General features: G+C 47.9%; 10 protein-coding genes across 17 annotated transcripts in view; 6 read left to right on the top strand and 4 right to left on the bottom strand.

Moving 5' to 3' along the window:
* Positions 1-827: 827 nt before the first annotated feature.
* Positions 828-5,482, top strand: nefma (neurofilament medium chain a). Its single transcript, XM_067258204.1, is given in 4 exon segments — positions 828-1,961; positions 2,916-3,040; positions 3,217-3,472; positions 3,474-5,482. Coding segments are annotated over 4 exon segments (2,556 nt in total). The 5' UTR covers positions 828-911; the 3' UTR covers positions 4,599-5,482.
* Positions 5,483-7,603: 2,121 nt separating this feature from the next.
* Positions 7,604-10,350, bottom strand: LOC136964202 (neurofilament light polypeptide-like). Its single transcript, XM_067258205.1, has 4 exons — positions 9,183-10,350; positions 8,830-8,954; positions 8,271-8,689; positions 7,604-8,148 (listed from the first exon to the last, which is right to left on the bottom strand). The coding sequence occupies exons 1-4, from the start codon at positions 10,248-10,250 to the stop codon at positions 7,841-7,843; spliced, it is 1,920 nt and encodes a 639-aa protein (XP_067114306.1). The 5' UTR covers positions 10,251-10,350; the 3' UTR covers positions 7,604-7,840.
* A 2,133-nt stretch (positions 10,351-12,483) lies between these two features.
* On the top strand, positions 12,484-14,840 carry pgam2 (phosphoglycerate mutase 2 (muscle)). The gene is made up of 3 exons (XM_067258424.1): positions 12,484-12,976; positions 13,273-13,453; positions 14,336-14,840. The coding sequence occupies exons 1-3, from the start codon at positions 12,560-12,562 to the stop codon at positions 14,503-14,505; spliced, it is 768 nt and encodes a 255-aa protein (XP_067114525.1). The 5' UTR covers positions 12,484-12,559; the 3' UTR covers positions 14,506-14,840.
* A 3,138-nt stretch (positions 14,841-17,978) lies between these two features.
* LOC136964546 (T-box-containing protein TBX6L-like) lies at positions 17,979-21,403 on the top strand. Its single transcript, XM_067258704.1, has 8 exons — positions 17,979-18,100; positions 18,281-18,383; positions 19,102-19,266; positions 19,452-19,598; positions 19,732-19,808; positions 19,915-19,988; positions 20,097-20,304; positions 20,739-21,403. The coding sequence occupies exons 1-8, from the start codon at positions 17,979-17,981 to the stop codon at positions 21,187-21,189; spliced, it is 1,347 nt and encodes a 448-aa protein (XP_067114805.1). The 3' UTR covers positions 21,190-21,403.
* A 2,855-nt stretch (positions 21,404-24,258) lies between these two features.
* crkl (v-crk avian sarcoma virus CT10 oncogene homolog-like) lies at positions 24,259-30,933 on the bottom strand. Its single transcript, XM_067258594.1, has 3 exons — positions 29,761-30,933; positions 29,029-29,494; positions 24,259-26,681 (listed from the first exon to the last, which is right to left on the bottom strand). Exons 1-3 carry the CDS (start codon positions 30,069-30,071, stop codon positions 26,547-26,549), a joined length of 912 nt encoding a protein of 303 aa, XP_067114695.1. The 5' UTR covers positions 30,072-30,933; the 3' UTR covers positions 24,259-26,546.
* A 1,744-nt stretch (positions 30,934-32,677) lies between these two features.
* med15 (mediator complex subunit 15) lies at positions 32,678-40,103 on the top strand. Of its 3 annotated transcripts, XM_067258178.1 has the most exons (18): positions 32,678-32,801; positions 33,379-33,466; positions 33,622-33,673; positions 33,779-33,802; positions 33,930-34,094; positions 34,364-34,686; positions 34,782-35,156; positions 35,376-35,498; positions 36,625-36,732; positions 37,291-37,409; positions 37,542-37,669; positions 37,765-37,899; positions 37,999-38,062; positions 38,150-38,216; positions 38,401-38,561; positions 38,846-39,012; positions 39,405-39,503; positions 39,631-40,103. In XM_067258178.1, exons 1-18 carry the CDS (start codon positions 32,734-32,736, stop codon positions 39,765-39,767), a joined length of 2,403 nt encoding a protein of 800 aa, XP_067114279.1. In that variant the 5' UTR covers positions 32,678-32,733; the 3' UTR covers positions 39,768-40,103. The 3 variants fall into 3 exon arrangements, with proteins under 3 accessions (XP_067114279.1, XP_067114281.1, XP_067114280.1); XM_067258180.1 differs by lacking the exon at positions 35,376-35,498; XM_067258179.1 differs by lacking the exon at positions 36,625-36,732.
* An 87-nt stretch (positions 40,104-40,190) lies between these two features.
* On the bottom strand, positions 40,191-42,706 carry si:ch211-222n4.2 (uncharacterized protein LOC101885505 homolog). The gene is made up of 7 exons (XM_067258631.1): positions 42,577-42,706; positions 41,796-41,843; positions 41,389-41,500; positions 40,897-41,095; positions 40,674-40,774; positions 40,531-40,584; positions 40,191-40,420 (listed from the first exon to the last, which is right to left on the bottom strand). Exons 1-7 carry the CDS (start codon positions 42,689-42,691, stop codon positions 40,285-40,287), a joined length of 765 nt encoding a protein of 254 aa, XP_067114732.1. The 5' UTR covers positions 42,692-42,706; the 3' UTR covers positions 40,191-40,284.
* An 817-nt stretch (positions 42,707-43,523) lies between these two features.
* On the bottom strand, positions 43,524-50,934 carry smpd4 (sphingomyelin phosphodiesterase 4). Of its 5 annotated transcripts, none has more exons than XM_067258256.1 (20): positions 50,833-50,934; positions 50,289-50,340; positions 50,111-50,197; positions 49,695-49,831; positions 49,437-49,512; positions 49,158-49,266; positions 49,000-49,052; positions 48,764-48,915; positions 48,549-48,681; positions 48,348-48,419; positions 46,959-47,090; positions 46,135-46,283; positions 45,915-46,005; positions 45,708-45,805; positions 45,378-45,541; positions 45,078-45,283; positions 44,728-44,961; positions 44,421-44,552; positions 44,192-44,320; positions 43,524-44,085 (listed from the first exon to the last, which is right to left on the bottom strand). In XM_067258256.1, the coding sequence occupies exons 2-20, from the start codon at positions 50,325-50,327 to the stop codon at positions 43,762-43,764; spliced, it is 2,517 nt and encodes an 838-aa protein (XP_067114357.1). In that variant the 5' UTR covers positions 50,328-50,340; positions 50,833-50,934; the 3' UTR covers positions 43,524-43,761. The 5 variants fall into 5 exon arrangements, with proteins under 5 accessions (XP_067114357.1, XP_067114359.1, XP_067114358.1 ...); XM_067258258.1 differs by having other exon boundaries at positions 47,001-47,090; XM_067258257.1 differs by having other exon boundaries at positions 48,354-48,419.
* Positions 50,935-54,097: 3,163 nt separating this feature from the next.
* On the top strand, positions 54,098-61,899 carry LOC136964136 (KN motif and ankyrin repeat domain-containing protein 1-like). Of its 2 annotated transcripts, none has more exons than XM_067258109.1 (11): positions 54,098-54,165; positions 54,871-57,486; positions 57,632-57,742; positions 58,221-58,329; positions 58,657-58,836; positions 59,024-59,111; positions 59,960-60,179; positions 60,402-60,544; positions 60,864-61,064; positions 61,304-61,402; positions 61,499-61,899. In XM_067258109.1, the coding sequence occupies exons 1-11, from the start codon at positions 54,129-54,131 to the stop codon at positions 61,559-61,561; spliced, it is 3,867 nt and encodes a 1,288-aa protein (XP_067114210.1). In that variant the 5' UTR covers positions 54,098-54,128; the 3' UTR covers positions 61,562-61,899. The 2 variants fall into 2 exon arrangements, with proteins under 2 accessions (XP_067114210.1, XP_067114211.1); XM_067258110.1 differs by lacking the exon at positions 54,098-54,165 and adding an exon at positions 54,420-54,500.
* A 2,902-nt stretch (positions 61,900-64,801) lies between these two features.
* LOC136964486 (probable global transcription activator SNF2L2) overlaps positions 64,802-67,022 on the top strand; it is a 4,085-nt gene continuing 1,864 nt past the window's right edge. Inside the window, exons 1-3 of the mRNA XM_067258625.1 lie at positions 64,802-64,897; positions 66,502-66,725; positions 66,977-67,022. The exon at positions 66,977-67,022 is cut by the window's right edge and continues 60 nt beyond it. Of these exons, the coding sequence (XP_067114726.1) occupies positions 64,802-64,897; positions 66,502-66,725; positions 66,977-67,022 (366 nt within the window). The remainder of the gene's footprint in view (positions 64,898-66,501; positions 66,726-66,976) is intronic.

Here is a 67,022-nt window from a genome sequence, read left to right as displayed (position 1 = left end):
CGAACGGTTATTTTTGGTGTCAACTAGTAGTCTACAAGCCATTACTGAGCATTGACTTGCACGTCAATATTTGACTAATTAGGTATGGATACTTTACCTCGTTCTGGTTATATTGACTCAATAGCATAGGATGATGTTTGTTTCATTCTTTCCACTGATCTAAACAGTCGTGATCATTAGAAGTCCGTATGCGTTCATGTCTACTATGAGCTACATCATTTAGGAACTTTGTCCTGGCTCTGCAAAGCCGCTGTCCATGGTACTGAAACGGTCGCCTTGACTAATTCGAGCTAAAGTTTGCGTTTCTGTAAGGTTTGCAGACAAAAGGAAAACCATTCCATTACCACGTACTGTTAACAACAATTTTAAAAAATCAACATTTCTTGAACTTTTTTTTATGTCTGTCAAGTGTTTGGGGATATTACAATATAAAGATATGTGCCATTGTATAAAGACCCCCCCCCCCCCCCATACCATAAACAAAGAGTCGGGACTATTATTCTACCATGTGGCTGCTAATCATGATATATACTTGGGACATCATACTGATGATTGGATTCTGCTTATTTTGGCGTTCAATTACTATTCCTCCACAAGATCACCCATACACCCACGTGGTGCTGTTGAATGGGACCTCCGACCACAGGGAGTCTGGCAGGATGAGACCCCGCCCTCCCCCCCCCCCCCCTCCCCCCCTCCCCCCCTCCCCCCCTCCCCCCCTCCGTTCGATCAATGGGCCAGTTAAAACAGCTCCTGCTTGCTTTGCTAGCGATACCGTCTCGCATATATAAAGGGCAGACTGTGGTTCTTCAGTCGCTGAGAGCCATACACCCTGCACACACACACACACTCGCCACAAGCCTCCACCTCACACACCCTCCATTCGCACACGCAACACCCTGTCAGGCCGGATGAGCTACCCGGTGGACACGATAGGGAGTCCCTTTAGAAGAGTTATGGATAGCAGGACCAGCTACGGCCGCTCCAGCGGCACCCCGTCTAGCGGCTTTCGTTCTCAGTCCTGGTCCCGGACCAGCCCGGGCTCTGCAATGACCACCTCCTACAAAAGGAGCGTCAACATGCCGGTAGCTAGAACCTACAGCTCCACAGTAATGAGCTCCGCCGACAGCGTTGATTATGGTCAATCCTCCCACCTGAACGGAGACTACAAGCGCTCCAACGAGAAAGAGCAGCTCCAGGGACTCAACGACCGTTTTGCCGGCTACATCGACAAGGTGCACTACCTGGAGCAGCAGAACCAGCAGATCGAGGCAGAGATCCAAGCACTGCGCCAGAAGCAGGTGTCGCAATCCCAGCTGGGCGACATCTATGACCAGGAGCTCCAAGAGCTACGCTCCGTGCTGGAGCAGATCCACAATGACAAGGCTCAAATCCAGCTCGACACGGACCACATCGAGGAGGACATCCAGCGACTGAGGGACCGCTTCGACGAGGAAGCGCGCATCCGGGAGGAGACGGAGGCCATCATTCGAGTCCTTAAAAAGGACATGAACGACTCCGAATTAATGAAGTCCGAGTTGGAGAAGAAAGTTCAGTCTCTACAGGACGAGATTGCCTTCATTCGTAACAACCACGAGGAAGAAGTCAGCGAGCTAATTGCAGAGGTGCAAGCGTCACAGGTGACTATGGATAGGAAAGACTTCCAGAAGACTGACATCACCGAAGCACTCCGGGAGATCCGTTCGCAGCTTGAGGGGCACTCTAACCAGAACCTGCAGCAGGTGGAAGATTGGTTCATGTGCCGCTACTCCAAGCTCACAGAAGCTGCAGAGCAAAATAAGGACGCGATTAAGTCCGCCCGTGACGAAATATCCGACTACCGTCGCCAGCTCCAGTCTAAGACCATCGAATTGGAGTCTGTCCGTGGTACTCGAGAGTCACTGGAGAGGCAGCTGAACGACATCGAGGACCGCCACAACAGCGACCTTTCAAGCCTTCAGGTATGAAAGCCTTATTTATTATTTAATTAAAATTATTTTCTTTCAATTTTGCATCTAAATTCATGGAAAAGAGTGAGTCATGTGTGTATTACATTTTTAAACATAGTTATGCAGTTTATGGTTCTGGAATCATAATAGTTATCGCATTTGCCAACTTTTTATTTATCCCAGCTTTTGCAGCTTAATCTTCTTATATGGTTGTTACGCAGTAGTCTTGATTACTTGCAGAAATACGCCACGGAACATTGTTCATGTATACTGTTATCGATTTATAATGATACAGAAGTAAATTGATAGGCTACGTCAATAGCCAACTTGTTATATTTTTTTTACTAATACAATTGTGTCTAACAATGACATAAGACATTCAGATCCCAGGCACTGGAAGCCATGCTCAACATCGTAAGATGATTTGGCAAAATCTGTACGCTACACTAGCGGTTAAGGGGTGACACAATGCTGCAGACTTTTCTTTTTCCTTTTTTCTTTTTTATTGCGGTTGCGTCAGAGATGCAGGTCGATGCGTTCATTGGCTGTGTCCTCGTTTCACCTCACAGATACAGTACCTCGAGGATAACTGTTGAGCAAGTGCAGGGACTACCCTAAGAAACCACTGCATCATCCAAAATATACTGCGTCAGAATCAATTCACAGAAAACGAATTATGTAGCTGTAAAGGGCTGAGAGGTTTATTTAGATTTTACAGCTAAATCTTAAATAGGGTCAATTATTACTTACAGTTGACTTTGAAGTAACACATCCTTATGGGTCAAGAGCAGTGGCAAACTTAACAGTATTTACATCTGGCTTTCCTCTGAAATGAGTTTGGACAGCAGCTGTGTGGAAGGGTGCGATTCGTCAATATTTCAAGGTGCTTTATACATCAGTAAGATGTCACCTTGGGGTATTTTTGTGCTAACCGTTCAGGTTGTGTCTCTCACTGTGTTCTCTCAGGAGACCATCCACCAACTGGACAATGAGCTCAAGGGCACTAAGTGGGAGATGGCGCGTCATCTGAGGGAATATCAAGACCTTCTCAATGTCAAGATGGCCCTCGACATCGAGATCGCCGCATACAGGTATGACGACCCAGACTCCTCGTTGTGCTTCCAGAAGGAAAATGGGGAATCAGAAATGCATTTCACTGACATTTTATTTGAGATACATTTCGAGCAGTCTGTTTGTTTGTAGACTTTTAATTGTTGATTTGAAACGTTTTAAACTTATGAAGTGTCCTTTTCTACTCTCAATGCAGGAAACTCTTAGAGGGGGAGGAAACCCACTTTAGCACTTTCCCTTATCGCCAGGCCATGACTTCAAAGAAGTCCAAGTCTGAACCCTCCAAACTGAAGGTCCAGCACAAGTTTGTTGAAGAAATCATCGAGGAGACCAGGGTGGAGGATGACGACTCTGACATGGATGAGGCCCTGGCCGAGATCGCCCAGGAGCTGTCTGCCAAACTTGGAGATGGAAGAGATGACGAAGAGGACGCGGCAGAGGATGAGGCCGAAAGAAGGAGGAGATGCTCCCGAAGGAGAAGAGGTCGAGGATGAAGTCGTGGCCTCCTCCGAGTCCAAACTCAGTGCCAGCGCGCCCGACGACAAAGAGGAGGACGAGGAGAAAGACGGCGCCGACGAAAAGGGAGAGGGCGGCGACGAGGGAGAGAAAAAGGAAGAGGGAGAAGGAGACGAGGAAGAGGACAAGGACGAGGCCGACGAAGGCCAGGGAGAGGAAGGCGCCGCCGAGGAAGAGGGAGGCGTCGAGGAGACCGCTCTCAGCGCCAAAGCTCCAGAGTCGAAGGCTAGCCCCGAGAAGGAAAAGGCCAGCGATGCAAGAGACGAAGAGGGACACAAGGAAGACGGAGGCGACGATGCGGGCAGTGACAAGGGAGCCAAAGACGGAGACGAGAAGGACGAGGGGAAGGAGGAGGCCGACAAAGACGAAGCGAAGGTAGAAAGCCAGAAAGAAGACAAGAAGGGACAGGAGGAGAAGGAGGACAAAGAGAAGGCGCCCGCAGCCAAGAAAGAGGAGCCCAAGGCCGAAGTGGCCAAATCGGAGCCCAAGAAGAAAGAGGAGGCCAAGTCGGACTCTCCCAAACCTGAATCCCCTAAGTCTGAGTCCCCCAAGTCGGACTCTCCCAAACCTCAGTCCCCTAAGTCTGAGTCCCCCAAGGCAAGCTCCCCCAAAGCCCAATCCCCAACAAAGAGCGAGACCCCCAAAGCGGACGCTTCTAAAGCGGAAGCCCCCAAAGAGGCAGAGGAGAAATCGGACAAGAAGAGCGATTCCGAGGACGAGAAGAAGCCCGAGAAGAAAGACGCCGCCATGAACGGCGACGTGGACAAGAAGGAGGACAAGAAGGACGAGGCGAAGAAAGAGGCTGACGAAAAGGACGCCGTCACCAACGGGGTGGAGGAGGAGAGCCCCGCGAAGGACGACCCCAACCAGAAGGTGGTGATCACCAAGACCGTGGAGACCATCACCACCTCGGAAGACGGGGCCCAGCACGTCACCAAGTCCGTCACGGTCACGGAGACCGTGAAGGAGGCCGAGGAGATGATGCAGGAGAAACTCGTCACCTCCAAGAAGACGGAGAAGCAATCCACCCAGGTCACCAAGCTTGTGACCGAGACTGAGTGACCACGCCCCCGACCATCGAGCTCTCGAGGTGCGACGGCGAAGAGGAGAAATCAACCCACAGAACCAATAACATAACAAATAACTCATGCAGCTAGAGCAACGTAATAAAGATAAAAACCACTCGTGAACAAGCCGAGAGAGAAGCCATAGGAGGTGTCCAAGCTTAAAATTGCATGTCGAGTGAAAGCTTCAAGATGCTGCAGATGCAGAAAGGACAAAGGGAGGTCGCCGTTCTCTTTGACTTTGTTTCTTTCTGCAGTTCACCAGATGGTTTATGAGTGGGGGCATCTGCATGTTAACTCAAGGGAGGGAATGTGTGTGTGTGTGGGGGGGGGGATTAACATCCTCTCGTTTGTGTGGAAGGGGTCAAAGTGCGTACAGAGAATACATGTATACAGTAAGTCGGTTGTTGAGTGAGAGAAATGTTTGTTTAGTTAATTGTGTTTTTGAGTTCAAAAGCAGGGAAGCCAATGGAAGGGTCTCCCTTACTGACACTGATATGAAGAAGCAGCCTTACTTGAAGTTTGAAGTCGCCAACTGAGCCAAAAAACAACAAGCAACTTATCCACAAATGTACAGTGAAAACCGAATGACAGCGTTGATGGTGCAATGCTCATACTCATAACTAAAGCAACTTAAGCATTAATAACCCGAAGAAACTCCTCGCCTTAAACATGCTTTTTATCAGTGTCTATTATGTTTACCTTAAGAGTGCAAATGAAAATAAACCTACTGTATCAAAGCGCACACATACAGTCTTGTATGCATAGGATGAACTTGAATTTAAATACCGAACATAAATGAGGTGCTACTGTTTGCGATCCCTTCTCTTTACTCATTATGAACAGTTTCCCAGCCGCATTTACTCAATAAATGTCATACAAAAATACCAACTTTGGTGTCTTGTTTTGAAATGTTCAGTAACTATCATGTCTTGTTTTCCATGGGATATTCCATAGACATCTTTTCACAATATGCACATACTTCTGGATAACATACTTTCATGTACAGTATATTTAAAATTGAGCCATAACATACATAATCTACTATTTATATACAATGTGACATGCAAATCACTATGTAAAATCGAATAAAACCTAATTTTACACAAATTCAAAATATGTCACAGCATAAGAAGACTAATACATAAAAAGGAACAGAAGCATCAGTCAGGAATAGGCCAGTCAGTCAAACCACCGCAGTTTCACTAAATGACTAAATGTAAAGCAACAGCTTTTCATCCATGAAAGTAGATTTAGTAAGATATCGTGTCGTTGTGTCCGATTAAACAACATGTCCTCTTTGACTGAGCTGATGCACTCCATGTTTGTACGCCACCTCCGCTGCTTGTCCTCGTTTGACCTTCCAGTCTTCTGTGGCTCTAGTGTGCTGGTCTGGCAACAACGTTACTGTCTGTCCAGATACAAAGTACACAATCCTACATACGAAGAAGGCAAGGTTGAACATTGTCTCAATTATGCAGGATGCATTTGATTTATCGTACGAATAGTTGCAGGAGATACAATCCCAGGCATTTACGAAACGAAGTAATTATGTAGGTATTAATTAGTGTTAATAGTACCTAGTGACTGACACGACAACCTTAGTCTGTTTTAGTCTTGAGTGCCGTGAACCCTGTGACTGCTGATCATGTCAGATCAGCTTTCACATCAGGTGCTGAATGCTGCAACTCCTCTGCCAGAAGTCATGAAATCTGCCATGTATCATGAAACAGTCTCAGATGCCACAAAACCCCCTCGACTGAGAGCAGACGCTATCTGTCTGGGGCTATGGATGCAGAGTGCGAATTATACAATGACAATCGGGGGGGTCAACTTCTTCTCCAGGGCATGTATGGACCCCCCTGACCTGTTGTTTTTACCTCTTTGGGGGGGGGGGTCCAAGTCTTAATTAGGGGGTCAGCCCCCCCCAAACTCCCTCGTAATTCGCACCCTGTATGGATGGTCAGAGAACCGTCTGAGATTGCTTCGGTCTGTTTCTCACTGCCCCGGGGGAAATTAGCTGCATCGCTGCAGCTGGGTCTTAGGTTCCCTCAGAACAGGAAGCAGCAGGAATGCATCAGTGTGTCGTGATTATACCTTTGTGCTCGAAATTCTAATGTTTTGCACTACGGTGTCGTAGGACCTTTGGAAGTTCATTTCAGCACCATGGACAGCGCAGGACCTCAATTTCTATCCCTTTGTTCGCATGCATTATTTGTGTACACTTGCATTCCAGATAAACAAAAACAAATGGTAAATCAGATGGCAAGTTGCACTCCCTAAACTAGATGTTTTTCTCTTTGTAGCCTTCACAGTTAAGTGTATCACAAGGCTAGGTACTACACAGGAAATAAGTTGGTTCAGTTGGTCAATTTAGAATTATTTAGACATTTTGCTTCTATAACTTGTAAACTTTAATAACACGCACACAATTATTACCAATAACATATATACATTTAAATATATAAATAGTTCGTTTTCATGAATTTATACAACCTTCCCCAAGTGAACAAATCCTTACATTGGCGTAAGTAAGCATCTTTCATCGCATTTTGTCAATGCAACCTAGCTGAATTATATTTTTGAAAATCGTATTCTTTCTTATAACTCATGGCTCATAATAAGCAAAGCCACATAATTCTACAGACTGTTTTTCTTCTTGGAATAGCTAAACATGGATTTGTGATATATTTGGTCATTTTCATGTGGTAACTCTGCGAATATCTTGTTTTTTGACACGTCAAGTGTTTTTTAACAAAAATAATAATGTTTTGACAAAGCCTCTGTGGATTACCAACCAATTAGTTGTTAATCATTAAAAAGATATATATATATATAAAGTTCAGACTTCCTCGACTGTGTCAATATTGTGTTTCACCTAATATGCAAGTTGCATGTTAATCAGCAACATTCAGTTCAGGTTCAACAGACCTCCAGTTCAGTCATTTTAAAGTCCTCCACAGTGACACGTAAGAAAATGTATTAGACAGTCATTTTGTTTTCAATAGTATTTATTTGAATGTCCAAAACCACGCTCACACAGTCTGCATTTCCTCACAAACATATCAGAAATTGTGCAACCAGGCTTTTATTAACTTCAGAAAGCAAGCAAGTAACTATGGTTCGATAGGACTTTATTGTACTTCTTGTGTTGAGCACCTTGATCGGAGAGCAATTGTGTTTCTACTGTTTGTTTATCAAGCTGAGGTTTTAATTAGACTGTCTGCTGGCTCTTGTACACTACTTCTTAGCCTTGGCTTTCTCAGACTCATCTGCCTTCTTCTCCTCGGTAGGTTTTTCACCTTTGACCTCAGCTTGATCTGCCTTTCCCTCGTCTTTCTTGTCTTGTGCTTTGTCATCTGGTTTCTCTTCACTCTTTCCTCCGTCTTCCTCCTTGGCCTCGCCCTTGTCCTCCTCTCCCCCTTCTTGCTCTCCTGCCTCCTCGGCCTGTTTCTCGGACTCTCCTCCCTCATCCTTCTCTTCCTCCTTCTCCTCTTTCTCGCCATCCTCGGTGGCACCTTCTTCCTCGTCCTTGGCCTCGTCACCGCCTGCGTTGAAAGGAGACAGTCGTCATTCGGTCTTTCTTTTGGCACAATGCCACACACAGTTCTAACATTTCCTTTTATGGCATCCTACAATCTAAACTCGTTTAGAAGACATGTCTGCCTACCTTCTTCTTCTCCCTCCTTTGTCACTTCGGCCTCCTCGCCGGCCTCCTTGTCATCCTTCTCTTCCTCGCCTCCTTCCTTCCCTTCCTCTTCATCCTCCCCCTCCTTCTCTCCTTCCTCCTCGTCGGCCTCCTCTGCCTTCTCCTCCTCTTCCCCCTTCTCTTCCTCCTCCTCTTCCTCCGGTGGGCCGGCCTCTTCCTTCTGGGCCAGGCTGGCGGAGATGATGTCCTCGGCGGTGGTGAAGGAGGAGCTGAGTAGGCGTGAGGTCATCAGATAGGAGATGCCAGAGCTGTAGTTTGAATGCATGGACATCATTGGGCGACCGAAAGAGGGCGGGGCCGACAGGCCGTGGGAGTACATGCTGGACACACCTCCGGCCCCTCCCACATTGAAGCGAGACTCCTCCCCTTCCAGCAGCTTCCTGCGAAGGTGTGAGACCACAAACTTAGCTTGAACCTACACGATTGAGAACCAAATCAATGTGTTTCAATAATGTGACTCGATGAGAAAACAAATGTTGGATCAAAAAGATATGTGTTTCAGATGTGTTGGCCAGCCTACCTGTAGGCAGCTATCTCAATGTCCAGTGCCATCTTGACATTGAGCAAATCCTGGTATTCCTTCAGGTAACGAGCCATCTCCTGCTTGGTGCCTCCCAGCTCATTCTCCAGCTGCCCAATTGCATCCTAAATACAGAAGGTCAAAGGGCATCGGAGGACAATGATAAAACAAAACAATGATGTGCTAGCCATCAAATAGAAAACGTATGCATTTATATGTACTTTGAAGTCAGCACCCCTAAGATACTTAATAACTTAAAATTATAGCACTTAATATCTCTTTAAAGCCAAAATGTGTTTAACAGTCATATACCGCTGAACAGTAAAATGTGAACATGCAGTACCACCACTGACCTGCATGGCGCAGATCTCACCCCTCTGCTTGTCCTCCACCTCGTTCAGTTGTTTCTCCAGGGACTCGTTGAGGCTTCTGCAAGCATCGATGTCCAGAAGACGGGCTTGGAGCTGGCGACGATACTCCCCGGCTTCATCCTTGGAGTTTCGGACCGCATCGCTGTGCTGGGCCACGCTTTCCGTCAGAGAGCCCACCTTCCCGCGGAACCAGTCCTCCGCCGATTGCATGTTCCTGGCTGCGAGCCGCTCGTATTGCGCCCGGATGTCCCTCAGAGCTCCCGATAGGTCAGGCGTGGTGGCCTCCGACTCCACCGCCACCTGGGCCCCGAGCTGAACCTGGGCCTGAAGTTCGGCCGCCTCCCCCTCGTGAAGCCTCTTCAGGAAGGCCATTTCATCCAGAAGGCTCTCCACCCTCTTCTCCTGCTCGGCCCTGGCCAGGGCTGCCTGGTCGGCCTCGCGGCGGGCCTCCATCAGCCTGCCTTCGGCCTCTTCGCGGCCCAGGATCTCCTCCTCGTAGCGGGCCTGCAGGGAGCAGAGGGTCTGCTCCAAACGCTCGCGCTGGCCCAGCGCCGCCTGCTGCTCGGCCCGCGCCTCGTCCACCGCCGCCCTCAGTGCCCGCGCCTCCTGCTCGTACAGCGCCCGCAGGCGGGACGGCTCGGCGTGCCTCTGCCGCAGCACCATCAGCTCGGCCTCCAGCGCCCGGTTCTGCTGCTCCAGGTCGCGCACGCGCTCGATGAAGCCGGCGAAGCGGTCGTTCAGGCCCTGGAGCTGGGCCCTCTCCTGGGTGCGGACGGTGCGGAACTCGGAGCTCACCTGGTTGGCCTGGCTGAGCTCCCTCTCCACGGAGGAGTAGGCCTGGGAGGAGGAGGCGCCGGAGGAGGAGGAGTGAAGCATCCGGCCAGGGGAGGAGTACTGCAGCCGGGAGGTCATGGAGGAGAGGGGGGAGGCGTGGGAGGAGTGGACCGAGCGGGACCTCCCCCTGTTCACGGCCCCTCGGGGGGCTCCCTCCACGTACCAGCGGCGGTACGAGGAGGTGGAGTAGTAGGGGTCATAGGCGATGCTACTCATGGCTGTGCCGGGGGTCCTCTCCCTCTGTGCCTGACGGGGGTGTGCGAGGGGCTCAGGTGCAAGCCCAGACTGAAGTTTCTGCTGCAGTGGTACCAGCTTATATAGCAGGAGGGATCGGCTCTCTGACGCAGGCACCTTCCCCCCCCCCCCCCCTCCCCCCCCCCCCCCCCCCCCCGAACTCTGTGGCTATGCGGGTTCGATAGGCTTACACTGCAACACGGCGAGGGAGGGAGGGCGAGGTAGACCAGTGGGAGTGAGAGAGAGAGAGAGAGAGAGAGAGAGAGAGAGAGAGAGAGAGAGAGAGAGAGAGAGAGAGAGAGAGAGAGAGAGAGAGAGAGAGAGAGAGAGAGAGAGAGAGAGAGAGAGAGAGAGAGGGAAAAGTAGGGCGAGGGAAAGAGGTAAAGCTATGGATGCAGATTTACAGAGGATATAACTATATTGAACCACAGGAGTTTCAGTGAGGTGTGAAACTCTTTGCCTTGTTTCTTTTTTTGGTCAACAAGAGCGACCTTGACTCATGATGAGGATGAGAGGCATTTTTCTTTTTGACTAATTTGCAACGAGTGGATCGGTTCATAACATACTGTAGCACGGACTCATTTAGTCCAAGCGGCTGCAGTCGTCCTCTGAGTGGGGTGTCCTGGTTATGCTGTAACACTCACACGAACAGTTCTCTGTACAATGACACAGCACATCCCCTGCTGGCCATTAAGAAAACTGCATCTATGACCTTAAAAGCCCTGTAGTGATTTCAAACAAAAGCAGGTTAGGTTATAAGATTCGATGGGGCACTACATATTCACTTGCTAAGTATGGTAGCTACTGACAATTTTAATTAAAAGTATCAATAAAGGATACTGTGATATTTTCAGCAATATGTGGGACTGTACAATAGTCAGTTAATGCATCTATTTAGTGCATCTATTCATTTATCTATTCTTTTTTATGCATTGCTTTATTCAAGATAGGTGGTTTGTGTGATTTAGACAGTTTCACCTTTTTCTAAAGGCTGCATATAATCTGTTAGTGCAGGTTTAGAGAGATGCTGGCGGATGTGTTTTTTTTTACATGTCACGTCAATTCCTGAACAAGGCATACAGTCCTCTCACCTTTCAGCCTCAGCATGGGCGGAGAGGGAGGGGGTGGGAGGGGTGGGGGGTGGGGGGGCAGGAGCTTGTCTTAGAGGAGCTGCTGAGTCACACCTACAGCTGTGTTCACTCAGCACCCCCCCCCCCCCCCCACACACACACACACACACACACACACACGCACACACCCCCGACACCCCTCTCTTTTCTGTCTCACACCCTCCCTTTCAACCACTTACAAATTCCGCCCCTCTGTATTCCCTCCCCGGCGCTTCTCTCCAGCTCAGCTCCTCTGCTGCAGCCCTCGGAGGGTTCTCTGTCTCTCTGCAGTGCAATAACCTGACCTCTTCCGAAGGATTAGGCTTCTGTACGTGATTGCCTGCCTGGCTACCAGCCCAGATACCCATTCATATTGTATTTAGATATGTTGTATTACTTGTATTACCTCATTTGTCCATGAGGATCAAATTGTGATTGGCGTTTGAAGCTTGGGCTCGGATTTGGCTTTTTGAGTCCGATTTAGCGTCAGCAAATGCACCTGAACTGGTCTCCGATGTCGGAGGATTTATCTAGACAGCGGCAGGTATTTTCTGTGGTTATTGTAGAATGTTTTATTTGCCACACGCTGTACCAATGCTGCACTGGCTAAAATGCCAATAGCAACAACATACTTTAGGGCAAATACTGTCTGAAGCAAGTGCATGTGTTCAGGGGGGTGTTGAGGATGTGTTGATAGAATGGTTTTGTTTTAGTTGTCATCCCTGAGTGGGTTGTACTAAATCCAATGTCATCCATTTACAAGTAATGGATGAAGGTTAATAATGTAACTGTATTTCAGGGTGAGGTTAACTCCCTCAGACGCTCTCCAGTACAACATCAGCCAACTCTGATCTTTACACTTTTATTCCACAGCTCTCAGTTTAAAAGTCATGTTGCTATTTTGGCCCAATCCCTGACCTCTGGCCTTCCTAGCTGGAACCCACCCCTCTGGTCCACAGGAGGTTCAAGCCTATTGGCTCACGCACAATGTCAGTCAGAAGGTGAAAGCTCCTTATTGGTTGAGCACGGTGAAGGCCTGTCTGTTATGTGGGGGGGGCCACATTCCAGCATGCTATAAAAAGAGTGGGGCATGTCTGCTTGGGGTTCACTGTTGGTAGCAGAGCCTCGTGCGTTTGGATTATCGGTGATCTCTAAGCGTCGGGGGGAAAAAAGCCTCCAAACATGACCGCCGCCCATCGCCTGGTGATCGTGCGCCACGGCGAGAGCGCCTGGAACCAGGAAAACCGCTTCTGCGGCTGGTTCGACGCCGACCTCAGCGAGAAGGGCGTGGAGGAGGCGCGGCGCGGCGCCCAGGCCGTCAAGGACGCCGGCATGAAGTTCGACGTGTGCTACACGTCCGTCCTGAAGAGGGCCGTCAAGACCCTGTGGACCATCATGGAGACCACGGACCAGATGTGGCTGCCCGTGCACCGCACGTGGCGGCTGAACGAGCGCCACTACGGCGGCCTGACGGGGCTGAACAAGGCGGAGACGGCGGAGAAGCACGGCGAGGAGCAGGTGAAGATCTGGAGGCGCTCCTTCGACACCCCGCCGCCCCCCATGGACAAGGACCACGCCTACCACAAGATCATCAGCGAGGTGAGGGGGGGAGGGGCTTCTGCGAGGGGGGCACGGGATCCATCACACATACATAAAGCAGTCTTCGCATGACTGTGTGGATGTGATTATATGTAATGATGTGTGGGTGCAACTTGAAGTCGAGAAAGACGGACGAAAATGTTATGATACAGTCAAATACCCAAGGCGTTTGTCTTGAATCTGAACTGGATATGGATGACGCTTGACAAATCGATGCGTGAGATTGGTCAAACTGGTCAGAAACAGGCAGAGTAAATGCCTACATGCCTTCTGTTTCCCCCCCGCCTTCTCACCAGTCGAGGCGCTACAAGAACCTGAAGGCAGGTGATCTGCCAACGTGCGAGAGCCTCAAGGACACCATCGCCCGCGCCCTGCCGTACTGGAACGACGTCATCGCGCCCGAGATCAAGGCCGGCAAGAACGTCATCATCGCCGCCCACGGCAACAGCCTCCGCGGCATCGTCAAGCATTTAGAAGGTGAATGTTTTGGGGGTTGTTTGTGGGGGTATAGAGTAGATTAAGAGAGCGGAAATAGAATAGGGGAGAATGTCATGGTTCAATTACCAGAGGGGCTGGGGGTCAGGGTTCATTTGGAAATGGCATAGCATGCAAGCAAAAGGTCAGAGGTCATGTCCCACGTATAAAACAGACTTTTAATAATCAGTCTACAGAACACTAATGCATTGAATGACATAAACGCAAATACATTTAAGTCACACACTCACATTCCCAGATTAGAGAGGGTCTATAAATAGCCCTGGCTCTAACACACAGACAGTGGTGAAGGCCATAGACTCGGGTCTCGTTACGGCCACGACCTTTCGGCACTAAAGGTCGTACATTCTCCAGAAGTGTCAGGGCGGGGATACGGGGCTGGTGCAGACAGGGTTGCAGGGCCAAGTCAGGGCTGTCGAAGGCTGAGAGGAAGCCCATTTCAAGTGGGCCAAATGAAATAGAAGTGTGGATGTAACCCTTCAGAGGACTGCACGCTTGCCAATGGAATGGGCATAAATTTATACATTACATTTAGCGTACGCTCTTATCCAGAGCGACTTACAATTAGTACAGGGACATTTCTAGGAGGCAAGTAGGGTGAAGTGCCTTGCCCAAGGACACAACATCATTGGGCACGGCTGGGAATCGAACTAGCAACCTTCTGACTAACAGCCCGATTCCCTAACCGCTCAACCATCTGACTCGCCACACGCGATTACATTCACAAGCGTCCTAACTAGCGTCGTAACTGTTCACTCACTGGTTACGGTGAGCTGTCTCAATGAGAGCAGCCGCGTCGCCCTGCTACAGGGCTGAATTTAGATTTCTGTCTGACCTGTCCGTTCATCCGCCCTCTCCTCTCAGGCATGTCTGACGCCGCCATCATGGAGCTGAACCTGCCCACTGGCATCCCCATCGTGTACGAGCTGGACAAGGACCTGAAGCCCGTGGGCCCCATGCGGTTCCTGGGTGACGAGGAGACCGTGCGCAAGGCCATGGAGGCCGTGGCTGCCCAGGGCAAGGCCAAGAAGTAAGGCTGTACCCCCGGAAGGTTCCAAAACCCGAAGGTAGAAAGTGACTGTTCCCCTTGATCACCGACTACTGACATCCATCCCCACACCCTGCCCTCACCCTGCTGTCCAGTCCTTCACTGGACCGGCGCACGCTTTGACAGAAGGCTCAGTGGACGACATTGGACACTCAGAAATGGGTCTGATTGTTGTTCCAGTCACCTCACGCAACCTACCCTGCCTCGTCCACACACACACACACACACGGCGAGAAGCGCAGGGCCGCGGAGCATTGGCCGAGCCCTGCGTTGAGGGCACCCCCCACTCCGACACAACCAATAAAGTACCGTTTTTGTACAGCCTTGCGTCCGTGTCTCTTTCAGCACTTTTGGTGCCGATCATTTCTCCTTTCCTCCTTTTGCTCTATATGTCCCCTCTATCACCCTTGACCCTTCCCGGGTTTTTTTTTAACCTGGCCTGCTCACCCTTCCGGCTGCTGCCCCTGCACGGCAAGGAGGTTGCGGTGTCATCTTACCCAGAGGACAGAGCTGTGGAGGGGGGAAGGAGGGGAGAGGGGGGAGAGAAAGGTCAGTGGGTTCTGTTTGGCAGGGCTCCCGGGGAGCGCGAGGCGCTCATCTCTCCCTCTCTCTCCATCCTTCTCCGTCCCTCTCACAGGCGGGGCGTATCAACACCGTGCCGGGGTTGGCACGGTGCCATGGGACAGGGCTCAGACGGACGAAAGGACGAGTGCGAGGCAAGGTGTGTGTGTGTGTGTGTGGCATGCTTAGAAGCAAGGGGAGATCCATGGTTGAGAGTCTCATAATTTGGTTAACAGCAGCACTCTTTAAGCAAAAGGCCATCGCTTTTATTGTTGGTAAAATAAGAAGGTAAGACCCCCATCTGACCACTGAACGTGAACACACACACAGACTCACAGCGGCCTACGTGGGTCTAGAGTTGTAGTTTTAGGTTTAGTTTGGTGAAACAAAGCGATGTGTTTGGCATAATCTACTTTTGATGATTCATTATAAGTCTTAACAACTACGACATTTACAGTCAATGAGGGGCATTGTCTGAAATCAAATTCAAATGGTAAGAGCATTCTCTAGTGGTGAAGGTAGACATAACCACACAATGTCAATAGTACCTGTTGGAGGGGCAGTCAAGACAAAGGCAACTTACCATGGTTTCCAATCCATTATAAATGTGTTTCTCCTCATTGATCACATTATGTTTTACAAACATATCCTTTCAGTTGCCAATGTTAAATCTGAACCTTCTCCAAAATATATAAATTGTTTGTACTTTTCACCTTGTATGCTGTTTTACATGAGGCAGTTCAGCATGTTCTTTCCAACTGAACAGTTCTCATCGTAGCCATGGCTACTGCTTATTCTAATTAGCAAGTTTATGTGTTTAGAAGGAGCCCCATGTTGTTGCACACCGTGTGAAACACACGGTCACACACTGCACATCAACAGTCAGCGGAGAGTTTTAGGTTGCCATGCAACCAGAACCCCCAAGAGAGGTCTTCCTCTAGATTTTTCGACTGCACAAGGAAATTAGCTACTAATATCTGGTTCATATCAACAGGGTGACAAAAAATCACATTCACATTTGTTTTGCAATATAAAAGTTGCAAAGAATTAAACTGTAGCTACACCATATCATTTATCAGTGAGATGTTATTTTCTAACTGACAGTTAGACAGTTATTTTCTCATCACAAAATTGAAGAAATATGAGCTGGTCTTTAGAGTAACATTGGTTGCAATGACCTCACCTCATAGCACCCAAGTACATTCCTGCTTATAGGTTGAGGTTGAAATAGGTAGTTAGGTGGGGTTTTGACATGTTAGTCCTTGCAGCGGAGTCCGGAGAGAGAATTCCAAGTAACCCCTGTTTAACAAGTGCGGGTTGACTCAACAGGAACACACCCAAACTTTCACTTTACACACAAAGTGAGTCGTACATTTTTGGCAAATTATATGTCTTTGTGAGATTCTATTTAGCATGGAGTGTATTCTGTTCCTACAGAAACAACAGCCAATAACCAAAGACATCAGATTCTACAATAGCCTGCCTTTCTATTGTCTTTTTGAGAAGGTTTCGTATACAATGGGAACAAAGAACACCTTGACAATGCTGCAAACAGTTTTGTATTCATTTCCACAGTCCATGAAGACACATAGTCTGGAAAGCATATGAAAAGTACAACTGGTAAAGTTCAAAGAGCAGACACAACCCCAGCGTGGTTTACAGACAGGTTTGTCTGACAGGGACTGACATCAGAGAGGATGTGATGGGCTTGTGTGAAAGTCTCTCCATCTCTGCTCCATGGCTGCTTAGCATGCGAATGGCCCCTCTACCCAGGGAGGGGTGACCCCGGTTCAGATCAGGGATCAGAACCGCCCGCAGGCGACAAGTCCCAGATCACAGCCCTGGAAACGTCCTCCCAAGTCCAGCCCTCCCCTCAGCCCATCCAGCCTGCTAAGTACCCCTGGTCCCCACCACGAGAGCCCTCTCCTCCCAGGGTACTCAGGCCTGCTGGGGGCAACAGCCTCATAGGATTAACCACAACTGCCTCCCATTGTCAAGGCTAGACCCGACTCCACCCCCAACCCCACACCCTACCCAATACACAAACAGGCACCAGGAAAGGACCAGAGGATGCCTCCAGGCCTGACTGCACTTCACCTTGGAAGGTTGGTTGGTGGAGCGTTGTCATTTTAGTCAAATATCTGTACTGTTGTAAGAAGTGTGTCTGATAGGCTTGTGTTGGAGTGTAACTTTGACATCTTAGCAGTAAAACACTCTCAGAACCTGTTGGTTTGCAAGCATGTTGCAAGCTCGTCTGCAGTCATTCAGGAGAACAAAAGGACACTTTCCACAGTGTGCCACAACAACAACCCCCCCCTCCAACCCCCATGGCCCAAATCTTCAAAGGGTTAGACACCAGACTCATGGCCCCCCCATGCTGTCCTATCCTGGCCACACCCAGTTCTACCCCCCAAATACCCTTCCCTTTTTTGGGATGACCAATCAAATTCAGGTCTCAGCCTCTATGACCCCTCAAATGTTTATAGGGAATAAATATCAGGACCTGAAATACCTTCAGTATACCTTCAGAACTTCAGCATCCATGAACGACAATCAGCCACTCAACAGGACACACTGACTATTTTCAAGTCAGTTTGACTCAAGCCCTGGACTTGTAAGCATCAGAAATCAGCTTTGTATGTGTGTGGTGGCCCCTCATCAGACACAGGCGAGGAATGCAGCATATTACTGGTAAGCTTGATTCAGGTCCAGAAATGGACAGCAGCTCTGTTACTGTGTGTCTGGCTTGTTAAACGTTGCTTAACTAAATGAAGGAAGAAGTCTGTCCTTGCTTGTTTACTGTGTGCAAATGGTTATTGGTCCACGTTTTCCATCTTTTTATTAAGTTCTTTCTTTGTATTTCTCTCTCTCTACTCAGATTTCAGGCTCAGCTACAACATGACCCAAGCTGGTCCTGACGGCTACCAGCCAGGCAACATCAGGATGAACCTGGAGAACGCTGACCTCTGGAAGTCCTTCCACGATGTGGGAACTGAGATGATCATTACCAAACATGGCCGGTAAGATCCAAAAATCATAATCACTCAGCAGAATAGATACACTGCTTGTTGTCATAAACATAAGCATAAAAGCTTCATAACCTCAAACACACTATAGTTAGCTGATGTCATATGCTATAAGTTAGCTTTGTATTCCTATGACCAGAACTTTATTGTGGTGTGTGTGTGTGTGTTCATCAGGAGGATGTTTCCCCACTGCAACATCAGTCTGTCTGGACTACAACCCAATGTGAAATACGTCATAATGGTAGAGATGATCCTGGCTGACAACTTCAGATACAAGGTTGGCCCAACACACCCTTCTTCAGCACCTACTGTAATGCTACACAGCCGTTGAACCACAAGTTACTTTGCTAAAGGACATGGTTTGGATAAGTCCAATTGCAAAAATGTACCATAATGGTTAGATTTGAATATGGAAGGCTTTGGCAAAAAAGTCGTCTGCACCTAGCTTTCAGACATTGCTCCACCTACCATTATCAAAGGCCACTGCATATCAAAGGCCATTATTACTTCCTGTTTTTCTACACACGGCTGGAGGCCCAATCAATTATCATCCCTCCTCCACCTCCCCCCACACCAATCGAAGTGAATGGGGAGCAATCGACCCTCCATCTATAAACACATTGGCCCTCCCCTCAGCCAATTGCTGCAGTATTGGGCCATTTGCCCTTCAGTCATTAGCAAGAGGGAGAAAGGAAATAGAGGGGTGTAAACTATGTTTTTACTGACTTACTCTCTACATTGTACTCTTTGTTCACTGACAGCATGTCATACGTTTCAATTTGATTTCAAATTTGTTTCAAATTAACATGTCAAATTCGATAAAATAATTGTCTTATCACCAATGTGCTTGTTTGTGGGAACTACGATTGGAGTGTATCAAGGCCAACCGGTCCAGTGTCATCCTGCTCCATAACTCCCACACCTTGGATAAAAGTGTCTACAACATGAATGCATTCTTAGTAACTCTCCTCCCTCCGCTTGCCGTCTCTCCATAGTGGAACAGGGAGCAGTGGGAGGTGGGCTGCAAGGCGGAGCCCCTGCCCCCTTGCAGGACATACGTGCACCCCGACTCTCCCGCCCTGGGAAGCCACTGGATGAAGCAGTCCGTCTCCTTCCTCAAGCTCAAACTCACAAACCACACCCTGGACCAACACGGCCATGTAAGCGAGCGCGAGGTGGAGCTTTGCGCAACACGCCGTGGAGAAACGTGACCGCTGTGGCGACCCATGCAGAGTTTGTGGGGGGGACCCAGTGGCCTCTCCGTTTCATACGTGTTGAGAGTAGACGTCTCTCATTGCTTCTCTCGGGTTGAGTGAACCCGTTCTGTGATCTTTACACCCCTCAGATCATCCTGCACTCCATGCATCGCTACTACCCAAGGTTTCACGTCATCCAACCAGACAGCCCTTACACGGTGCGCTGGGGAAACTTCCAGACCTTCTCTTTCCCAGAGACGACCTTCACTGCAGTCACAGCCTACCAGAACCTGAAGGTCAGTTGATTCACCCTTCATCTGGCCAATCCCAAAAAGACAGTTTTCTTTATAATGTTACACTGTAGACAGGCCAACAACCTCATTTGTTGCTTGCCTGTATCTTTAAACCCTACTGCTTCTCTGTGCCCAGATCACTAAACTGAAGATTGACCACAACCCCTTTGCTAAAGGCTTCAGAGAGGATGGCGCCAATATGCAGAGCAAGAGGTAAGCACCAACCTTTTTAACCGTCTAATCTACTATGTGAATATGAGTGGGATGAGCTTGGAGACCGGGGGAATCAACAAATCCATGTTTTACACGTCTGCCGTAGGTGTCGAACAACCAAGAGCCCCAAGAAAGACAAAAAGAGAGCCAAATATGAGGTCGAATACAAAAGCCCTCCAGGTACCTATACCACTCAACTGCATGGTATGTCACGTAAACATAAAATGTCAAGATATTCCATATCAACACACTCTCTATCAAGTTCATGTATGACCACTTCTTTTCTAGGCCTCCAGAGGGCAGTGTCTGACTGTGAGCAAGCGGAGGGCAAGTTGACCCTGGGAGCTGAAGAAGATGGGTCTTCCAAAGGCCACGGCTCTGCTTGGTTTATGCCTCATTCTCAGAGTCTTCACGCCGAACCTTTGGATGTTCATGGACTGGACCACAGCGCAGAAGAGCAGATGGTTCCTTCCTCTATGTCCTACCAGCCTTACAGGTGCGCCCTCACATACACACCCTCACACACACACAATGAGGTTGAACGCACATGAATATGAGCGTGTGCTGTTGCGCGAGGGGTACACTCGCAAGTGGAGCACATCACTCGTAGACATGCAAACGGTAAACACGTGTCTCACCCTCTCACACAGGTTTGTAGTTGTACACTGAAACGGGTGTTATCTTATCTCACTGACACCTCAACTTCTGTTTTTGAGGAGGAAGTGCAACATATACCCTTACCCTACAGTCTCGTTCACAAAGGTTCAATAAATACATAGCCTCTCTATCATCCACACAGGAAGGTGCAAACCGTGTAAAACAGGAAGGCTTGATGCAAATCCTGTCATGCAATCATGACTTAAACGTTCACATTGGCTCCTGATGGAAGACAGTAATAACTGTCTCTCTCTATATGTCCTTTCTTCACAGGTCTGTGGACTATCGACTTCCTTCTCCCTCTTCTTCTGTGGCGGAGGACTGCAAAGGATGTCAGAGCTACGAGTGCCATGCCCCCGATGTAGCCACCGTTCCCAGGGATGACACCACCCGACCGGTGTCAATCAGGGAGCACCGCCCCCCGACCCAGGCCACGCCCAGCCACGATTACAGGGTCAGCCCCGAGTACAGGGTCAGCCCCAGTGTGGACGTGCCTGGACCATCCAAACCCAGCCCTGGCCTCCTAGGATACCCCCACTATGGACACTACCTGACTGACCAAACTATGGCTGGACAGGGACACGGTGCCCAGTACCGTAGGCCCTCCCTGCCCCACCATCACCCACTCAACCCAGCAGAGCACGCCGGCCACCAACACGGCTATCACCATGGCAACTCGGCAGAGTGGAGCCAGTACTCTCTCTTCTCCTACGCCTGTTGGTAATCCCCGCCTCTTGGATCGTGACAATGCTATTCTGATTACAGGCAGCAGTCACCGCTGTCTTGCTGAACATGAAGGCCCGTTCCTTTAGGGTACAGTTCGCAGGGTTCTCTCATGTGGGGGACACATGGACACGTAGGTCAGGAGTGGACCATGCCCCGTATGCATGTGCTGTTCCCAGGCTAGCTATGCCCGGAGCCATTTTTGTTGCTAATAGAACAACAGGCATCCACAGCAGGTCACATATAGAGCAGGATTATACCCTGGCTGTGACCCACACTGAGAACAGTGCGCATGTGAACTGTTGTTTGGAGGTGTCAGTGCTTGTGTTGGTGGAAGCTTGTGGTTGGGCACGCGTGAAAACGGGAGGAAATTTAAGATATTGTTTCACTATGCTGGTCCAATGAAATAATGGCCGCATGCAGATGTCTTTTGAAAATGGATTTGATCCCTTTCTCTTTCGTCAGCAGACACTGTGAAAACTACAAAATAATAAAACACCAAACCTCTGCATCCTGGTAGCTTTTTGACCCATGTTACAATGCCATGATTGTGTGACCCCCTTACACTCTAAATTTAAATAATACTTTTCATGAATTGCATTACAATTTTAACCAGACATATATTAAAGTGGTATATTTGAGAACATAAATAAATAATCTTTAATGTTATCCTGTTAACATCTTATTTCTTGCCATTTTTTATCGTTTTAAATTTAGCTGTGTGATCTCAAATAATAAAGAAACAAGATAGAAACATATTTTAACATCACAAATGGCTTGGTTTACCACTCAGCTCCCGACAGGCTGTGTTATGCTCAGTTGTTTAAATATTTCAGCAGTCTTGCATGATGGCCAGTCTAATGTACCACCAGCGAGGCACTGGCAGCACAGTGAAGAGAGGAAAACAGAATGACAGTGACGTAAGGACAGAGAAGAGGGGACAGATCTCAGTGCACACGCATCACACACATCCAAAGACAGATCAGAATGCACACAGAAACACGGAAGGTTCTACATAGTTGGTTAAAGATAGTGATGATAGGCCTGGCCTGGTTTTTCCAGGCAGAAGGCAGGAACGTATGTGCTGTAAATGTTTAATACGGTGTGGGTTTGTGTGTTGTGGAGGGGGGTGCAAACAGTGTGCCTGAGAGAAACTGCAACTGGGCCACGAGGCCCATGGGAGCACACTATCAGGGTAGGGTCAGCTGGACCAATCAAGGAACCAACCATGTCAACTCAACTACAACATTATGTTTTGATACTACTAGGATCACAGTTGTACTGAAAATAAAAATGCAAAAAAAGAAGCCAAACTCAACATGCCGTAAGTTAAAAAACCAAAAATATTACCGAGTAGGACCATGACACAAACGAGAGATACAACCATCTGAAACATTGATTCACACTACGGAACGTATTCCCCTTGCATTGAGTAGCTAGGTCACACAATTTAGGAGTTCCGCAGAGCCGAATTCGTTTTGCATAAACGAATATTGAGGGCGGAGGGGGAGTCCGCTTTCACAGCCGACCTCAACATCACTATGGGCTCCACTCGCGAACATGGCAGCCGCCGACACAGTTAGCTTGGGGCTAGGTTGGTAATGGACTAGAGAGAGGCCTGCATCGACTCCAGTGCTTACACAGCCTGAGGAGGGGTCAAAGCCTGCCTGAATCATCACAGACAGTCCCACGGCACACACTTCTATCACAGCCTAAATGAATACATCGACTGGCTTAATGACACCGATTTAAACTGGAGCAGAGCCACTATGCTCACGGATGGAGAACAGCATTCTGCACAATGTGTCAAAATCCCGTAGTATGGAAATACCTCTGCATGTCAACTGCAGTCTGAGTTGCTCTGGCATCGCCAGGGCGAATTCATAAAACATGAGCATGGAGTCTGGTATAGGGACCAGGTACCAAAATGAACCTGTACAAGTTAAGATAAAAAGTTACTGTGGGATGTACCAAACCATCAGGTTCTGTGTATTATTATGTCATTATGAAAAACATTGAATGGCACTTTCTACAAATAACCTAAAAATAGGTACTTTTCATCTAAAGCTTTGTGTATATGCAGATGTTTGCGTAGAACAGCATCTTCAGAGCCATAAACTGTTGGGTCCCAGAGAAGGAATTTAACATATTTATATACCCACCAAAGCTGTTACACCTGTTGGTTACCCAGGACCAGTCGCAATACAACTCAAATGCACTTGTTCATTTGCATCATCTCTCCATCGCACTGGTCTCCAGCCAGCCAAATGTCTTTATGTAGGCATAAGGTAGTATAGTATCGCACAACCTGGCTATACATGTGCTTTAATTTTCCTTGCAGGCTATTCGCAGCTGCCTACGACATGGATTCAATAAACCCATTGCACCTCATTTGAGGCATATATGTTGGGCTATATTTAGGCAAGACTAGTTGTATGCGCACTCAACAAAGACACTGATTCTAATGTGGGTAATCTTTCCATACTAACAGGTCAGAAAATAAAATGCAACATTTTCTCACCAACCATCTCTTCTTGTTGCAGACACAACAGCGTTATTTGATTTGTTGTTTTTTTGGGGTGGGTTTGGGAAAGGAACTTACCCTGGGACAATAGATGCACTCAAAGTAGACTAATAAATGGGTCTATTGTGTACATCCTGATTATAGGGACAAACGTCTCAGACACGGGCCCAAAAAAAACTAAAATAGTTATTTCATGTGATGAAGCAAACTTATCTGCAACCTTGCCCCTGATAAGTGTGTTTCTCTCTAGGTCAGATAAGTGCCAGTTCTCTTTTCTTAGCACTTCATTAACATTCATTAATTGCTTCCTTTCTCCTGGGCACCGTCACAATCAAAACTGGAGCCGTGAGAAATTAAACAGAGACAGTACTGTCCTCTGCTCCAGATACACAGTCCCACGGCAAAAAACACCCTCATGCCCCCCCTCCCCCCCCCCCCCCCCCACCACCGTCACATCTGTGCTATTTACAAGTATTTGGCGCTCTCTCTCTCTCCCCCTCTCTCTCTCTCCCTCTCTCTCTCAAAAAACAGGCCAGAGCAACTTAAAGAAGTAGACGTAAATTTTATTTCCTTGTTCTGTACATAAAGGGTCATACCAGCACGGGTGTTAACCATGGGACATATTAACACATGTAAATGGTATAATAATAAAAATAAAAGGCACAATTTTTCAATTTTGAATCCAGACGACGTAGAGGCTTTCTAAAACATGAGGGGGGGAAAGCACAGTAATACTGTTAATGTCTTTACCAAAACAAATAGGAAGCGTGTTGAGAAACCTCAATACTTATATTTAAAACAGAAATCAAAACTGATGTATTGCTTAATCGGTGGGATGAGAATGAAGGTTAAACCAAAGTACAAATTAAATAAAAACAAATAGGAAGCGTGTTGAGAAACCTCAATACTTATATTTAAAACAGAAATCAAAACTGATGTATTGCTTAATCGGTGGGATGAGAATGAAGGTTAAACCAAAGTACAAATTAAATAAAAACAAATAGGAAGCGTGTTGAGAAACCTCAATACTTATATTTAAAACAGAAATCAAAACTGATGTATTGCTTAATCGGTGGGATGAGAATGAAGGTTAAACCAAAGTACAAATTAAATGGATTGATGGCTTAAAACGAGAAGTCAAATTTATTTTTATTAAGAAAATGAAAAGGACACAAAGCAGCATTCGAACTGGAAGTATAACCTCCAGCACAAGACCACATGCACAGAGGCCACCAGCAGGTATTTTTCCCTTTTTAAAAAGTCACCTTCGGTCAAAGTATTTATAATGTTTTTTTTTTTCCTCATTTTATTATTTTTTTTTATACTAACAACAAACATTAAATGCTCATTTCAACAGCTGGCAAGAAAAGAAAAACTGATTACAGTTGGGGGGGGGGGGGGGGGGACACGACTGAAAGTTGTACAATGGTTTTCACTGTGAAAAGCTAGTGGGAGAAAAATGGAGGGGACAGATCAGTGGGGAGTGAGACCGTAGTGAGGGCATCGGGTTGGGGGGGGGTTCTCCTGTGAAACATCTCGTCCACACGCTGCAGCTCCGAGGCCTGGTATCCCAACCTGGAGGCACACCACAAGGCGAGCGCGTTCGAGTCCTGAGATGAACCCTGGGGCAGAGGTGGTAGGGGACGGCAGGAATGCGAACCGGATACAAGGAAAAGAGGGATCAGTGGGAGGTTTGCTTGTGTGACAGCGTTGCGTTTCCTTGTGAGAAAGGCGGTGGGCGGGGCGCAAAGTGACTGGCTAGGACCCGTGCCCTCCTCCCCTGACAGTTGGGCACAGGAGGTGCCATCATAGAAAAGCCCTATCCTGCTATTCAGAAGAAGCCCTCAAAGAAACAACATTGGCCACAGTCTGGTCAGTCAGCCACGTGTTTTTAAAGGGACGAAAACCTCGGTCAGCGCTCCTTAATTTATGGCACAAATTAATAACAAAAAAACAAGACGAGATGAAATTACATATGGCCATTTCACATGATGTCCCGGGGATAACATAAATAAAAGTGGACTGTCGACTGGAGCTCTGTCGCTCAGGCTAGAGGGCTCTCCACGGCGACGTGGGTTCTCAAGAGTCCTGTCCCATGATCCTTTGCCTGATTCTCCTGTCCCAGTCCGTTTGTCTGTCAGCACTCTGATCCTGCACGCACGCAAACACGCATCCACGCATCAATCATCCTTAAAAGAACTACGGGTCAAACTGTGTGTGTGTGGCCCAAAGTTAAGGTACAACAGTGAATGACTGGTGTAACAACGGGTGACTGGGCTGGCTATACCCTTGGCAAAAGCCCTCCATGTCACAACCACCCTGCTCAGTTTGAACTGATACTACCACGATATCCCTCTTCATAGTAGCGTCGTCCTCGCGTTTCCGCATTGCAAAAAATGCAAACAAGCCCTCGGAATCCCTAAGTATAGTAAATGTAACAAAAGGTCCAACAAACAAAAAAAACGACACAAAAATAACACAACCAGGTGAAGTGGTATGGTAGTTACCCGGCAAACATACACCTCGCTCTGGCGATGGCCAACGATATTGAAATAAAGAGGCCAAGACACGGGCATCCTGAAACCAGGAGCCACAGGAACAGAGTGGGGGTTAGCTCGCCGAGTCTACAGCTGTAAACAGTCAGAAAGCCGCACACAAATGGTTGTCGTGACAATACAGCAAAGCGCTAGGGCGCAGCCTCAAAGCAGGCAAGCGCGGATCCGTGGGGGGAGGGGATGGGTAACAGCCAGCAAGGGTTCGGAGGAAGGAAGGTCAGGTTCGGGGAGGGAGGTCTGGTTGGGGGGAGAGGGGGTGCAGGCGGGGGGGGTCCCAGGTCATTCGCTCTCGTCAGGGTTCTGGGGGTCCATTATTTTGACGTGGGTGAAGGGGAAGAGGCCCCTCCGGCCGTTCACCTCGCCCTCCCACTGCCCGCTGATGTTCATCCTCGTCACCTTGACGATGTCGCCGACCTGGGGGGAGGGGGGGGAGAGAAAAGAGACAGGAAGTCAGACCACTTATCTGTATATCCTGGTACGAAGCGCACAGCACGTTGAAGGGTTGCAGACCGGGGGGCAGCACGGGACTGTACTGGCTCGTCTGGCTGGACGGTTTTCGGTACGAACCGCGTATTCCCACGGTTGGGAGCGGAGGAGGAGACGAGGAGCCGAGCACTTCACTGATGCTTTCTGACCCAGTGCTTGGCCTCAATCTGCGTGGACCATATGCTCTTGGGGATTAAAAGTGAGCGATTGGCATTGTTACGGAGATGATGAAAACCTCCATGTGGAGGAAGGCCCCAGTTCTTGCAGAGACAGATGACGGTCAGATTACATTTCAAGGACATTTCAAAATCGGCTATGTAGAATAAGGCAGCATTTTCGGATCTGTAATCATCTATGACCACGTCCCTTATTCAGTCGCAATCATCCTGGTTTTCCCCTACGTAGAGAAGCCCTCGACGCGTCATATACTTCTGACTAATTGATAAGAGAACGATGGCATAGATAGGTGGAAGACCAACAACTTTAATTCCATGACGTCAACTAATAGAATCCCAACTTTCGACAGATACAAAATCAAAAAATCTTGTTCTATAACAATATTATATTATTGACACATGGAAAGAAGTTCATACACTACTTTATATTCACTGAAACAAAATGGTCTCTTCATCTCAAACACAAAGGGTTCAAAGCAGGGGCAAACCCTTTGTCTAATGTAGCACCAGCTATCCTAGAATAGCAGTAACAGATGTATAATAATCATATGCAAAACATGTCTGCGACTCTACAAGCCTTGGGTGGAGGCAACCTTTGGCAAACAAACTACAGCCACGTCTGGCCTTATAAAGCGGACGAACGCCATCGCGCAAAGTGGCGAAAGGGTCCATTTTAGCCACATTTCGCCTCGACGCTGAGTCATGTCTGAGGAGCGCGGGCAGAAACGGCTCGATATGAAGGTGCAAAGATGAGGGGGTGCCCAACAGCACGAGAGGACTGAGGCTTTCTGCCCCCAGACCGTATGACTAACACTGGCGTGGTTGTGATGCAGATACAACTGGCCCGAGGTTTCTCTCAGGGTTCACGCACCAGGTTATGGTAGACCCGTTCCATCTTTCTGTTATCAGGGTTTTTCAAACATTCAAACAGGAAACATTAAACGGATGTTTCTAGCCGAGCAACTAACTCAGGGGCCCATAACAACATAAAACAGTCTGTATGAAACATCCTACGAGAGAATGACTCGGGGGGGGGGGGGGGGGGGGGGGGGGGTGACTGAATACCTACAAGCGTTCACAGACGCTTTCGTGACCGGATTAAGAAACCCGAGAGGGGAGCTGGCATCCGATTCTTTCGAGTTCTTTGAACTCTGCAGTCGTTTTCACGGAAGCTCTTAACCCAAGGCATTCTGGGCAGGCGCCTTTTCACTTTGACGGAGGAGAGAAACGCTTTGCGAAGAAGGATGGGTATCAGAGGATGTCACCCCGCCATCAACCCTTGGCATAGGCTACGCGAACAAACTGATCAGTCGAGCGCCGCACATCCTTTCTGATGACTTGGTCATCTTCCAACCTCTCCAACTCTGTCTCATCAAGGCGGAGAAGGCTTGAGAAGCTTCCACTAAAAGATGACTAAACAGATAAACCAGATGAGAAAGGGAAGAGCTCGGCTATGTTTTTGACAGCAAATGACATGCCACCTGGCCACATGCACTCACCCCCTCCCGCGCACACACACACACACACACACACACACACAGGATTTCCCGATGCTTCAGAGGCAATCTCTGGAATGAGGTTAACAAATGGCATAGGATGCTAGATGAGATGAGAGAGCAGTCCCAAGCTCGGACTGGCCTCCTCTTGATTACTCAGCATTTCTAAGCCACAAAAAAAAAAAAAGAGAAAAAAAAGCTGACTGCTTCTCACTTCCTCTCGAGGAAATCAACATTTGATGGATGGATGGATTCCATAGCAGTGGCCAGGGGAGCTGAGGGGAGGCCAGGGGAGCTGAGGGGAGACCAGGGATGAGAGGGGGCCACGGAGGATGAGAGGAAGTCAGGTGAGTGAGTGGGGGAAGCAGGCGTGAGCCCATCTTTACACAACTCGCATCCACAAGAACCCCTCACGCCTTCCACACAATGGACCCAGCGGACGTTTTCCGAGAGCGCACCAAAGCAACAGTCGTAAACATTTAACAAGCAGCCGAACAGCCTACTCGACGGGAGCCTGAAGAGGCCAATAGGGAGCATTTGTCCTCTCCTTCGTGCTGCCATAAAAGGGAGAAGGGTTGAAAGTGAGGTCCTTCCATACTATACCTCGAGAGCCAGCGCTGTCTTGTCATAGGCACAGGGCACCCGTTTCTGGATGGCCTTGGCCATGACCGGCCCGTTCTGCATGGAGGGCAGGGGGGTGATGACGGCCCCGGGGGTGCCGGGGGGCAGGGGCGAGGGCGTCTGGGGCTGGGCGTAGGCGTGGGCCGGCTCGGGGATGCCGTAGCTGTTGGAGTTGCGCGAGCCGTGGGGCGGCTGGCCCGGGTGGGGGGATGGCCGCACCAGCTTCTCCACGTAGGGCACGGGGATCATGCCCACGCGGCCCTCCTTGCTCTTGGCGCTCCACCACTGCTCCTCCGGCTTGTCCAGGATGATGAGGATCTCGCCCTTCTTGAAGGGCAGGTCTTCGGCGTCGCTGCCGGTGAAATCGTACAGAGTCCGCACGTACTCCAGGTTCTCATCCGGACCACCCATCTGAATGGGGCCGGGGCCGATGGCTGTGCTTGGGTACCTGAGCAACAAGGTAGATAGACTTATTACAAACAGGATACCTTTCATAAGAGGTAATATACCAAATAAAGAACAATTTGGATTATAAAACCCTAAGCAACAACTAAAAAATGTATGAAAATACAGCATTTAGCGCCAACATTGCATTGTCATAACATAACAGAGCCACACCCACTTGTTAAAAGTATACTACCAAGCCAAAGCGCCTTCAGGCAGAAATGTTTGACCCATTCAGATTTGTGTTCAACAACGCTGACAGCTTCTTACCTGGGGGCAGGTTCTATGAGTGTAGTCGTATCCAGGTAGTGGATTTTGTAGAACTCCAAAAGAGCGTGTAGGTGCTCAAATTCTTGGTCTCCTATCTTGAACCTCTTGCTTGGCAAAGAGTTGATGATATAGTGGGACACTTTGGAATTTTCAGATACTGACAGCACGTAGTCGCCAGGACAAGTCGAGGAATCTCGAACCAAAAACATGCCATGCCTCTGTCCTTGTAGTCTATTCTGTGCTTCCTGACGCGACACAGGTCCAAAATACCAACTGGACCGGTCTGATGAATCGAACCGCGCAGATGACATATTTGATCACAAATAAATTAACAATACAAAAAAAAAAAACTATATATTATTTCCCAGCTAAATTAAATTAAACAAAAGCTTCAGTTAATGAAGTTCCTAGTTTATCAGAGTACACAGTAGTGCATTAGCAGTTCTGTTTTGAAGATCCAAGGACAGTGACGCCTTAGGGCTCTATAATTTGTCACCCCAAGGCTGCAGGCTTTACCTAGCTACATACAATATAATCTTAATCTGACGTTTCAAAGACAGGCTGGGACTAGTTGAAGACAACTTTGAAGCATAATGTGATTCTTGAGTCCACTCAATGAGAAATTTCTAAATGGGCTGTCAGAAACTACGAAAAGTTACACACATCTAACAATAGAAGGTAGACAATGACTAGAAACAATTATCAATATAGGTTCCCCTTTTCGTTCCTTCTTCCGAAAAGAACCGTGAAGCTATCACTTGGAACAAACAATATATCTCCAGTCACTGTCAATTCTGAGAACGGAAAACGTCGCCTCACTGCTTGATCAAACGAATCTCCATGTCGGTACAATGTTGCAAATAGCAGTCAGCTAAAGCCCAATGTCACTTTGTACCTTCCGGGTCGCAAAGTAAGGCACGAGTGGAAAACATTTAATTTTAAAATCCTTTCCTTGACTCCAGGCAGACTTTTGAGGCAGTAACAAAAATGGCGGACTGCAACACGTCTTCAGACAAAATGAAATGAAAAAAACAACCTGCTTCCCATGCGTTACTTCAGTCATAAAACGTATTTCTTCTTGAAACGTATCTCTATCGGCGCCAATATAAGAAAAGTTGACTATATCTAAAACTATTATTTCCCTTGTTCATGGTCGGGGACCCCTGCTATAGCCCGATGGAGTCCGAGTCCGACACCGAAAAATGGCGTCCAGAGGGCGGGTCTGCGCGCTCCCAGTCTATTTGCACGTCATTGACGCCTCTAGCGATTCTTGCTCAAACACCCCGCCTAGGTTTCGAGGTGCGTGTGACAGCAGTGTCAGCGAGTGATAAAATCATAAAGGCAGAAGAGCAGGCCTACAGGATAATTGTTTTACTATAAGTAACACGTATTATAGTAGGCTACTTATTGCCTAATAATAACTCAAATTCATGTAGTCAACAGTTATAAGAATCCAAAACAACAACATCTAAAACTAGAAATATTCCTAATCCTGGATGATGATCGTCATGCACAGATGGAAATATGGACATGTGTAGCCTATTGGTAGCCATTAGTCGGTTGGTGCACGTGTCTTCACCATCTACACCTTTTTTCAAATTCATGTTCATGCTCATTATCCCTCCATTTAAACTTCTCTATCTGGCATCGAACTGTGACACATCAAATGGGTCTTCTAAACCCCAGCTCAGTGTAACACCCGGGGCATGAAAAGGGACAGGCCACATTTGAATGCAAGGGATACGGCCATGGAAGTAACATTAACCTCAGAATAGAATGAGAGGTGGTATGGTGCAAAAAGAATGACCGTTTCTTGAACCCTTCCATGGGTTGGTGGGATATAAACGACCATAGAATAACATATTTGTGTGTCCCTTGCTTTCTTTTGTAATTAACAAATCTTCTGTGTCCATTCATCGTCAGGCTTGCAGCTGTCACTAAGATGGTCTCATCACTGCAACACAGCCTGCATGTTAATATGTGCACCCACTGATTTTAATGGCTATACGTCTGCCAATTCCCACGTTTCCGCAAAGGCTCACTGATGCAACAAATTTGATGGAAATAATCAGAATTTCTTTTTGTTAAGAGAATGTGGATAATGTGCTGCCTAATAAAAAATAAGGCTAGAGTAGGCGGGTGCTACTGCACTTCACAAAAGCAAGATAAAATGACCTAGCCTATTTCTCCAAAGTCGTTCTGGGCCCTGGGCTTCTCATTTCAAGTTGTTTAAAAACTAAATTGTATATTTCAGACTGATCTATTATAGTGGGGATGGTGGAAATACAGTGGATCAGAGAATTAACCAAATTATATCTGACTTCCGTTAGTCTGCACACAAATCCAACACCCTCTGGTGGTTAATAAAATGATTATTTTCTTGTATTTCAATTGTAATTTCGGAAGTCTAGTATTCTGTTGCACGAGCGTAACTTTGAAACCGCAAATGTTACACACAGCCTATGCGTTATATAGGGCCTACTAGTCTAAAACTTTGTAATTGTTCTGTAATAAAATGGCACGGGTCAAATTAAAGTAAAGAAAGATGTTGCAAGATAACCTTGATTCACGTTTCTTTCTGTAGGCTAAATGAAAAACGTGATCTAACTGAACCAATCTCCTCTGTAGCTTAATGCTTTTTTCTCCATCGATCAGGTCACAGGTGGGGCGTTATAGGCCTACATTGAAACTAGTTGTTTACATGTATATGTCTTAAGTGACAGCAGAATATTCTCAATGTGGAGGGCTGAAATTAACGAATTAACATATTTTAGCTGATGGTCACAAAACTGTTAAAACGCTAATCTCAGTGACTGTACATCAAGTTAATAATGTCACTATGAATATACTTTTATTTTGAAAATCCGAAAACCAATATTGGCGCTGGCTTCACGGTACCAGTGAAGCTAGCTAGTAAGCAATGTCGTAGTAACACTTGGATAGCATACCGCTAGCATAGCGATCAATGCTGCAATGGATGTCCCAGGACCAGATAGTGACTGGAGAAGCCCTGCTTTCCGACAGAAAGTTGTGGCACAAATGTAAGAACACATTGCAATTAGCAAAATGTTAGCTACATTATTATAACTGTTAAAATAACTAACTAGCTAGCTAGCTTTTCGTTCCAACTTTCTTAGTGGCTTGCTAGCGAGTGAGCTAGCTTGAAAGGGCTATCTAGTGTTAGCCTATCAAGCTAATATTGTAGTCGACCAGCTGGTTATGTACTTCACCTAGCCTTTTGAAATGCTAGCTTTAGAATCTAGCATGTCAGCGGTTCATGTCTCAGGCCGCTAGGCTAGTTGTAAGCAACACAACTTGTGTTTAAGTACCGCAGATATCTAGATACATTTTTGAGTTTATTAAACGAGGTTAATTAATGGTATAGCTATGAGTTTATAGGTGTGCTAGCTATCTAGTACTACAAGGGGGTAAAACGGTAGCCAACGAGTTAGCAAACGTTGCGATGAATCATTTTCTGGATTCGTGTAGCTCTATGGTTTTGGGAGTGTATATATATATATATATATAAAAAGTGACGGATAACGTTAGCAATGGTTATTCTATGCAATACGGTAACGTTCACAATAAGACCCACTTATAAAACACCTCTTTCTTCAGCGATGAGGCAATGAGAAAGGCTGGAACTGCGCACACAAAGTCCAGCAATGAGATGGAGAACCATGTTTACCTAAAAGCCAAATCGAGAGTAAGTTAAAAAGCTTATAGTAATGATTTATTATGGTGTTGTGTAGTCATTATCTAAAAATAGATTAACAAGGTATCATCATATATCAACACGATATCACAACAGCATAGCCACATAACTGCTCAGTGGCGTTATTAATTTCATATCCCTGACAGGAAGAATATTTGTCTCTGGTGGCAAGGCTGATCATACACTTCAGAGACATACGTAAGTATTAGCGTTTCCATATGCATTCATTTGATTTATTTATGTCTCTTGACAGCTGCTGAATAGCTTTATAGTTTATTTCAAATGAATCTGCTTTTCTTACAGATAAAAAGGCACAGGGAGGTCCAGGTGAGTTGATGCACACTGCACATACCATTTTCAGTACATGCCCTCTAATGTTGAGTGTTTGAATACCTAATGATGAATGGTTTCAGCATGTATTTTTTTGCTATGTTTGTTATGTACTTTTTGCTAGATCCAATGAATGCCCTGACTAACCTGACTGGGCTCGGAGGGGGTCCAGCTGGCATCGGCATGGGACCTCGCCCGACTGGGGTGCCTATGAGTGGCATGGGGGCCATGGGGCAGATGCAGATGGGGCAGCATGCCATGGCAGGGGTGGCTGTCAACCCTCAAGCCAGTGAGTGTCTCTCCTTGAAGTGAACGTTTCCCCATATTTCTCAAGTTTTCCTCTCTTTTTTTTCTTCCAGTTTTCAAATCAATACATGTTTGATACTTGGCACTTAAGGCAAGGGCCACTTAATTTTTGATTGAAACGGCCTTTCAGACTATTCATTGTCGGACACCATTCAAATGCACAGTGCCGGCTGTGCCTTCCTCTTCCTGCGTTTCCAATATTCTCAGCTGGATTGAGGTGTTCCTCTGATGTCCTCCCTTGCCCTGTTGTAGGAGGCCCAGGGCAGATACAGCAGATGCAGCAGATGGCCCAACAGCAGGCCCAACAGCAACAACAGTCCATCCAGTTCCAGCAGTTCCAGGCACAGCAACAACAGTCGGCCATGCAGCAGCAGCAGCAGCAGCAGCAACAGAATAGCATGCAGCAACAGCAGCAGTCGGCCATGCAGCAGCAGACCATCCAACAGCAGTTCCAGGTGCAGCAGCAACAGCAACTGAAGCTTCAGCAGTTACAGCAGCAGCAGCAACAACATCATCAGAACCAGCAACTCCAGAACCAGCAGCAGCAGGCTCAGAACCAGCAACAACAGAACCAGGTATGGGGATGGGTAGACCACTGTAGTTTTAAGGCTTGAAAGCATGCGTCACGGTTCTGCACTACTGACACGCCAAACCCCTCTTCCCTCTTCAGATGCACCCAGCAAGGATGCAGCAACAACAGCAGATAGCTCAGCTCCAACAACTCCAACAGCAGCATGCCCAGGCCCAAGCCCAGGCCCAAGCGCAGGCTCAAGCACAAGCCCAAGCCCAGGCCCAAGCGCAGGCCCAAGCGCAGGCCCAAGCCCATTCCATCCAGCACATGGTCCAACAGCAGCAGCAGCAGCAGCAGGTTCAGGCCCAGTCCCAGCCTCAAGCGGGCCAGATGCCCCCCCACGCCCAGCAGCAGCAGCAGGGCATGGTGCCCCAGTCCCTGGCTGGCCAGCTGCCCCCCGCCCAGCATGTCCCCATCGGCACCTTGCAGCAGCAGCAGCAGCAGCAACAGCAGCTCAAGATCCAAGCTTTGCAGGTAAAGCAGAGGGGGAGCTGTGAGGAAGGCGAAAGCCTAACACCGTAACACGCTGTCACAGGCAAACTCTTCTGGAGGTTTGAATCAGACACAACCCTCGATTACGGCAGTCGGCTTCAGTCTTTTTTTTTTACACACCCCTCTGCTTGCTTGCTTCCCTTCCTGCCTTTGTGCTGTATGTGTGTGTGTGTCTATGTCTACGTGTGTGTGTGTGGCCAGGCTAGAGCAGCATTGCAGCAGCAGCAGCAGGCACAACAGGCCCAGCAGGCAGCACAGGCCCAGCAGGCAGCACAGCAGGCAGCCGCCCAGGCCCAGCTAGCTGCAGCAGGCGCACCCGGCCAGGTAAGAGGTGGGGTGTGTGGGGTGGGGGGGAAGGGGGTGCATGCATTCACTCGAGGCTGGACTAGTCGCAGTCCAGCCTCGAGTGAATGCATGCTTTCAGACCTCTTGGGAGCACGCTCTATGAAATACGTGTGCTCAAAGGGTCAGATCAGATGTGTTACTACTGTATTGTGGTTATGAAGACCTCGTGTGTATAGTCATTAGCATTGGATCATGCCAGGTTGTCGGTAACAGGGTGTGTGTTGCCTTGGTATTCCCTAACGTTTGGTGCAGACTTGCTTTTTCAGCACTTTTGCTTATTACCCCAACCAGAAGTGAGGTATACCCTGGCCTGGGTTTGAGTGTATCCTCTTCAAAACCCCCTTACCCCTGTGTTAAACTAGAAATCCCTCAGTCCACTCCCCACACCCCTTTTTACCTCACCTCCAGTTAGAACACCCCCCCCCCCCCCCCCCCCCAAAATCACTTTATCCTCTCCCCAATGGTATCTCTTAAAGAGGGCAGACCCATGTCCCATTCCCCCTCCATGGATGCATGACCACGCATTGAATGTTGCAACTGCATGCCGGCTTCGCCCTTTAATGCACAACACAGACGGCATCTCGCTCCACTCAACTGCATCTTCCAGTGCTATCGTCAGAAGGAAATGACATCATGGATCGTTGGGGGACTGCCCCAGCTGTCTCGCCAATTAACCAGCGCAATTGCGATTTGACTGAAAACGTAAAGGTTAAATTCAAACAGTCCCCCCCCCCCCCCCCATGTGCTCTTCATGCTTTTATTTTGAAAACCGTGGCAGTGACAGGCCTCAGAATCATTGTCATAGCAACCATTTTTCTTTCTGTCCTCACGACCCCCAGAGTGCTACATGTTTGGCGACGCTGCTTGCTTCCCCCCCCCCTCTCTCTCTCACTCTGGGAGAGAGGACTGTAACCACGTGGCTCAAGAGTTATTTGTGCGCGAATATAAACCAATAGAACAGGCATGCCCTCGCGAGCCTGTGTGCAGCGTGTGTCCGAGCGCCTGTGCCGTGTGTGGGCATGTGCTTCATCTCCGCTGACGCGCTGCCTTTTCTTGTTTTTCGCCTGTGACATGTCTGTTGTCCCCCTCTCCTCCTCCTCCAAAGATGATGACGCGCCCTGGGATGCAAATTCCACCTCGGTTGCCCCGCGCGGCCCCGATCCCCACCATACCCCCCAACTCTGCTGCCATGGGAGGACAGCAAATGCCACAGGTATTTACACCAGGGTAGAGTCACTCGTCTGCCCACCCCCAACCCGACCTCAGTCCTCTCCCCCCCCCCCCCCCCCCATTGGCTGCCTGCCTGTGGTGCCCATGACGTCCCCCATGGCCTCCCCCATGGCCACTCCTCCCCGCGCACCCTTGCTTTTCCCCTTTCTACCCACCCAAACTCCACTTTCTCTATGCTGTAGATGATGGCAAGGTTTTTTTTTTTTCATCCTGCAAATGGTCTAAATGGATTGAGAGAGCCTCATATTGTACCTACGCTTATTTGTATAGAAATGTTTTTTTTTTTAGGAAGCTGGCCTACTAAGTCCTGAATGGTAAGTATCTATAAGTCAATCTCTTTTTTTTTCCTCACTAGGTACTCATCTGGTTCGCGTGAAGTTATATGTCATGTTTAAACAAAATATAAATAACATTGTCTTCAGGTTGCCATGTGACCCTGCTCCTAGCAAATGGAAGACTTGGACCCACCTGTGGGATCTCCTGTGATTGGTTGGTCCGTAAATGAGCCCCTAATTCTGTTATCTCCGCCCCGCTTTCACAGGTTCCGCCCCACCAAATGATGTCATCGCCCTCCCCAGTGCAGGTGCAGACACCTCAGTCGATGCCCCCCCCTCCCCAGCCCTCACCCCAGCCCCCGACCTCCCAGCCCAACTCAGTCAGGTAAGCCCCACCAGTTCTCACAAAAATCACCCTGCGATTTCCCCTGCGAATGAACCCCAACGACCTCCCGCGGCGCGCGACCTCGGACCCGTGGGCACTCGACCCCCAACCCTTTGTGTTCCATCATTGCAGTTCTGGCCCCACCCCCTCGCCGGGGGGCTTCCAACCCAGCCCCTCCCCCCAGCCCTCTCAGAGCCCAGCCACGGCACGCACCCCCCAGAACTATGGGGTTCCCTCCCCTGGACCCCTCAACACCCCAGGTACCAAGCCCAGCACTCCTAACCGATCGACATGGACCTGGTTACTAATGACCCGTTGAACTAATGGTGGTTTGCTGCTGTTCCCTGGTGCTAAGGCAACCCCGGCTCGGTGATGAGCCCTGCGGGGGCCACGTCCCTCGAGGACCAGCAGTACATGGAGAAGCTCAAACAGCTCTCCAAGTACATCGAGCCCTTACGCAGGATGATCAACAAGATCGACAAGAATGAAGGTATTTTGTTGGCCGTTGCACCTCGGGACCGATTCGGTCTGCCGTCTGTTATCGTGTCGTCGTCACGTATCTCTCCCCTCCCCCCATGTGACCCCGCAGACAGGAAGAAGGACCTGAGTAAGATGAAGAGTCTTCTGAACATCCTGACGGACCCCAACACGAGGTAGAGCGTCCATGTTGGTCACGCGCTCGTCTTTTGGGGAGTCGTGCCCACGTCTGGACGGTACTCATGTTTCTGTTCCCTCACTAGGTGTCCTCTGAAGACTTTACAGAAGTGCGAGATAGCCCTGGAGAAACTGAAAAACGACATGGCTGTGGTAGGCATGCCCTCACGCTTTTTGGGGACATTTGGGGAAAAGTCCGTTTAGTCGTTGACCTCTTGTAATGGCAAGGGGTGTGAATGCATGATCTACTCCACCGAAGGAATCAAAGTAAAGTATTACGGAAAGTGATGAAATGGTGTGTGTCCCGTCCTCCGTCCTCCCCCCCCCCCACCCGTAGCCCACACCACCCCCTCCGCCTGTGCCCTGCACCAAGCAACAGTACCTGTGCCAGCCCCTGCTGGATGCCGTCATGGCTAACATCCGCTCGCCTGTCTTCAACCATTCCCTGTACCGCACCTTCGCCCCCGCCATGACCGCCATCCACGGACCGCCCATTACGTAAGCGCTGCCAGAGCATTCCCCCCTTACAAACACACCGCACGCTTGACTTGTTTCCTAGGTATGGAAATGAAAAACACATGACTAACAATATACCGTCGTTAATGTCTAATAGATGCACACGGCATATGTGAGACCGTGTAAAAGGTCCCCCCCTGTGAATACTTCCTGGCTACTATGGAATAATGTGTACACAGTACCGTCCTAAATATGACTGCACAAAACTACAGCCCCCTGCCACAATGTGCTTCCGATCCTCATCTGTACCCGCTTCCTGTCCACAGCGGGCCTATTATCGCGGCCCGGAAGAGGAAACACGAAGAGGACGACCGCCAGACCATCCCCAACATCCTGCAAGGGGAAGTGGCTCGCCTCAACTCCAAGTTCCTCGTCAACCTCGACCCCTCGTTCTGCAGCAACAACGGCACCGTGCACCTCATCTGCAAACTAGGTGAGCCCACGGCTGAGCGGTTAGGGAATCGGGCTATTAATCAGAAGGTTGCCGGTTCGATTCCCGGCCGTTAAAAATGACGGTGTCCTTGGGCAAGGCGCTTCACCCTACTTGCCTCGGGGGGGGGGGAATGTCCCTGTACTTACTGTAAGTCGCCCTGGATAAGAGCGTCTGCTAAATGACGAAATGTAATGTCAACGTAAGACACAGCAGAGGAAAAGCTTGTTCCGATCGTAGAGCTCCGTGATGCAAAGATGCAGCCTTGTTTCAGACTCCGAGCTACTTTAAACAGTTTGACCTTTTCTTATGAACCCAGTTGAGATCCCTGTGTCAGCAAACAGCCTCCAGACACACGAGTCCCACCACTGACTGGTTGTGCTCTCCCTGTGTAGACGACAAGAACCTTCCCAGTGTGCCACCCCTCCAGCTCAGCATCCCGGCAGACTACCCCGACCAGAGTCCTCAGTGGGCCGATGACGGACAGCAGTATGGTAAGTCCCTGGCACTCCCCGAACCCCCTCGTAAACATGGTTTCTTGTCCCTTTTTAAAACGACCCAAACTTTTAAAAGACCCAAGCAGCGTGCTAGGTTGATTCATTTCTCGTGTGGGCTTTCCAGGGGCAAACTCTTTCCTTCAGAACGTCCACAAGTACATGACGTCCAAGTTGCTGCAGCTTCCGGACAAGCACTCGGTGACGGCGCTGCTGAATACCTGGGCACAGAGCGTGAGACAGGCCTGTCTGTCTGCGGCTTAGAGGCTCAACACATACCCCCCCCCCCCCCCAGACTTTTTTCTTGATGCCCTACCTTTACTGAACTGAACTGTATAAACTGGACATAGGAGTGGAATTTGTCCGCACTCCAGGAGCATTGGACCTTCTCTACCACAAGAGGGCGCTGTTGCAACATGAATTGATACGGATACTGAATTCGGTGTTCATGAATGGGATAAACTGTTTGGATTTGGGAGGAAAGGAAAATGTGTAACGCATAACTCAACACTTTTGCTGTGTAAAGCTTTGAAGTGTTTGTGTATATATATATAATCTTAAAGGAATTTGTCTTTTGTTATGAATAAATAATTTTCTGTTTACCTGTCCCTTTATGAAATCGTGACGGTAAAAACGGCATTTCTATGAATTTGTGATGTTGGTAGACAGAAATACTTTATTGTCACGGTGTGGTAGCTCACATCTAGCTGGTTGTGGTTTTAAATGGCTGTGAAAGAGTTATCTTGGGCAATGGTTCTTCAGTCCTGCAGTGCGTTCCTTTTTAGTGCAGTGTGTTCCTCAAGCGGCTTCTTTGGACAGCCTGAGCCCTCTTCTGCCTCTCAGCGATGCTGGAGTTCAGGCTTTGTTTGAGGGCTGGAAGGATCACTCTCTCTGCCACCCGGACCTGGGAACTAGACCTTCAAAGGGAAATCAAGAACAACCGCTTAAAAAACAAACTCAAAAACAAAAAAACCTGGTGATTTCTGTTCATGAAGTGAGAGATAGCACGTAGCAGGATTTCACCTACGTTTTCTTGGGCTGTGGTTGAAGAGCTAGCTGAGGAAACTTCTCTGTTTCGGCTCTTAATAGGAGACAAAACATGACATCCAAATAAATGTCTAAATCACTCCCATCAGTTGTGTCTGAAGGCAGAGATTGTGCTGTTCATACCTTGTGCCATCAGCGAGGTAGGACTTGGTCAGTATGTAGTTCTCAGGAGTGATTTTCTTGTTGAATACGATGTCTCTGAGAACAGCCTTTACGCGTATGATCTAGAAGGCAAAACCACGCCGTCGCTGGACCCATGTATGACATATCCGCCCACGGAAACGGCTCGGAAAAAATAGCCGCTCCGCACAGTCCGTGCATGCACGTGTCGGCGTAGTGTACCTACCTCCTGAGACTGCACACTGTTGGCATTGTACAGCTGACGTATGATGATCTCGCACTCCTGCAGGGTGGGGGCACGGGGGGGGTGTGCGGGGCTGCTGTGGATGCGGAGGGGCTGCAGGGAAGTGATGAGGCCCCCCCTCAACTCCGGCTTGTATTCCTGCCTGGGGGGTCCTTGGGTCTCACCGCAATCGCCAAGGCTGCTCCAGGGGGGCAGGAAAGACAACATGCTTTCTATACTAACTGTAAGGGTCCTAACTGTAGAATTCCCAGCTAAATCTGGAGAGACTTTTCATTTAGGAAACTCCCTGAGAATCCCCTTGTTAACCCAAAAAAGAATCAGAGTTGTAACTAATCGATGGTAAATAAATGTAAGGTCCATTCTATATCCGTCGACTGAATTTGGACATAATGACATTGCTACTAGAGGTTTAATGAGGCAGAATACTGATAGGCGTCAGTCGGTCGGTGTCTCTCTGCAGGGGGTGGTGGGTACCTGTGACATGGGTCCTGTGAGGGCCGTGTGTCTTGCAGAGCCTGCTCCTGGTAGAACCCTTTATAGGCCTCACTGCCCTGTGTTGGTGGCCTTGTGGCCCGACGACTGGTTCCTAAGGATAACACTGTATGATGTGTGTGTGGATAAATCTACTTTCATCGCTTATCTACTTTTATAGCAAACTGGTCTGTGTTGAAAGAAAGGCATAATACAATGTCGTTTAGTTTGACTGACTACAATATGTCAGTCAGGCCCAAGAGGAAATCTGATTAACTTGATTTTAGATCAGACAAATTAAACTAAACAAATAGCAAATATTACATCAGCAAATCCCATGTAGACATAAGTGTCCTAACCATGCTGTAACTAAAGCCCAAATAGTAGAAAGAGAAAAAGACACTGCCTACCTTTTCGGCACGACTTTGGCGTCTCCATGATCATCTTATACTGCAAATCTGTAAAGAAGCGTAAGTAACGTCATGTCCGAGCCTACACATTTCACGCAACACATCTCACGTGACCTCTGGTAATCTCTTCGAGAGTCTCGACGCGGGGATGCCTCACTGCTCTCACTGAGTGAAGATAGACAAGCAGGTTCTCTTTATCTGGATTGAAAAATCTCTTGGCTGGTGGTTGAATACTGAGGTGACATGGAGAAGCTTGTTGTCTGTCCTGTAAAGTGATACAGCACCCCCTTACCCCCAACAGTGAAACAGTCACCATCCATTCATTTTCCTCATTCAATAACCCAGTGTTGCCACGCAACCACTATATAGAGTATCACACAGTCAGCATTGTCTCATCCTCAGAAAGATTGTATGAAAAATGTTTTTAAAAAAATAGACATTTATGTGAACTACAACTACTGATTCCGTTTGAATCCGTATTTCAACCATGTATGGCCCCCACCCTATCTTGCTATGCACTCACTGCAGCAGGAGTTGCATGATTTTTATGCAACTGGCCCCAGATCAGTGATGTATCAACGATCGTTGTATCACAACACAGGAACAAGTTATAAAAAAAATTAGATTATGGGATTCAATCATGTAAATCAAAATATGCAAAGTTAAAGAACAACATAACTTTTTAATTTGTAATGAATAATTAACTTTTTTGCTACCAAGCTGTTATGAAATTCGGGAATACATTTCTAGCAGTTGGTCGTCAGATCCAGCTTGACCCCACCTTTATTTTCCCGTCTCAGGTCGTCTATTTCTCCATGGAGTTTCTGAAGCGTGTCCTTGTGTTGCAGCTGCAGGAACTGAATATTTCTCTGGAGCGACAAAACGCGGGTATCCATGTCGCTGTGAGTTGAAACCTCTACCCCTCGTTCCGATGAGGGTGGGTCGATCAGCGAGTGCAAATGTTTGACCGGTGAAGGTCGGGGAACGAAAGTCTTGTCAAGGCATCCTACTCGGGTCCAGTGAGGCAAATTTCGTAAAGGTGGAAGACTGTTGCTTGACATTGCTACTAGTGTTATCGTTAGAACTGGACTAGAGAATCAAGGAAATTTTAACATCGACTTGGAACTGGCTACAGTAGCCTAACTGCTAGCCAATAAAGTTAGTTAGTCTAGTTAGAGCTACTGCGCGCAACTCTGAACAGACATCTCACCACTCAGTTTCGCTTGGTTCACCTCCGAATCCACAGTAATGATTAAAAAAATCTAAACTAGTTTTAAGTAGCTAATTTAGCTGTCTGATATGACACTGACAGCAGTAGTTGGTTAGCTATGTTGTTGGCTAAATGGACATGCGCAAAACACATAGCTACAACGTTGCCAAGGCAACATGTTTTCGCAGACGACTGCATTTTAAAGTTCAATACAGTAATCAGGCAATTTTAAATCATAATCCCTCTGCTCATGACACCACAATCCCTTTCGTAAACCATGGATCACTGTATTTTACAGTATATTCCCCTATCCTGAAACACAACGGCGTTTATCGAACCGCTGGCTTCAGTGCAGTGGAATGCCGAAATCGTTTCTCCTGAGTGCTGCTTTATCTCATACAGTACTAGAACAACACATACATCGTCATAAAGTGTCCCGACAGTAATAGCACTAGGCAGTTTATTTACTTGGTTTCAATGTGGGATTAACAAAATGCGACACATGTTGGACTAGGAAATTACAACGGTTCATTTGATATTTTATTAAGAATTTTGCAATCCTTCGGTAAAATGGAAACAACTGAAGAAATTCCTTCAACGGCCTAAAAATGCAATTTTTTTTTTCATCCGAAAGTCAATTCAATAATAGTATTTACAAGGATAAAATTGCAAAAATATTTCGCAAAAACACCCTGCAAAGCACAGAGGCAAAAAAGAAAGAAAGAACAAGCTGCCAGTTCAGTGAGTGACCTGCTACTAGTGGGATTTCAGTTTATCTCCCAAGAGGGTCAGGAGAACTCCATAGAGAACCCCCCCAGTGAGGATGAGCAAGGTGCAGGACAGGGGTCCAACAGAGAGCAGCGCCCCCATCACGTACAGCATTACTAGCAGCAGCAGGGTCCTGTAGCTGGCTAGCGTGCGGATGCTTAGCCGCGGCTGGGGGTTCCTCTCCAATGTCCGCCGTGTCACCGGGCTTTTCCTCCTACCGCTTGCTCCGGCGACAGGGCCGGCCAGGTAGTGGCGTCCTAGCCGACCCAGGAAGTCCGGGCGCGAGCAGAGAGCTTCCATGCGATTCCCAAACTAGAGAGATCAAATGAAGCTCGGATCACATACTGGGCCTTACTGGTCGCCATCGGTGTCAGATTGTAATGTGTATTTCTGTCCTTTCTCCAACCACATGACTTACCCTGTCATTCACCAGCGAGGAGATCCTGAAGAGCAACCGCACCAGCACAGCGTTCTCGTAGCTTCTGATAGGCTGAAGCTCTGGGTCTCCCTGGTACTCGATCTCAAATCTACGGAGTCCATTGATGATCTGCACCAAAGAAAATAATTTCATAACAATCCATTTCCAACAACCGTGAACTTGAGGCAAGGAGCATATCATGGAGACATAAATGCATCGTCGTTTTGACCTGCATGCGGCCCAGGTCTGTGAGGATGAGTCCATTCTCTCCCTGGATGCAGTCTGGCAGCTGTCTGGAGTTTATGTCGTCCTGCCCTGATCCAAGGTTAGCCATTAGCTGAGACAGCTGTCCAGGGTTTAACTAGATCATGGGGTACAGCAAAACAGACATTTAAATGTTGTGTCCCTTCTGGAACTGGTATGTGACAACAGCTGCAGTCTCAATCCCAACAAAACAGCATTAGACCAGAGATTTAACCGAGCCCACTACTTGGATCAAGATGGTATTCACACAAATTCACGGAGAGCAAACTGACCCTGAAGATCTGACAGAGGTTCTCCAGCGCTCTGTCCAAGAACTCGTGAGTCTTCTTGAAACACTCGCCAGTCTCGTCCCCCCCCTCTGAACCCGAGAAGGTGTTGTTGAGGTCGGAGGAGCCCATCCCAAACCACGACATGAACGAGTTGTTGGACGCCACCTCGGCAGAGTGGTCAGATATCCGCTTGGCGGTCTGCCTGGCCTGGGCGATGATCTGGATCAGCTTCAGAACCTACACCAAGATGAAGGCAGATTGTTATTATATATATATATTTTTTTTTTTTTTCAAGGAACAAAACTGGTGACCACCACTTTGATCAGAATGGATCAAACTCCAATCCCACTCACAGCTCCCCTAAGCTCAGTGCCAAACATCTGTTTGTACTGGCAGTCCTGGCCCTCAAGGCCGTACACGTGGCTCTTCACCCGGAACACGGCGTCCGTCCCCGCGGGCTGCCGAGCGGACAGGAAGCTGCCGCCATGGCCTGGCGTGAGGAAGACCCGATGCTGCCGATGGTGGAGGACGTGCTCGGGCTCCAGGAACAACTGCTCTCCTGGAGAGACGATTCAAGGGGGAGGGAGGGAATCGAAAAGGTTTTTCCCTTTTCAAATGTATTTTATCGGCCCATGTTTGTGGCGGGTCCTGACCTTTCTGGATCATCTCTGTTAGGTTTGGCTGTGCAAACACTTTGGCCACCCTGAAGACCATCAGAGCATTTTTCACGTTGACCAAGTCTGTGCGGATGACTCTGTTGAGGAAGCCCTGAAAGAGCTTTGTGTACATGAGTAGGTTCTCTTGCACAAACGAGGCCCTGGGAGAGAGCGAGACATGAAATGATTAAGCTGTGGAAAGTAAACGGAGCGATAAATGACATTTCATAACTTGCATGCATTTTTCCCCAAAAAATATTAAATAGTTTGAAAAACACAATCACGGTTTTTCCAACACCGTTTGCCTCACATATTCTGACAACTAACCATTTGTCAGGAACGCTTCTGTTTTGGTCAGTCAGAGGATTGGTTTTCTCTCCTGTATACCTCCACGGTTGGATGTAGCTAAGCCACGTCTCCAACACCTACGACCAAGTACAGAGGTTTGAGGCACGCTCTACATCCGGGTAGCATCCGGTTACGTTTCACGGGAAACGGACAAACGAAGGTTGACGTCAAACCCATCAAACTCACCGCTCTAAAGGAGGCGTCCAGAGGCCAGTGGCCGAAGCAGTGTTGCAGAAACACGTAGAGCTTCTGCTGGACGAAACGTTGAACCACCACCCTGCCGGGAGAAACGCAAGCCAAAGCCATGGTGAAGACACCCAAAACAACAAGGCTCGGATCTCCCCCCTTTTTTTCCCCTCAGAAACTTGAGAACCGAATGGGTCCGGCCGGGGCGGGGGCGTCTGACCTCTTGAACTCCTCCAGGGGACTGGCGTGAGAGTGGGCCGAGGGGGAGGAGGAGACCTGCTCGGGCTTCAGGCTGCTGGAGAAGGCGTGCAGGTGCTTGACCAGGAGACGCACCACCAGCACGTGCTCCTCTGTGGGACTGAAGGGCTCCTGAAAGAGCGGGCGGTTACACAGGGTTCCCCACGACCGCACGCAGCCAACCGTGTTTCCCCCAGCTGACCCCCCCCCCCCCGCCCCGCTTCAAGCCACAGCTGTTAATATCGCGGCATCTCCTAATGCTGCACGGAATAGCATTCAACCCATCTCGCTACTGCCGCCATACAAATTATCTCTATGTACACATCGCAAAAAAACAAACCCAAACTGAAATGCAACAAAAAATATATATATATTAAAAGGGCGGATAAGTAACATGTTCTGTAAAGCGTAGTAGTGTTTGCTCTTCATAGAGAAATGTGAGATGAGACAGACGAAAAACACAAACTCAACCACACTGCGCAACGACGCCGTCGGACATTAAAAAGCATGCGTTAAAAAGGAAAAGACGCACACAGATGAATCAACTCAACACTTCAAAATACACAAACTGCACTCGAGGGTTAACGTCCCATTCAATGATACTTCTCTACAGGCTGAAGCCTAAACTGGAATACCCTATGCCAACTTCAGGTTGTATGGAAACTTCGTCGGTTTAGGCCCAGGACGAAAATCCAAGTATATTTCTCTATGCGTCGCTAATTGAGATCACGTTTCAGAGAAGTACCGTTGACCTTTCTGCCATTCCAATGCAGCCTTAACCCATGACTCTGGGTGGCCTAGTTTTACCTCCAGCAGGCCCCTGGGGGCTGAACGTAAAGGTAAATGTACTTGGTAGGTGTGGAGGGTCCCAGAGCCTGGAGGGGCGAGGGGTTGGCACGGCATGCTGGACATACTGAGGCGATACTGGAGCAGCGCCAGCTGTACGACCCGTCACACCCGGGGGAGGGGGAGGAGGGAAGGGGTGAGGGGGGGAGGGGACAACAACACAGTAGGAACAGGAGAGAAAGGGAGGAAAGAGAAGGACAGCAGGAAGGAGATGAACATGACAATAAAGGAGGGGGAAAGGATAGAGTGCATTCACAAAAAGGAGAATTTTGTATAAAAAAAAAAGAATATGGAAGAACACAGAAAGGGGGGGGAGAAAAAAAATCGAGAAGATATTGACCACGGGTACACTACGCCATGATAGCTGAGGGCGATGCAGTAGCCCTTTCCACACCCAAGACAGGAGGGATTACGAGGTTAATATCCTCTAACTGACACGATACACATGGGTTACACGTGACATGAGTTAATGGGGTTGTTAAGGCTTAGGTGGGGGAAAAGTCTACGTGTTGGGACTTTTGGAGGGTTGTTTTGGGGGGAATTTCTTTGGGTCGAGAAAGGAGATACTGCATCTCATAATCTGCTTTAATCACAACACAAATGAGTATGTCATATTTACTAGCCAGTGTTCTAGAAATTAAAAAAATATGGGATGCAAAAGGTTTTTGCTATAGATTGAGCCTATGATATTTAAAAGCTTTCCCTTAGGATTTAGGCTTCTTGGAAGCCAAGCAGCCCAACACATCAAACAGCCAAACAGACAGAGAATATACCGGAATAATGGATGGAGCCACAAAGAGATAGCATGCTCAAGTCATGAGAAGAAGCAAATGCACTACTACCAGAAATACATGCCAAATCATCAATGCAGTCTTTACACTGATGCAATTAAGTAAATATTGTCAAAAGATAAAAAATTATCTTGATTACATTATATTTTATGCCTTAAGACTATTCTGTAGCTTTATTCAGGACTACTAACATCCAGCACTACCAAAGCAACTCATGCCCAGTGCAAAGTTGATACAAAAAAGATGGAATCTCCTTAGAAGCAGCATAATGCCATTTATACCCTCTCCCACCTTGCTTGTGTAAGGGTGTTGCTTAACTTGATGCAGGAGTGCAGCCTATAGCTTGTGTCTAACATTCTCTGCAGGGATGTGAATGGAGGTAGGCACATTCAACTTGAAATCCTGCAAGGGCCCTAGTGCAGACACGGGAGAGGAAAGGGACTGGTGGAGGGCATGGTGGGCTTGTGGTCAACAATCAGCCGTGTGCAGCGCAGGGAAGGTGTGTGAGGGGGGGGGGGGGGGGGGGGGTGAATGACAGGCCCACATGTCAGGCTCTTACCTTCACCTGGGGGGACTGGAGCTTCTGATACATCTCCAGGGAGTAATGATGCAGCCAGATCTCTACAAACACCTAGGATCACAATCAATATATACTTCCATACGGTTCACTGCAGACCTTCCAAACATTAGATCTTAGAACTTTCTCTTCCCCCCCCCACCCCCCCCCATTCAGTGCTAACTTAGTTTGAAGGTGCCTCACCTGTAATAGAGTCTCTGACCTCCAGATCTCCTGGGCAGCGGGGTCAGCGTTGACGCAGGGTTGATGGGATATATGGCGTTTTAGGAGGCTGGTGCTGTGGATGCCGTACCCCGCAAAAGGCACAGAGGGTGACCTTGGAAGAATACAAAAACAAGTGAGATGTAGGACGGGGGATTCCTTTTTGATCTCGTTTATAAATCATTGCGATTTTTTACCTGGGTGCAGGTGCAGAAACAGAGCCCCTGGAGTCAGAGAAAGGAGAGGGCGGCACGTTGCCCTCAGTGGGAAGGAAGTATTTGAGGTAAGAGTCCACCAGCACGAAGTAGGCATTGTCTGAAGCGCTCACGAGTTGGCCTGGAGGGTAGTTCTAAGAGAAAAACATTACTTACATTACTGTGAAATCATTTCGACAATATACGGTATCGTTCCTCTGTTGAAGGTGTACGTTTACCTTTGGTGTTATAAGACTTGAGGCCAAGTTGAACATGTAAAATTCAAAAGGATCTGCACAAGGTTAAGGAACACTACTTTCAGTCGTTAAAACACCCAGTTGATTCATCTGCTTTATAAGGTGATTATCTAATTTGTGAGTGAAAGCACAAAGGATACTGAGAGCCAGGCTGAGAGACAGCAGACCAGACAGAGGGAACTGCAGCTTGTTGTGAAAAAGCGGGCAATCTGGGAGGACACCTTCATGTATAGATGCCCTTACAGGACCCTAAAACCGAATCAAAAGAGATTCTAGAGTTTATCAATTGTCTGCAGTTTCTGTAATGAAGTACTGCAGTCACCATAGAACAGGCCTTAACATTTTGAACAGTCCAACCAGTTTAAACGTATAACAAATAGAAAAATGATATGACAAAATTCAAAAGAGAGGGTACCAACCGGTAGATAGCTGACAGGAATTTCATACTTGTAATCTTCTGCTTGGAGTTTGTATACTAGTTTCATCATTGGCCCACTGAAATTGATAAGAGAAAAAAAGTAAAGAGTTCAATGTCTTAGCCTTACAGATGGTTTCAATATGGAGTGGTGCACTCCACAATATACACATTTATGTATATTTGACCAGATATAACTATAACAATCAGCTAAATACACGACTCCAACATTAAGAGACCAATCATAACAGTATAGTTCAACCTGGGATCCAGGAAGTCCATTGCAATGTTGTATTCATTGCTGCGTGCTTGCAGGAATCGCAGGTTCCAGCCCACGATCACGCCGTCTAGACTGCCAAACACGGTCTCCACCAGCCATGGGAATATCAGGTGCAATTCCTAAAGAGCCGTATCACAACAGCTTGTCCTCAGCATCATGTAAACCGTTTTTAGAATATAAAACCCTTAAGGTGGGTAAAACAGACACACTCAATTTGGTTCAAACAGTGAGCTGATGACATGCTGAGTGACAAAAAAAGTGTCAGTGAGCTTTGTGTTGAAACTACAAATGTTACATTTCTGACACCTCCACCAATCACAATAGGCAGCTGTTTTGTCACATTTCCAAAAGGTGCGAGCACACACACTTTTCACACTGAAAGATGGTGGAGAGGTTACCTTTGCAGGGTACTCATCAATCACTTTCACCAATTCTTGGCAACGCTGAAGGAGAGGCTTGGTTGTTGAGTCAACTTTCAGGTTTGCCTGAAAAGAGTTTAAATATAATATACTTCATAACTTTATTTTGTCAACAGAAAGAGCTGATATTTTACCAATAACAGTTAGCATTACTTACCAGTAAAAAACTGGGTTGTTGCAAGACTGGCGCAGCCATAGCAGCCTCTAGTCTGTAAAGGCGGGTTACAACATGTCATTTACATTTACTTGGCACTTAACTAACCACCAAAACAAACAAAACAAAACTTAAAGCTAAGCTACATCAAAATAGGTAATTACATTGACGTTATCTAGCAAGATAGGTTGACTTAGCTTAGCTAGCCTAATTCAAAAAGTTTAATTGGTGTCAAGTACAGTGTTAGGGTTCTAGGGCGGCCTCGTCAGGTAGTTAGTTAACTAACTTTGAATATTAATCTGGTCACGCTGTATGAGCAGGTTGAAGACTATCACGATGGTGTTTATAGATAAATACCATGCTACTGTAGCTAAACTAGGTTGTGTTAACTGTGTCTGTGACAGCTAGGCTAGCTAGAGAGCTACGTTAGCTAGCTAGCAAGCTTGCTAGAGAGTCTACAGACAGGGCGCCGAAGCGTGCTTGCTTGCTACGATATAGTTGATCTTATTACAATGCAATATTGGAAAGACGAAAACATGCATATTACCTATAACTTAAAGGCTTTAAGTTCCCTAAATTGTCCGAATTTCCACGTCAGGTATCGATGTGCCTCGTTTCTGTTAGGCATCAGAGCGACACCATAGCTAAACTGATGTCATTTCCGATAAAGCATGAGACCGCTGTGTTCTTGAACGGTCCAGTAGCGTACCCGTGTGTTTATTGGCGCCAGTAAATAACAGAAAAACTCACATTTGTCTGTAGATGGCAGTGGTACACACACTAGTTTTACTTTTATGAGCACTAACCATTCTGTTTGTGCTGGGTAAAAGTTACAGTTTATAGTATATATTTTCTTCTCTGAGATAATAATTTAATTCTGTGTAAAGTAATTTTGTTCAGACAAAATTGCATTATGAAAAAACATATTTGGTAGGCTACTTGAAGGTGGTTGGAAGTGAGAACGTCATAAATATTTTAACCAGTCCCAGGCCACCTGAGTACAGAGCGTCACTAGAAGTTGTCAATTAGCATCTCTTTTGCTTAAGTGTGTGCTGCTATGTTGACAATGTCATGCGCATGGGCAATAAGGGGCCTTTGCTGCAGGTGTGGAAAACTTTTTGTGTTGAAGGCAAGGCCACCATGAGCCATAAGAGCGACTGATCGTTGATGGAAACGATGCAGGTATTTAATTAATGTACGTTTAAACGGAACATGCAAAAAACACAAGTTTTACGGTGCCAAACTTGTTGTCGACTATTTGGGAATGTAACACACTGTTAAGGTGAGTGTCAGCACTCGATAAAAAACCGACCACTTAAATTTATTTTCAGACTGTTTAACTGTTTATCATGGTTGATGTTTTATACATCCTCCAACAGATAGTTAGTAGGCCTATATCGATCTGTGCCGCAAACCTCTAACTTTCCCACGCTCCGCCGAGATTTGAGTATAAAACAATGAGTGGCTCAGCAAGATTATATTGTTGTTTTGCAGTAGGCTATAATGCTGTACCAGTCAGCTCCATTCCATTAGGGAAATGTAATCCACATATTTGCCGGTATTATTGTGGACCGAGATAATCTAAGGCTTGTGAAACTATGTTTGCAAGTTTTAAATTGGTGAAATGTAGGCCTACCAACGGCGTGTTTTCTGATTATGTCATTTGGTCTGGGATTATTTCTGTTGTTTTCCAAGACTTTCTAGGCAGAAAGTCCTATAATATGTGCCCAGAAATAATAGAAGAGTTTCCTCGATGCAGCCGACAGTAATTGTTATGAGCTACATATTTATCTACTAAAGTAATGAAGAGAGCTTGATAAATTAAAACCAATTGGATGGACAGTCACAAAGTATATTTTAGTGTTCAGGGTGAACCGCTTGAAGGGCTCTATGTCTCAGAATGGCCCTCTCAGGTTTCTGACCTCAGTCAGCAGCAACAGGGGAGGGCTCACCTTAGCAACAAGGTTTCCGTGTAGCCCAGTGTGCTGAATAGGAACCGCAGAGAAAGAGACACACCGAGAGAGGACAAAAAAAGTGGATGGAGAAGGTGAGGCTGGATTTTGTTTTTCCGGAAGATGACTACGTGGCTTCCTTTTGTGATGTCACCGCTGTCTTTTTCCTTTTCTGACTTTGCCAATCCCCCGTTCCTTGTTGTCTTAGTCCATTTACTCACTGTCCTGCACTCTCCCTTTTGACTTTTCTCCTCCTCCCCGTCACGTGTCTGTGTCTTCTTTAACATTCAGGGCTAGTTAGTGTGCACTATGCAGTCAGGGAATTTGTGTCCCATTGGCTGAGTAGAGGGCCTTCACCAGAAGTCAGTTCGGCCCCTATTTTCGGTAAAGTTAGTGTCGTTTTGTTGACTTTTAACAGAGAATTAAAGTCGACATTGGTAGATATGTGTTGCTTATGATGTAGTTGATTTACTGTCGCTCTGAGAACATTGTCTCGCACTGTCATAGAGGAAACCCACAAGGATGTATTTTCCAGATATTTCATTGTGTTCTAGTCTAACTGGATTTCGAAACTCTTCTTTCTCTGTAGTTTAGATTTAGAATGCATACCAGGGGCTAAGCAAGTCTTACCACCAACGTGCCTCGACAGTAACTCTTAACAGCACTAGTAATGGTGTTACTCATTGCTTCATTGCAGGAGCACTCTTTTGAAGCACGTAGGGTTTGAAAATGCTCTGGGTCAGCACGGACAGGCTATAACAACTGCTGTAGCCTTTGATGTTCTGATCTAAGCCCCACTTCCTGCAGCATCTTTGACTTATTTACATCCCAAGTCTGTGTAATAGTCTTATCCCCACAAAATAATTGCATCCTTTGAAGCAGAATGAGCTTCATGGTTAAGGTGATACTGCCAGCTCTTTTTCTGAGGCTTTTCCTAAATGTGTTCCCCTACAGATGGCAGTGCTAGACTTTGGTGAGGCCAATCTAGGGCCTGTGGCTCCATCGGCTTGGCTCTTGACTTAAGCCTAACAGTGGCTTCTGAATCGGCCCTCAAACAGAGGGTGATTTTGAGGTTGTCGAACATTGTAATTCAAACCTACCCTTTCTGGTGGATTTACTCATGAAAAAAAGGCTGTACAGTTATTTAGTCATATAAATTGGTTAGGATTCTGTGAAACCATTTTTTGGTGTGTCACAGTATTAATCTATAGTATCCTCTCTGCGATATATGCTTGCCTTTGAAACGGTCCCAAGGCACTACAGAGTGGTGTCAGTTTATCTGCAGTCAGATGTTTGTCAGGGCTTTGCGGTGTGAATAACCCAGATAAGAAAGGTGTCAGCAGAATAGGGTCTGTAGTTGGAAGAGGGTGGAACTGTTGTGTGTGTGTGTGTGTGTGTTTGTGAATATTAGGGAAAATCATTGTACAATGGGTTCCTTCTTTCAGATTGCATGACTGATTTGGAAAATAACGTCTTTACCTTAGGAAACAAAAACTTCAAATCTGCTTCCATATCGATACATTGAGAAGATGTCATGTAATATCATATCTAAACTGTGATAAAAGCTTGTTTGATTTGAGGGCTTACTCCCTGCCAATATCTCAACAGAATAATCTCTATTCTGTCCTCCTTGGTATTGTATTACCTCTTCCTAAGCACTGTGTAAGGCTATCTGTTATTGACCTATCTAGCTGGCCAGATGTATGTGTGCACGTACGTTCCTGTGTGGGTGTGCATATCTTCACAGAAAGAGAAAGGATATAAATCTTTCAGTAAATAAATATGAGTTCTATGTTTTTGTTTTTTTTTATGTTTCAAGGTTACAAAGCCTCGAACTGAACCAATGTGGATGGATTTCTCTCTTGTGCCAAAAGGAATTAATGCAGCAGTCATGGCTCAAGACACGCACATATATGGAAATGGATCAGGTACGGTGTGGATTGATATTTTCTAAAAATATGTGGAGACACATGCACTTGCAGGCATTTGTGGATGAAATACCAAGACAATGTTTGGTTATCCAAGACTCGCACAGTAATTATACACTTGGTTTGGTTTGAGTTTGGAAACATGGCGATTGGATGGCACTGTCAGCCAATGACATGTTAAACTATTTTCATAAGTCTACTCTATTGGTGAGTACTCAGTCTCATTTTTCTCCGTCTCCGGAGGGCTTAGAATGGAGAGAGTGGAAGACAAAAGTTAGAAAAGACTCAGATAAACACCAGTTCCACAACATATAAGGATTTAACATTTACTACCGGTAAGGAAAAGGTCTGCTTTGAAAGCTGTATTTTGGAAGCAGTTTGCAGGTAGCCAAATACCATGTTTTCCTTTTGTTGTGTGTGTGTATCATTTATTGTCTTTTGGAGTCTGCTTTTAAAGAAGATGCCCAAAAAGAATGAATTCCGTTAACAGTTCATGCACATTTGACCTAAAGTGAAAATGTTTTAGAAAAAATATCTCTTTTATTTTTTGTATGAAGATCATGAAATTGTTTTTCTTTTTGCCATCACTTTATATCGGTATAGCTTGGGAGTTCATAATTTACATATGCCTTGTATCTTTTATTTCCTGATATGAATATTCAGTTCACAACCAACGACTTAAGTGCTTTTCTCCGTCTTACAAAGTTCACAGCGCTGGAGATACTGTTCCCTGTTGCTTGGAGACTTCCTATGGTTACCAATTGGACCTGGACTTCCTCAAGTACGTGGACGATATCCAAAAGTGCTCCACGATGAAGAGGCTAAGCTTCAGGAGGAGGCCCAGAGAGGCCAGTAGTGCAGGGGAACCACAGAGTGGCACCACACCCAACCAATGGACCTCCTCAGAGTCCTTGTCCTCGGCCAGTAGCGACGACACTAGGTTTTCCTCCATCAGCAGAGGGCGTCCCCCTCTTCCCCCTCCCCACGGAACGTCCTCCAACGCCACCACGCCCTCTAGCTCGGAGGGAGCCCCGGTGTCTCAGAAGCCTTCAGACGGGAAGCCCCCCACTGGGGCCCGATCTCTGGCCGTACCAAGATACAACCCCCTGGTAGAGAGAACTCTGATGGAGACCCGGAGACGTTTGGAGCAGGAAAAGAGCCCCCTGACTCAGCCAGAGCCTCATCCCCGCCGCAGGCTCGCCAGTTTCGGGGGAGTGGGTTCCAGCGGGTCCCTGTCGCCGTTTACCGGCTGGGGCGCCTTTAACCAGGATACCAATGGGAACAAGCCAAGTGGTGCAGAGCTGTCCCTCCAGCCCAGCTCCTTGCTGGGCAGTGGCGTGTCCCTAAGGCCCAGCCCCCAGAGCTCTGGCAGGGCCACTCCAGTGACAGGCCTCAGCCCCCAGCACCTGCAGCACGTCAGGGATCAGATGGTGGTGGCCTTGCAGAGGCTGAAGGAGCTGGAGGAGCAGGTGAAGACGATTCCCGTCCTGCAGGTCAAGATCTCCGTCCTGCAGGAGGAGAAGAGGCAGATGGTGTCTCTGATGAAGAACCCGAACAAGAACCAAGAGCTGAGCGACGTCTTCCGGAAAAGAGCCCACAGTGCGGGCAGCTCGGACCGCATACAGAGGCCCCCCGGTGTCGGGAAGGTGTCGGAGCTCCGAGAGGATAAGACTGGAGAGGAGCTGGAAGCCAGGGAGCACAGTGACACCTCGGGCCTGAGGGAGTTCAGGCAGCTGACTGCTGAGATGGAGGCACTGGAGAGAACCATCAAGGGAGGCCGTTTGCAAGCTCGCCACGGACTGGACCAACCTGCGCTTTACAGGAGGCCTCACGTGGCTGCCACGGTCGGGATTGATGAAGAAAAGGACCAGGCGCCCTCTACATCTTCAAAGCAATACAAGAATGCGTCTGTGGAGACCAGACCGATCGAAACCAGGTGCGTCGCAACTGGTGTTTCTGAGGCCCAGCTCGGGATCGTCACAGACAGGGAGGCGGAGCTTGAAGCCCAACAGCAAATCATCGAAGCCCTGAAGGAGCGGATTTGCCAATTGGAGGCCGAGCTCAAGGATACCACCCTCCAGACGGAGATGGGGCGTCTGAGACTGGAGCTGCACGCCGCCGGTGCCCGGAACCGGTCCGATAAAGGCTCCACCGCCCGGCCGTCCACCTCCAGCACAGCCACCGAAACTCAGACCCAGACCAGGAGCGTGGCGGTGGGCAACCACACACACCTGAAGGATGCTTGCACCGGAGGAAGCTGGGAGGTGGCGGTGCGCTCTGTGGGGATGTTGTGTAGGCCACTGGTCAGGAGTGTAAGCTCTGGCCCGGAAGTGTTAATGAGCCAGTGGGAGGTCAGAGAGCACGTGGGGAGGAGAGATCAGTGTGTCGGTAGGCAGGTGTTGATGCACTCCAGGAGTGTGGGGGCAGAGATCAAGATGTGTGAATTGGGCATTAACACAGATGTGACCTTGGGGGATTTGGCTTCTGGTGATGGATGGGCAGTGGGCGAGACCGTAAAGGAGCTCGTTTCTCATGGCGTGGCCACGGAGCCAATCAGAGGCATCGACCTGGGGGTTATGGTCTCTCCTCAGACCGCCTCCCAACTCACCAACACGGCGCACAGCTCGGTGTCTCGCTTCACCAATACCAGCCGCTCGTTCAACACCAACTCCAGCACCAACACTGTCCTCAACACCCAAGAGAAGCACACCAACACCGCTCACGCTGTCACGCGGACGGTCGCCGTGGGCAACAGCAGCGTCCACGACCTCCAGGTGGTCGCCAAGACCCGCTCGGTCGCCGTCGGTTCCTCCTCCTGGGCAGGCGACGATCCGACCCGAACCACCGTCGCGCTTGCTAAGGGGACGACCCGAGACATGGGCGTGGGAATGGCTAGCGTCAACGAGAACTTCCTGGTCGGGTTGAAAACGCGAAACATGGCGTGCGGGCCCTCCCTCCTGCCCGACCCCACCAAGACCAGGAGTGTTGGGGTGGGGGAGGGGAGGATCCACGACTACTCCAGCCAATCACAACCTCCCCCGCAGTCCACACAGCTGTCTCCTCAAGGGCAGCCAGAGCCCGGCTTGGACCACTACATAGAGAAGATGCAGCATCTATTGATGGAACAGCAGGGCCTGCTGACGGAGAGCTACAGCGAGCTGGGAGAGGTGTTCACCCCGCCTCACAGCAGCCTCAAGCCTGGCACCGTGTTCATCCAGCCTCACAGCAGCCGCCTTGGCCCCATCAGCAGCCAGCTGGCCAGCGCCGTGACCAGCATGGACACTGCCATGAGACTGGGGCTCACTTCGCCTCCCTCCACAGGTACTGAAGGAGCCTCTTGGCAGGCGCTCGTTCAAACGTTTTTTTGACTGTTTAGATGGGATTCAGGCTTATTTTTGTTTTTTCCTCTCAATTGTGGAGTCTCATGCTGTTCCTCTCTCGCTCTCTCTCGCTCTCCCTCTCTCAGATATTTCAAATAGCAGTCTTCAAAATAACACACCCCTGGATGACATGCCCCTGGGGTTGGAGGTCAGGAGACAGACCCCGACAGAATGCCAACTGTCCACAGATGTGCGAGGTAAACCAATTTGTGTGTTTGTGTCTGTATATCTCTTAGAGACAGACAGACGGAGAGAGAAACATTGCCGAGAATGGCAGAGCAAAAATGGGGAGTATTCTGTTTTCAGACTGCTCCCAAGGCCTTTTATAAACGAGCATAAACGGCAGTCAAAGAAATAGGGCTCTGGTTTGGCATTGGATCTCGAAGGCCCGCACTTAAAATATTTGGCGAGGTTGGGTTTTGGAGAGTACACATCTCATTGCATAGTGGTCTGTGGCTGGCAGGCTCTAAAATTACATGTCAATGTAGGAGAATGTTTGGGTGTGTGAGAAGGAATGCTAGCTACAGAAGGACACTTAAAATGACTTTCCTTTTCATTTCACTGAAAGTCTCTTAACGTCAGATATTCTCTTATCCTCGAGTTTTAAAACATGCATACCTACCTATGTTATAATATAATCAATATATATGCATAGTAAAGTTTGTTTTTCTACAGTCCAGCCAGCCAATGCCTTCAACTTAAGATCTATCATGAAGAAACAAGATGGCGACACAGGCTCTATTGCGACCAGGAAGAGCCTGAAATTCATGGGCGTAAGGACAGGGTGAGTTTCTGATGCTTCCAATCAGAAAATGTTCTATCTAGATCCCACCTGGTTATTTAGTGGAGATGACAACCCTCGCAGTATTAGGCTAGCACAGTGGTTCTCAACCCTGGTCCTCAGGTACCTGAGGTCCTCCAACACACCTGATTCAAATGAATGGTCGTTAACAGGCTTCTGCGTAACTAGATAACGACCATTCATTTGAATCAGGTGTGTTGGAGCAGGGAAACATCTAAAACATGGAGGACAGGGGGGTACCTGAGGACAAGGGTTGAGAACCACCGGGCTAGTTAGGTCTTCAGTCAAATGGTTGTGTGTTGTCTCCAGGTGGGACCCACGGTGCCAGCCCCCCAGCTCTGAAGACGCCAGCTCTGAGGACGAGGAAAGGAATGGGAAATGCAGGGCGAGCGCTGGAATGTCAGATCGAGAAAGCGCAGAAGCGTGTACGAGCAAAGGCGCCGTCGGCGGAGGATGCCGAAGTCATTTAAGAGTTCAGCTACATGGGAGGTGAGTGCTTCCGTCTGTCAAGACCATGAGGATGGAGAATAATAGATTGAGTTCCTCGAATATAAAAATGTATACCCTACCAAGTATGCAGAATCAAACTGTATTCCATAAAATATGTTATTCTTATTAACTAGACCAGTCAAATATTTAACTTGGGAATATATGTCAACCGGGCCCCCCCCTGCAGGTTTAAACTGAGTGAAAAGGTGATGTCTGCATGTCAGTCCCTGAGGATCCACCTAAGTGATGAGAAGTCCTTAACCAGCAGGGAGCAGGTGAGTGGCATACCCCCAAGCTTACTAGAATAGTTAGGAATATATATATTTTTTAATTACATTTCCTCTGAAATATGTAGACACGTCTAACTCTCCTTCTCCAGGGATTCATGGGCATGGACATTAAAGGCAATTCTAAAGGGACGACCTTGTTCTGAGTTATTGTCAGTCAAGCTGTCAGTGACTCTCTTGGCTCCCGTCCTATCCCGCAGATAATCCGATGCTACAAAGGAGTTTTTTCAATTCTAGTCTTCTCATCGATGCATATAAAATACGAATTACCGAAAAATGTGAAGAAGGAAAAAAAAGATGTCGAAATAGTAAAGAATTTTGGATAAGGAAAAAACGGGTCTTAAATGTTCAAAGAGAATTTGGAGAGAAGTTAATATGGAACGACGGGGCTGAGTGAGCTGGGGATGAGGGCAACGTTAAGCGATCAGAATCATGTCACTGTGCAGCCAAACAAGCACCCTCAAGAGCCGTCTTAGGAAATGTGTTAGACAGACCATATAACCTGCTTCTTCGCCCATTTCGTGACTGGTTGTGTACTCTGAGTGCCCCAGAGAACCCCTTCTTAAAAAGCAGGATCTGTGCTTGTGGTGAGAGGCTGTGACTAAGCCTTGGCCGGGTCTTCACAACCCTCTTGACAGGAGGGTTTTGTGGTGGGTTTGACAGAATGATTGTTTTTTGGTGTTCGCTGTTTATTTCTATTCTGTTTCATGCCCATAATTACTACATGGTCCACGTTGTTCAAATTGCTCTACTTACAGGAAATTGAGGAGGTTGGCTAAGATTCTGTTTTCTGTTTTCTGCTTTCTGTCTGTGCGTATGCCTTCCCCTCCCTCCAGCGGTCTTGCCTGAACACACTCCAGCACGAGTGGTTCCGTGTGTCCAGTCAGAAGTGCGCCGTCCCCGCGGCGGTGACCGATTACCTGTCGGCCTTCAGGGCCGTCTCTCCTTCGGTGCTGAGACACGTGGCCAACATGGCCGACAGCAATGGAAACACGGCCCTTCACTACAGCGTGTCTCACTCCAACTTCCGCGTGGTCAAGACGCTGCTGGACGCGGGTACCTGCCCGGGGGGGGGGGGTCACCTGTCTGGTCTCCTCGGCCGTTTGGCAGGAACGACGCGTCTTAGCAGTGTGGTGTTGTGGTCGTATCCGTTTTGGAAACGATGAGAAGGGGGGGGGGGGCTCCTGTTTTCACCTTTGGGAACGCTGCATAAGTCCACCTGTTTCCCCTCCTCTCGTTGCATACCAGTCACTCCCCTTCTCCCTCTCCTCCCCTCAGAGGTGTGTAACGTGAACCAGCAGAACAAGGCGGGCTACACGCCCATCATGCTGGCGGCGCTGGCGGCCGTGGAGGCGCCAGACGACATGAGGGTGGTGGAGGAGCTCTTCACCCAGGGAGACGTCAACGCCAGAGCCAGCCAGGTCAGTCCCAGCCTGAGGGGCGGGGGGGGAGGGGGCGGGGGACTTCTCACTAGGGAGGCGGTGACATCTCCGACTCAGCCGTGATCCTAATTGTTCGGGCTATTTTGGATCTCGCCAACATCTTGACGACTGTGTTGGCGCTTCGATAACAGGCATGGCAGCGGGTGCAGTGGTTAGTTTGAAGGCAGGCTTGTGTGTGTGTGTGTGTGTGGTGAGGGGGTGTAACTTGTGGCGTGCGCCTCCGCTGTGCATCTGCGGATGTAACCCCTGACCCCTCTCCCCCCCCCCCCCCCCCTTCCCTCCCCTTTCTTATTTCCAGGCGGGCCAGACAGCCCTGATGCTGGCGGTGAGCCACGGTCGTATGGACATGGTGCGGGGCCTGCTGGCCCGGGGAGCCGAGGTCAACTTGCAGGACGACGAGGGCTCCACGGCGCTCATGTGCGCCAGCGAGCACGGCCACGCCGAGATGGTCCGCCTGTTGCTGGCCCAGATGGGCTGCGATGCCACCCTGAAAGACGGCGTGAGTCTCCGCTGACGCGGGCCCTCTGGTCTCTCTGTGTGTGTGTGTGTGTGGGGGGGGGGGGCTGTAGACTGTTTCTCTCACGCGCAGCAGGAGAGAAACGCTGGGGGGGCTGTCGCCGGCTGTCAACAGAGGGGTTTTTATCTGTCCGGCAAAACAAACTCTCACAGAGGGAAATGTTTGCCGCCTTCTGAAGTGCTATTGTGTGTGTCTGTCTGTGTGTGTGTGTCTGTGTGCAGGATGAGAGCACAGCCCTGTCCATTGCCCTGGAGGCTGGTCACAGAGATATAGCTGTGCTGCTCTATGCACACGTCAACTTCTCCAAAGGACCTGCTGGGGTGGGTAACACTTCATATTTTAAAGTCTTTTCCATTTTGATGTTTTGGATTTGTCGTTTCATATTATTTGTGTGTGTGTACCCTCTCTCACCTCAGGGAACGCCTCGTGCCAGCAACAGGGCCCTCTCCAGCTTCAGTGGAAGAAGCCACATTGAATGAAATGGTTGCCAAGTAACATGACTGTTCTATTCTGTGATTTGTACGGCTGGTTGTCTGAAATGTATTTTAAGCTTCTTTACTGTTCATCTATGTCCCACAGGTTGGTGGATTTCTGTCATTTAGAACGAGCCAATAAGCAAATTGATTACTGAATATTGTTTATAGAGAGTTGTCATTGTTTGTAGCTACCTAAACAATATATATTTTAATATATAGTGTGTTTCTTGTACATACTGTAAAGTATATCAAAGCACTTTGGAAATATAGCCTTTCGAATGACCAATTATGTATTAGAATGTTCAAGAATATTTTAATAAAGGTATGCCCTGTGCTTTTAATGTAATAAACTGAAATTAATCAAAAGCGGGTTTTCTTTTTTTGGTCCTACTTAGGTGCAAACAGTAATAACTAGATACTGTAGATTTCCAAGCAGCAAACTAATGAGCTCATTAAGGCATTTCCTTCTGTTCCTTCTGCTCTCATACCAAAGTGGATAGACACAGCCCCACCTGCTGGAAACACTTTATTCCAGTGCAAACCTACAGTAGAATCTATCCATGATATTTGCCTCCCAATAAAGATGGAGCATTCCAGCAAAATATTTAATTAGCAACCCCCCCCCTCTCCCTCCCTCTGTTTCCTCATGATGAACTCTTTAGCATTCCCTCTGAATGTTAGTGGACCATCAACATTCAGCCTCAAAGCTGTTTCTCTTTCAGAGAGCATCCCTAAATCCCCATCAGGCTGACACATGGGCCGCCACCTGGGCCGCCACCGGCACAGGAAGTGAGACACGTTTAGCACGGAGGGAATCCTGTCGGAGGATCAGGAAGTGGAAGTGAGTGTGATTTGTCAGTTGTCCCTCATTAGGGAAGGGGCTAATTTAGACACAGCTGTCAATCAGCTCCTTCTGTCTGTGGTTTTTCTATTTCTGCCACCACCCCTCTCCCCCCCTGTCCACATCTCCCCGTGTCGTCTCATTATCCTCCCCTCGCTCTCTCGGAAAGAAATGATTTTCTTTCAAAGACGCGCTCGGAAACTTTCACGGTGACTTCATGAGCTTCCAGCACAAATGAATTTTGTGTCTACTTATGTTAATGTCCTGTTTTATATATATATATATATACAGTTAGGTCCATAAGTATTTGGACATTGACACAATTTTCATCACTTTGGCTCTGTATACCACCACAATGGATTTGAAATGAAACAATCAAGATGTGCTTTAAGTGCAGACTTTCAGCTTTAATTTCAGGGTACTTACATCCAAATCAGGTGAACGGTGTAGGAATTACAACACATTTTATATGTGGCCCCCCCCTTTTTATACAGTATATACAAGTTGTTAGAAGCCTGATTCACGAGAGATCCATGCCGTTAAGTAAGTCTTGTCAGTGGGGTCGTCCATCCGGCTGCTCTCCCTCCCGGAGCGTCTGACAGCTGGATGGACGATAATGGATCCGAGTCTCGTCAGACAAGACCAACCTTTTCACATCCAGAGTGTGTGCTGTGCCCTACTGTGAGCTCAGTTTGGGAGTGCTTGTCATCGTAGGCTGCCAGACTTTAACAGTGCTGAAATTCACTTGTCGAGACACGGTTCTGACGTGCTGTCTTTTCTTTTTTTTTTGGGGGGGGGGGGGGGGGGGGGGTGTTCCACATGGTTCACACACTCCCAGCCAGGAAAACAGAGGAGCTGCATCGAGACTGTTTATCTCAGCTTTGCTATCAAGATGGCTGCTTTATGATATTCTGACCATGAATACATGTGTAGTCTATGTTCACAGTCTGTAGTTTCTGTGATACATTGAAGGGGCCGGATGGCTTTGCAGTCTTTTGATGACATTTGTCTTTTTGCGTCATCACTCTTTTGGCTCTGTGTTGATGCAATGACATTTTAGACAATCGAGTGAGTCTTTGTGCGAATTGAGAAATGCTAGATGGCTGCATCAACTGTAATAGTTATTTTTTCCTGTACGTCCCTTTTGCATGTGTTGTCCATTGTCTATGTGTAAGTAAGTGTGTGTGTGTGTGTCACTCCCTAGCACAGTGATTGGATACAGAGCCATAACTGCCTACGAGGTCCAACATCAAATGTGGCGTTGCTATGGTAACAAGAGGCAGGGGAAATTGTATTTTGAAGTACATGGGAATAAAATGAAATCTCCATCACGCTGGGACCCGCCCAGACGACGTTACTCATTCTGGAATACGGTTTTGATGATAAAATCATGTCCTTGCTATGTGGATTTGATCGTAATCAATATTCTTATCATAAGAACAAGTCAGGCCAATGGTCACATGTTTCATCAGCAGTTGCCATGGAGAGATGACCGTGTAGGGGATTCCAGTAAAAGCAATAGCTTCAGGTGAATGGATTGAATGAGTCGTGTTCGATGCCCCCGGTGATGCTAGCTATACCATTCACATGAAGGGCATGATTCTGACGGCGAGGACAGATCCATGTTTACGTCTGATGTTCTATCCACGGGGTGTGATGTTCTCTCAAGGTTCTCATTGTGGTGCACATCAGCAGGTGAGCTGCAGGTCTGCAGGTAGCCTCCAGTCTGCTGCAGACCAATGGCCAACCACCTGCCGCTTTCCCTAGAGTCTTATGTTTACATTTAATTCCCAACTGTGACATCGTACATAGACGCGTAGGTGGACAGGAATCTAGCCGTCATTTAGTGAGAGTTAGTGAGAATTCTTTCCCAGCCGTATCATTCCCTAACTGATTGTAGCATTTTTTTCTAACAGGCATACATACACACACACACACAGCAATGTATATAACAGGCATGTCCTGATATATATAATCATTTGAACATAAAAGATGTAATTCCAAAAAGCCTTGAGCCATGACATCATTAGCTGAAATCATTTTCACTGAACCATTCTGCCGTCTGAGCAGTTTCACGTGCTGAATGGATTCCTATACGCCGACAGACTCCACACGGATCCACACCCTCAGAAACGCAATGCAAAAATCATTCTGTGAAAAAAGGCTGGACCCGATAACTTGAACGGGAGGGCAGGAAAAAAAAATTGTGTAGCGACAGTCGATATTAAAACATGCAGAGGGAGACAAGCTTGGGGCCTTCCACTGGTGGAAAAGATACTGCAGAGAGCTGCAGTCGGAGATGACTATTACATTAGTATTTTCCCCCAGCCCATTGATTTGTGTATGAAAACATAGCGCTTTTATTCTCCCCCTTCTGGGCTCTGCTTTTGAGTGATCAGCTGATGAAGAGACTTGCAGCCCGCCGCTATGCTGGCTTGCTAATTCTCTCCCCTCCAGCTGCAGCCGATCCTGACATCCAGCCTGCAGATTGCAGTCAGGTAAATATCCTCCTTCCTTCCTTCCTGTCTTTATTCCACAGCATAGGATCCAGCCAGACTACATCGCAGAGGGAGAGAGGGAGAGTGTGTGTGCGTTTGTGTGTGTGTGTGAGTGTGAGAGATGGAGCGAGTGGAAAGTGTGTTCACGTCTGTGAGTGTGCGAGAGAGGGAGAGGGAGAGGGAGTGTGTAGGTGTGTGTTGTAACGGATGAGGGGGTATCATTGCCAGACAAGTCTGGGAAGAGGCAGGCTTGTTTGGAGATGGTACAGGCATGGAGCATCACATACGGCACAGGCACACACACACACACATATACTGTACACGTGAACACACACACTCGCGCTTAGACAGGCAACGTTTTAGGGGTTTTGTCCGTCTTTCCGGATTATTCTCCAGCTCTGTGCTCCGCTGGAGCGGTTGCAGCGCATTAGGGAGACAGTAGTGCCGGTGGTTAAAGCTTCCCTCTCTCTCTCAGGGAATTCTGGGCAACGATCTCCCACCGAATTTCTTTTGTTGTCGTTTCGCTGTCATCGCCGATCTCCCTCAAATCTGTAACTCATGCCTTTTTGCTTGATCGGTGTCTACAGTTGGTGATGGTGCTCAGCAGGTTCTTAGTGTGCGTGTGCATACACTAATGATGGAAATGTGATCATTTTCTTATGAACGTTAATGGCATGAGGCCCTGTTCCTCTGCGTGTTCATTGTGCGAGTTGTGTATATGCGAAACATCAGAGGAACATGAAGTGCCGCATTACAAACCACCCTTCTCTGTGTATTTCGTCGATTATGAAATTGCGTTCTCATACAGTTCTCAACGTGATCTGTGTGTGCATTCACGTGATTATGTATGTGCGATTTCGACATCAATATTCTGTTTAAATTGACCAGGCTGCATTCCTCTCTGCTGAATATGAATCCATTTCCTTCCTCCACCCTTTACCACTGCTGCTGCATGCATAAGTCTAGACTTTAATTGTCTTTGTGTAAAATACAGTGGTTGCACCAGACATTTGCTGCTAGGAGACGAAGGGAAATAACATACATGCCCATGGTCGAAACCAATCTCTCCTCCTCACTATCGCACACAAACACATACCGTTTTCTGGACATGTTAACAGAAAACACAGATTTGGAGATTCAATATTTTTTCTACTCTGGCGTGGCAGAAAGGCAACCCTACGTTTTCTGTTTTCCAAGTAGTACATTCCCCTCACTAATGTCCCTCAGATGGAGGAGGTAATGTATGTTGATTATTGCATAGACATTCTGCGCTCGTGTGTTTACAGTTCTTAAGGGCTTTTGTGGATACAATATTGATGTTGATACAAGAGCCTTCTATAGATTTGTCTTGTTTGACAGTAACAACCAGAGACGAAATTACTGTCAAGCCTGATCGTAGACTTTGTGTAAAGAGTATGGCGAAGAAAATGGCATAAACAAATAGAAATTGTTAGGAATCAAAGTCCATCTTTACCCCCCCTTTGCCACAGGAGTGGTTGTTTTTTGTTGTTGCAGTGATACTGACGCTATTCTTGACCCCTCGGCTTGAAATGGCTCGGATAATTAAAGTAGTCAGTGGGTTACTTTTAAGCCTGTCTCCACAGGCTGAGCGGAACGGGGCCTTGAATGACATGGAGGAGGACATCAGTGCAAAGAAACGGAAAAGCCATCACCACGGAAACAAGACGGCGGAGATTGGCCACGAGGCGGGTGAGAAGGTCAAAAGGAAGCGTGGTCGCCCCCCGGCAGAGAAGCTGCCCCCCAACCCCCCCGAACTGACGAGACAACTCCACACACTGGTCGACATGGTCATCAACTACAAGGACGGGTGAGACTCGAAACTCCCGATTGTTCCTTCGATGTACGATGCTTTGTCGCGGTTTGCGTTAGCTGCTTGTGCACCGTCACCTCAGTCTGTGAGTCAGTCTGTCGCACATGCCTTTGTCAGGGGACAGGCAGAACACAGAACAATTCCCCCAGGGTGGGAATTCCCCTCATTCTAATTCGATGTTAATGAACAACTGTGAATACAGAGATCCTGCTTCTTCCTGTCCCGATTGCTGTGTTGAACGTTTCCAGGTTGGGACGTCAGATCAGTAAAGGCTTCGTTCAGCTGCCGTCTAAG

This window comes from Osmerus mordax, chromosome 20 (genome assembly GCF_038355195.1).
Source record: "Osmerus mordax isolate fOsmMor3 chromosome 20, fOsmMor3.pri, whole genome shotgun sequence".
Lineage (NCBI taxonomy): Eukaryota > Metazoa > Chordata > Actinopteri > Osmeriformes > Osmeridae > Osmerus > Osmerus mordax.
This window is presented reverse-complemented; position numbering and strand designations above follow the sequence as displayed.

Bases quoted from the DNA above. Each gene is read 5' to 3' on its own strand.
- LOC136964202 (XM_067258205.1), bottom strand. From the start codon at position 10,250: ATGAGTAGCATCGCCTATGACCCCTACTACTCCACCTCCTCGTACCGC. The intron at 8,690-8,829 runs GTAGGCTGGCCA...ACACCTTCGCAG, and splicing joins ATTGAGATAGCTGCCTACAG to GAAGCTGCTGGAAGGGGAGG. The intron at 8,149-8,270 runs GTAGGCAGACAT...CTTTCAACGCAG, and splicing joins AAAGGAGGGAGAAGAAGAAG to GCGGTGACGAGGCCAAGGAC.
- pgam2 (XM_067258424.1), top strand. From the start codon at position 12,560: ATGACCGCCGCCCATCGCCTGGTGATCGTGCGCCACGGCGAGAGCGCC. The intron at 12,977-13,272 runs GTGAGGGGGGGA...CCTTCTCACCAG, and splicing joins ACCACAAGATCATCAGCGAG to TCGAGGCGCTACAAGAACCT. The intron at 13,454-14,335 runs GTGAATGTTTTG...CTCTCCTCTCAG, and splicing joins CATCGTCAAGCATTTAGAAG to GCATGTCTGACGCCGCCATC.
- LOC136964546 (XM_067258704.1), top strand. From the start codon at position 17,979: ATGACCCAAGCTGGTCCTGACGGCTACCAGCCAGGCAACATCAGGATG. The intron at 18,101-18,280 runs GTAAGATCCAAA...TGTGTTCATCAG, and splicing joins ATCATTACCAAACATGGCCG to GAGGATGTTTCCCCACTGCA. The intron at 20,305-20,738 runs GTGCGCCCTCAC...CTTTCTTCACAG, and splicing joins ATGTCCTACCAGCCTTACAG to GTCTGTGGACTATCGACTTC.
- crkl (XM_067258594.1), bottom strand. From the start codon at position 30,071: ATGTCATCTGCGCGGTTCGATTCATCAGACCGGTCCAGTTGGTATTTT. The intron at 29,495-29,760 runs GTAAGAAGCTGT...CTTGTTGCTCAG, and splicing joins CTCATAGAACCTGCCCCCAG to GTACCCAAGCACAGCCATCG. The intron at 26,682-29,028 runs GTATAGTATGGA...CCCTCCCCCCAG, and splicing joins AGACAGCGCTGGCTCTCGAG to GTCGGCGACATCGTCAAGGT.
- med15 (XM_067258178.1), top strand. From the start codon at position 32,734: ATGGATGTCCCAGGACCAGATAGTGACTGGAGAAGCCCTGCTTTCCGA. The intron at 38,562-38,845 runs GTAAGCGCTGCC...TCCTGTCCACAG, and splicing joins ATCCACGGACCGCCCATTAC to CGGGCCTATTATCGCGGCCC. The intron at 39,013-39,404 runs GTGAGCCCACGG...CTCCCTGTGTAG, and splicing joins GCACCTCATCTGCAAACTAG to ACGACAAGAACCTTCCCAGT.
- si:ch211-222n4.2 (XM_067258631.1), bottom strand. From the start codon at position 42,691: ATGGATACCCGCGTTTTGTCGCTCCAGAGAAATATTCAGTTCCTGCAG. The intron at 41,096-41,388 runs GTACCCACCACC...GCCCCCCTGGAG, and splicing joins TCACAGGACCCATGTCACAG to CAGCCTTGGCGATTGCGGTG. The intron at 40,775-40,896 runs GTAGGTACACTA...TTTGCCTTCTAG, and splicing joins ACAGTGTGCAGTCTCAGGAG to ATCATACGCGTAAAGGCTGT.
- smpd4 (XM_067258256.1), bottom strand. From the start codon at position 50,327: ATGGCTGCGCCAGTCTTGCAACAACCCAGTTTTTTACTG. The intron at 49,513-49,694 runs GTTGAACTATAC...TATCAATTTCAG, and splicing joins ATGGACTTCCTGGATCCCAG to TGGGCCAATGATGAAACTAG. The intron at 44,321-44,420 runs GTCAAAACGACG...TCTTTGGTGCAG, and splicing joins CAGACCTGGGCCGCATGCAG to ATCATCAATGGACTCCGTAG.
- LOC136964136 (XM_067258109.1), top strand. From the start codon at position 54,129: ATGGCTCAAGACACGCACATATATGGAAATGGATCAG. The intron at 54,166-54,870 runs GTACGGTGTGGA...CGTCTTACAAAG, and splicing joins CATATATGGAAATGGATCAG to TTCACAGCGCTGGAGATACT. The intron at 61,065-61,303 runs GTGAGTCTCCGC...GTCTGTGTGCAG, and splicing joins ATGCCACCCTGAAAGACGGC to GATGAGAGCACAGCCCTGTC.